This window comes from Battus philenor, unplaced genomic scaffold (assembly GCF_028537555.1).
Source record: "Battus philenor isolate CCGP_79_NKW_IND1 unplaced genomic scaffold, ilBatPhil1.0.hap1 SCAF_19, whole genome shotgun sequence".
Classification (NCBI taxonomy): Eukaryota; Metazoa; Arthropoda; class Insecta; order Lepidoptera; family Papilionidae; genus Battus; species Battus philenor.
In genome coordinates this window covers 4,974,688-5,046,776 of record NW_027181681.1, presented here as the reverse complement: position 1 = coordinate 5,046,776, position 72,089 = coordinate 4,974,688, and the positions used below count along the sequence as shown (strand labels likewise).

The window sequence follows — 72,089 nt, the reverse complement described above, 5'->3', positions numbered from 1 at the left end:
GTATGCTGAAATATGTAAAATTGCAGTGACAGCTAAAAAAAAAACTTCAAATTAACGTCTCTCTTATAGGTATGTATTACAAAGCGTGTTTTATAATAAATACGAATGACAAACAGAAAATAAAGAATAAAAATTACCGAGATATATTTTGCAATTGGTACCGCTACCAAACAATGGTAGTTACTACTAGTCTTACTTTTTGAACCTTACATCTCGTCGTCGTCTTCTCCGCTCATAAACGCCTACTGCAAAAAATAGGCCTCTCCCAAAGATGTCTATGAGAAGTATAAATATATAATCGACACGCTTTGCTGTCGGGTTGGCGATTGCAGTGTGGTATATTGGTACGCAGAGGATGATGCTGCCTATCCTCCGGTAACTTGTTTGTGAACAGTGGCATTCCCATTATTATAAATAATGAATAAAGTGTGAATTATACATAGTATTGTATCCCGGGAATCGAACCCACGACCAATGATGGCAAGTCCCGACCTTCTTCTATTGGGCTACCACTACTCGAGCATACCACTACATCTATGAGGGTTATTACTCGCTGGTAATTATTTCTTCAGTTTGCAATATGATTTCTTTAATTCCCGTTAGGAGTGTTTCGTTTAAAGATCAACATTTCTCCTTTCTGCTTTTTACATCTTCGTTCTATTTCTTCTTCTACTTGATGTGTTTAGGTTATATTTATACACTTCTTAATAAATGTTTAACAGCGTACTTAATTCCGAAGGCATTTTTTGTTAGTTAACCATTTGGGTGGTGCAGAGATATAATGGTATGTGAAGTAAATAAATATCTAATGAGACCAAAAAAAACCTGATAAATATACTAACTACCATTCAACCATGTAGTGAAGAATTAAAAAAAAACCTATTAACTTTATATGGCCAGTAAAACGGACCTTAGTAACAACATATCAATTAACCTGTTCTATATCGCAAGATCGATTACTTGTAACCGCAGGTGATACGATTGCGTTAATTCGTTTCTATTAACATATACCTTGTTGATTTATTATGCGTGCCTTTCGTACGTGCCGGAGGACAACGTAGCACTCTGCGTGAAACAACTAAATACAAACTGGTTAGTGCACAAAAGGCGTGGAGACTAGTCCAGACAAACACCTCTCTATGGTATAACACAAATAGAAAATGTTCAATAGCAAGAAGTGACATATGCGAGTATAATTTTTTTATAAGTATTATTCAATTTTACAATTTTTTATTTATGTTCAACAAACAATCACGTGCATCAACAAGATTTCCGACTTACTAATAAAATTAAAAAAACTAACAAACGAAAGAAGTTATTGACAAATATTTTTAAGTTTTACGATTAATATTTATTTATTCTACTTTTATTGATTTATCTCTGTACCGCACAAACGGTTAACTACCAGTTAAAGCCTTTGGCGTTAAATTCATATTTATATTGTGTATAAGAAGTATTTAAATTAATAAATAAATACTGAACCTCGCAAATTTTTAACAAATAACTTTTTAAGAAGTGATTAAAAAGTTTTCAGGCGTTTACAACAAGTCTTGCAATTGATTAAAGGAGAACTTTCTTAACTTTCTATTTATGTGTAGTTGTGTATTATTAAACAATTCATATAATTTGTTAGATTTATTGTGATTGTTAAAGCCACACAAGGAACATAAATAAAAATAATAGTTTAAGCAGCACCACAGAAGTAACAAAATGTTATTTGTATTACTCATTAGTACAAGTTAGTGAAATCCATCAGGCTAATATTAACTTTACTTTGAAAAATTACATCCTATAGTTGGCGCCTAAACAACAAACTACTTATTTTACCAGTCGAGATATCTTTTTTAAATATTTTATTAAAACTATACATATATCTTGCACGCACTGACAAAGAACAGCCAAATTGAATATAAAACATTAACATGTCGCAGGTACATTATCGTGGCGTCAACTCCGCCGTCAGTATAAATTATGCAGTGATATTTCAGCAGATGCCGTATTAAATAAACGGACCTCGGATTTCGGGCTATCTTTATAAAACTTGACAGTATGAAGCCTACACACTGTTGTGTTATCATGGAGCCATATTTTAGCTTTAATTCAACATTAATCTCAAAAATATTATACTAGTATAGTAAGACAAGCGAATAGTTTTTGACTTATATTTTCTCGAAAATAACATAAAGTCGTTATAAATATGTCGCTTTTATAAGGAGTCGTCATGGAGGAATATCACCATGGTGCTGAAACAATGTCCGCTGGGGCCGTAAGGTTCTGAAGTGAAGACCATGGACTGGCAAGAGAAGCGTAGGATGTCCATCCAGAAGGTGCACAAATAACTTTATTAAATTAAGGAGCTGAATGCACAGCGTTTCCAACCGGTCCTTTTGGAATCAGTTGAAATTTCCTACTGCTGAAATAATAGCGAAATGTACTTATATCACAAAACGTATTACTAGGTCAAAGAGACATAATCTAAAGTTAGAAGATGACGAAAACAAGCCCTTTACATAACATGATATTAAAAATCTATACATCTACTCGTAATTTATGGTAATATAGGTACTCTCTTACTCTACGCACTTAGTAAAGACACCATTTTTACTAAAAATTTGTAATAAAATTGTTCGCAGGTTGTAATTTGTTTTCTATTAAAAGTTATTATAACATATTATTATAAAGAATTTATTCAATTATAAATCTATTAACGGAAACAAAATAAAAATGAAACCAGATACAAATTATGGCTATCAAAATATAAGATTATAGCTCGTCCATCATGATTACTAAACAGCGAATGATTTAATTTGATCAAAGCACAAAGATGATACAGACAAAACGTTTTGTGTGAATTTTTCAAATGCAAGGACATCGTTGTGAACTTTGCTCGCCTTCATTATTAAGCTCCTGGTCGACGTTGAGCCGTTATTATTGCGGAACGTTGTCTAATTAATATGCATTAGCCGATTTCAATCATAATCAAACGGCTCAATTGACGGGCTTATTAAACACAACGAAGAGATAAGGATGCATCGTTGTCATTTTCATTTCAGCTGTGGCGTCCCACTTCTGGATATAAGCATTACCCATAGATTTCTAATAGGACCAGTTGAAAGTGACCTTAACAATGTGGATCAGATGAGAAATAATGTTTTAATTCGTAATAAAAATTTAGTTAACTTTTTAAATGGTCAAGTTTTAGTAAAACACTCCCGAAAAGTGTATGTGAAAAATTCTTGAGTTGAATGAACTGGCTACACACAGTTGAATAGGAAGATCAGACCGCAATGTCAAACTCTGCTCTCCAAAGTTTCTCGATGAATAAAGTGTAAAGTTAAGAATATATCGGCACAAATTCTACATGAGCATTAAAGTACGGAGGTCGTCACAAGGTTGTAAGGTATCCGCTTATTGTCTTCGCGTAAACTACTACTAGTATTTACTGACTCTTTCAATATAAGTAATTATTATTTATTTACAGTAATTATTAATTAATTTTCATTAAATAAGGTGTAATTAAAATTCTTACTTACACTGACATTTGAACATTGAGGAAAAATGATAAGTAAATTATAAAAACTAGAAAAACCTAAACACAGTAGCTAAAATTAAGAATGTGAGTTATTATCAATATCTTATAATAAACGTGTCAGAAAAAATTATGTTTTTATGACATTGATAATGATATTTAAATTTGAATGATAAAATAAATTTATTATTATCATGACGTGATATAAAATATGCTAGGCGTGCAAAAGTTGGAGTATCTCTTCCAGTGGATATAATGCTCATATGACAGAACACTCGTCCTACATTCACCCCCCTTCTTCGATCAACTGACTTGACGGCCATTACCTAACCGGCCGCCTCACAAACTCCTCGTTGCGATACAAACAAACGTTGCTTTCGGAAAAATAAAACATTTTCGTATAGTCATATAAATAAAGTCGAAAATTTGAGTTCGCCGAGCGACGCTAGCGGCAGTAAGGCGTTCTTTCCGCATACAACTCGCTGTTTACACTCGACTGTCCGCGATCATCATTTAATTAATACGATATTTGAACGCGGTAGAGACATGTCATGCCATTACTGCGCTCGGTTTCGTTTTATTTTTAAATACTGTTTCACTTCTGAGACGCACAGCGTGTGCTGATGCGTGTGAAACCAGGTATTGCGTATACCTGTAGTTTATTACCGCGACAAGCGGAGTTCCTTATGCGTGGTTTTTACAAAGTAAATCAAAAATGGTGTTAACTCAACGTAATAAGTTTATTATTGTTTTTACTTGTTATTAAAAATTACACGGTTAGTTTAATGGGAAGAAATTCGTGAAGAATGTGATATTAAGATGTTGGCTGGTGAAGAGGCCAGTATAGAGCTAGTACAACGGTGGCTCCAACGGCGTAGCAGTGATGAAACTGAACCAGGTATTTCAAAACAAAAAATCCTTCTATAAATAGTTATTCTAAATTATACAGGCCATCATTCGATACATCTATATCCTTTAGAAAAATTAAATAATTAAATTTTCAAACTTTTGCAATTACTTCGTCTAACTAAGAGATAAGACAGGTTCATAATCACGAGTTAAATTTCCTTAAAGTATCTTTATTTTTACAAGTGTACGTACACACTCTCATGACAACACTCTTCTAAGTGTAACTAACATGACATTATGTATTTTTAAATCTTTTCATCGAATCCAAATAGTTTTTATCTATTCATTTTCATATCAATAGTTTCTACAAAAAAAAGTTGCCAAACGGAAGATAAAAAAAAAGAAATTATCGTAAAATGGCTTAAATGAGATTAGTTCTGCGGACTCTGCTTACGTATATCAACAAGAAAACCATTTACGTCGTTTTTTATGTCAACTATAATAAGATTTCGATGCGTTCTGTTATTCTTGTGTAATTACTGTAATATATTATTTTCTATGAAACATTTATCGGTCAGTATTGTTTATTAATAATCAGTAATATCATTTACAAATCACGCAAAACTTTAAATGTGAAGTTTTTAATTAAGTTTTTATTATATTTGTGTTAATAATAAAGTTAATAATATCATTATATTTGTGTTAAAATGTATTTAATTAAAAATACAAATTACTATTTACATTAAAAATACAAACATTTTCATATTTCATTAATTGTTATATTCATTTACATTTCAATTCAATGGCTCTTAAACACGACAAAAGATTTAATGTATCATTAAATGTTACGGTACGGTAATTAATTCACCAAAAACATTGTTGCCGCGGACATTTTAACAAACACCGGAAATTAAATTTTACGAAACCCGAGTAGTGCATTGATACATTGCGTTCACCAATAATTCATGCTATCGAATAATTATCATTATTTATAATAAAATTTTATAAAATGAACATTACATTTAATATTTTATCTGTGCTTGTAAAGAATGTCGCAAATACATAACAGAATTGTCTGAGACAGATTTTATATTTTAACACTAAATCTTCATTTAAGAACCATCTTGTCAAGTTTACTCACGATAAGTCAATATGATTGTCTGCAGTTTTATCCTAGTCAAAAATCCCGGGTCCACGTTATTAAACATATAATAAAATATACTTGCCAAAAATTCTAATTATCATTATTTCGGTTTTTGCCTCCCCACTAAGATATTTTGCGCTAAAAGACTTTCTGCAATATTTTGTTTTGGCTTCGATTGCATATTTATTATCACTTTTTTCACTTTTTTCTACACATACCAACTTACTAATAAATATACGGAATCCTTTTATTAGCCTAATTATGTAATTATGTATTTACAAGATAAATTATCAAATGTAAACTGTATTGGTTCCTTAACAAAATAAAATAAAAAAACATAATAATTTTAAATAAGTATGATGATTTTCTAGTGATCATTTTCTAAATATAGCGATGTTTACATGGGACGTCTTTTAAATAAATTCTTCTTTTGCTTAAATCAAACAATAGTGTTTGGATAACGTATTTTAAATTTACACATTTATTTAAAAATCTTCACTAACAGCACAATGACGTAATAATAATATAACCTTACTAACTTACCACCAAATGACTATCCTACAAGTCACATATTCTGATTCAATTCATTTAATTCATTATTCATTCAATTTGAAAATTCTGTTCAAATATAGCATCCTGCAAAAAGTGATTAAAAAATCAAACAAAACTAACGTAAACGATTAAAAACATAATTAACTTTTTATGTAAATGTATCAATAATGCTAATTTACATTTTTGTGTACAAGAATTACAAATGTTGCTAGCATCTTACAATTCTCTTCTCTATTTCTTCCTAGTTGCTTCATCATGACTGAGTGTGGCAGCCAAACTCCTTCCAATTGTATCCAGCCTTAGTTGTTTGTAATAGTTGTGGTACCTGACTTATTAAATTAAAACAAATAAATCAATTTTTTATGAAGATCAACCGCTTTGGTATTAAACTGTATAAATTTTAAAAGTATAAATCCAAAACCAACATTCGAGAATAATTTTTCTTATAATTTTTAGACTTTTCGACGCGAATACCTTCCCAAACTACATTTATTTACTATATACGTAACTATTTCTCCTTTATCCCTTAAAAATAAGCCCTGTTTTTTTTCAAAGAGTGGTTTGGCTAAAAATTTTCAAACGAATATTGATATACGTGTATAGTGACTTGAAAATACGCGTTCCTACTAAAGAATGTTCCTACTTAATTTATAAAACACAACAAGACATGCAACATGTATTTGTACAACACACATGATATTTAAGATGCGAAGTTGCAAAATTACTGCTTAGTATAACAAAATATGCTCGTTTGAAAACATTTATATGGAACGTAATCGGAAACCGTTACTTGGGCCGGCTTAGTCAACAACTAACTGCTACTCGTACTTTAGACACATTATTTTTGCACCGCTCTTCGTATATTTCCATCGTGTTCTAGTTTTCTGCTTTATAATGTTCAAGAATACATGTAAAATATTTAAATTTCACATAATACTTAATTTTAGGAACATTTATTTGGTCAGCGTGTAGAAAACTACGAAACATATTCTCGTTTTACATCTCTTAAGAGACGTGGCCTCTAACTTTGGGCCTCATTGGCAAGCTCACAGCCGCTCATCAATTCAATAGAGAGGAATAAATGATCGGGATTTCGATACAAAAGTAAGAGCATGGCCCGATACATTGGCGAATAGAAGAGGCAATGGATTGGCAACATAACGCGCAGAACAGATGGCCGGTCCTTATGGTTCTGGAACGGAGACCACAGACTCGCAAGCGCAACGTAGGGCGTACACACACCAGATGCACAGACGACCTAGTAAAGGTTATCGTAGCATGCAAGGCACTTATAACCGGTCCGTTTGAAAATCAATGATGTAATCCCAGCAGCCGGTCAACTAAAATGATGATGAATAATATTCATAGCTATGGGTTAAAGGTTGTGCCATGCCAACGTCTAAGGTTCGATTCAGGACATACATAGCATAACTTTAGCATATAGAAAGACAAAGAAAACATATCGAAAAAAGCTGGGTTCCCCTGGAATGTAAAATACAAAAGTTAAATTTATAAATACAGCTATCGTTATAAAATCGTTTTGTAAATTACCGATCATCTATTTGAAATCAGGCTTGTCTTTAAACGGCTCTTTTGTAAGCTAAAATGAAACTAAGCATTCGTAAACTCGGTGATTTTTTTCGTAAATCATAGTGTCATTCGAATTTTTTATTGTTTTATTGTTAAATATTAAGCGGAGATTTATAATTTACACATTTACAATTTACACCCTGTGTCTCCTTTTGAGCCGGCCGTCGCATCACGTCTATGTATCAAAATCGGCATAAGGTATAAAGATTATTATAAAATACATGTTGTAGCTAAGTTTTCTTTAAGTTTTCTAAAAGCAATTTAAATCATCTTTTTATAAATTTTATGCACTCTGTTGAAGGACGAGTTCTGATTCTTTATTTTCATTTATTCATCGACAATAATAATATAAAAGTCAATCAAATCTTTCATTACTTTTATACAATTCTAATATTTTGGTGTTGTATTGTAGATCTTTGAATTTTTATTTAAACGTAAGCCTAGCGATATTGGACATATTATTGCACACACTTATTACGATTTTGATATATAAATAATTGAAATATATATATATATATTTCTTGAACAATGATGGCCCAGCTGTAGAGAACTGAAAATTGCGATCGTGGATTCGATTCCCGGAATACAATCTTATATAATTCACTTACTGGCTTATGGCTCACAGTTGGCGTCTATTGGCAGAAGCGACGAAAAATTTATATTTTTATTTTACAACTTAGACAGCGCAATATGAAAATACAATTTCTTTTTACAAGAAATTGTTAAAAGGAATTGTATTTCGTATATTTCTATACAACCACCATTTGCAAACGTTTTCACTTGCTAATGTTTGCTAAGAGTTTAGTCGTTTACAATTAATCAATAATCGTAACATGTGTATAACATACCATAACACTTTTGAATTAAAATAAACAATTTATTTGAAAGTCATCCAACTTTTTATTGTATCGAAAGAACAATGTTCGGTTATTATGAAAACTGTGAAAACGACTGCACCTTCATTATACTCGCTGTATACGTCCATAATGAAAATTCATTGTTTATTTATAAAAACAGTTTTTGCGCTGCTCGTTGAATATAAGGGTCTCTGAAAATGTATTGCATCAGAAGTTTTATTGTAATCACCAACGTTATATCAATGATGACGGTAAAGCGCACATCGCACACTCTTAAAGAACCCTACAGGGGCTGTTTCTTTTACAAATATAATGTAATGCTTATATATTTTGAGCAAATAAACATTTTTCTTAACTAGCAGTTGGCTCTTTATGCTCACCCATTGTAATTTTATAAATTTTCTGAGCTGATCTGATTTTTAATCTGATTTTTTTCTGATCAGCTCCTTAAAATTTTATTTCAAGTCTCTAAACCTTATAGTTCTTAAGATATCGTGATAAATCAGTACATAGGTGGAAATTTGTTATATATACAGGATTAGTCATAGATATAAAGGTTTAAAGGGGAGAATATGTAGCTCATTTGCTGTTAATTAATATATGGTACACTCTATAAAAAAATCAACTGTGTCATAAATAATAAATAACGTAATAATAATATAGTAACAAAAAGCGATGGCATATTAAAATTAATTATTATTTTCTGTCTGTCCCTGCAGAGTTTGTACTGAAAAAAGTTATTGGCCTATTTAATTTCGATACAAAAACTTAATTAAGCTTTACGTATCCATGAAACATTTTAGTTTTTACTTATATTTATACAGGTTGACTGGAAATTTGTGTAAAAGCTTTGAAGCTTTATGCTGACAAATATGTATGACTATGAGTTATGTTAACTCTAAAAAACCTTTTAAAGTTTTATATCCTGTGACCAATCACCGTGTAAATAGATTAGTAGAAAATAGAAAGAGACGAAAGCTCGTAATCAATAGCATTGCAACATAAAACGACCTCCCTAAGCGGCGGTGCGTTAGAACGCTAATTGTGTAACACATTCGCCGCTCGCACTGAGCTGGTTTCACTAGAAAGTTATTACAATTATTAAAACAAAATCTACTTACATTGATATAACTATAAATTTTAATAACAATTTAATGAAATAAAACATTCTTTTATTTACTCTTTATTGTACATAAACACACGATATGAAAAGAAATCAGATGAAATGAGAAAAGAGGATGTACGGTACGGTACGGTAGTCGTATTACAGCGATCTCTTTCAAGCAACTATCCTCATTTTTGGCCGATCGAAGCCTATTGCAAGGCTTAGATCTCCTCAAAACATCGCCACGACGACGAGTCCTACTTTACTCGCATCAAGCAGAGTTCTCGCGACCATAATTATGACGTCGATCCACCAAGTGGGTGGCCCACCCATGCCATGTACACCGGCAACCATAGGCAATAGGTTATTTTAATAAGAAAAAATAGAGCAAATCATTTTACTTTTTAGTTGCATAATATATTTTAATATTCGCAATAATAATAATTAATTTAAAACCTTTATGAATATACCATAATGTTCCAATATAAACTTAATGCCTAAAGGTATTCTAAGCCTGTCAATTATAATTATGTATTGAGAAGTTATTGAAAGATGCAAGAGAAAAAGGATTCAGTATTTATTTTAAAATTTAAATAAAATATTTACAGTAATGCATAATCTATTTACTGATATAAAAACGCAAATAAATTTATTGTATATATATTTTATATCAAGTATTTTACATAAAAATAATTAATTATGTCTATATTTTTATGTCAATAAAACATTTGCAAACATTCTTATGAGATAGATTATTTAAGTATTAAAATATATAATTAAGGTGTTTTGAAGGAATTAGAAGAAACGGTAAGGCCTCTTTACTTAAACAATAATTAAACCATAAAATAAAATTAATTTTAAAAATATAATGTGCATTCTTAATCATTACTATGAATTTAAAATAGCTATTTTAAATTCCTGCTTTTATTATCTAAGAACATATCACAACTCAATTTAAAACGCATTCATGGTCAAGGCTTGGTAAAAAAAATCAAGACAAAACAGATAATCTACATCACCTTCGTTTCAGCCCCGACGCCCACTGCACGTAAAGGCCTCCCCCTAAGATTTCTTTGTTAGGATATACCATAATCACAATGCTTGGAGTAGTCTGTAGTTTCCCAGAAACCTACTGCTGCCCACCGTTTGGAAGCTTGTTTCAGAGCAGTGCTAATCAATCCTATATAATTAACGCACAATGTGTGAATAATTCAAACATTGTGCATTAATAAGATTATATTCTAGAGATCGAACCCGTGAATTAAGATCGCACTTCTTATTCCTCTACCGCTTGGCTACTACTGCTTGAAACAGTTAGTAACAAAATAATATATACTTAGGTATTTTGTGATAACATTTAGCTCATTAATTATAAAGAAATATTTAACTCGTAATCGACCACCCGGTTCGCCTGATGTTAGTGGGCGACCTCGTTGGTCTAATACGGTTCTATTTTATGCGAATTATCGTAACCGTTAAATATATTTATATAATAATTACAGGCGATATACAGGATTTCAACAATTGTGCCATTAACATACGGTTTAGATAATATTTCCAAAAATATTACACTTGATACATATCTTATTTAATTATTTGTTATTATTATTTACGGTGTAGCTATAAATGATCTTGTTTACGTTCTTAGCGCCAGGATATACCAATTTAATAGAATCAGATTGAGATCCCCTATAAGGGTAAACTTAATCTACAAGGTTCTAAGCGAACTCTGATCTAAGATCCCATTACAATCTCAGACTGATTTCTTTTTGGTCACTTTTAGAATATCCTTAACGAATTGCTCTACTAACGTGGGAGAGTTACGTTCAAAAGCAAATTCTTTTGTTTAATAAACTTTTTAAATTTGTGACATGTTATTTCATTACCGTATACAGTTGCCCACAAAAGAGTTTCGCAAAAACACAAAACAGTTTTAACAAGTTCTCGCCAATTTACTAGTCAAGCTAGACCTCAACGAGGTCTGCATTCTCGCCGCAAAACTCCGCAAAGCCTCCGGTCCCTTGGAGCGCTTTCTCTGTATTGCGGAGCACTCGACCCTTCTCGCCGCCCTTAAAGCGGAATTTAAATATTATCCGATCCCCCGTCTGAACGCCTGGATACACGCTTCACATCAAGCCCCGGCGGTTTCGATGCACATATCATGCACTACTCACTTACACATGATACGGCGGCAGCGTCCGCCTAACCCGCGTTCAAGCGAGAGCGGTCCGGAGAGGCCGTGTCTTTCCCGACCGCCGAGTAGTCCTCGTTTCGTCCTACATACACTACACTATACACCTACACGTGTATAGTTCTCCGCGTGTGGACGTCTTCGTCGTAACTGCGGTACGATACCCAGTGTAAATTTTTTTAAGTCCGTGGATCTCTGTTTCCACGGGCTCAATTTCGATGAAGCTGCACAAAACCTAGACCGGCTAGCAAAATAACTTCTAGTACATCAAATAGCAAATAGCCGGACTGCCACTGCTGCCCAAAGAGCATTAGCAGATTCCACGGGCTTGAGGTGGCAAGGCGCAGAAGGCTCGAGAGCTCCCGGGGAAGTCTCGGTTCGGGCTGCTATTTCACCACTATTTTCCGATTTAGGAGATAATAATATGAATAAATAAAATATAAGAGGTAATATGTAATAGATAATTTTTTTACAATTTATTATGTTTTATTATGGTAATTTAATCAAAATTTACCATCTCACTTCATCGTGTTTAAAATTTTAAAAGCGATTAAAGTAAATTTTGTAATACCTAGCATTAGAAAAAAAATTAAGCTCTGGCAGCGTTGCTTTATTATGAAATAAAGTTAACTGAAAAATTTTATCTTTATAAACCGCCTCCTGATTTCCACTTGCTTCACTTTCTCCAGTATTCTTTATGTAGTGTAAGGTTAACGTCAAAAGAGGACTGCCGAAATTATTTATAGCTTTTTTTGAACCAATGTACTATAGTTAAATGTAAGCAAACTTTGAAAGAACCTATAACAATTTTTTACATAATTTGCGAAGAAACCATCTCAGCCTCTATATTATATGTAGAGCGATGAATTTATTTTTTTACTACTTTTTTGGTTACACTGTGTGTTTGCTCGCAGGCAGTTCGAGTGGGTCGCCGAGCGCGCGGGCAGGGCGTCGATCTTCACTTGCTCTCACACCGGAAGACGAGCCGTTAGTCGACTTAGCTGTAAGTCAATATTCTTATTTAAAAAGCACGCATTTTTTATCTAGATAAATTAAAAATAAGAAAACAGGGACTATAGCACACATATCCTAATATGAGGTATAATTCTATGTATATTTAAATAATATAAACTCGTAAATGTTTACGTATATATTTATTTAATTCAAAGTAGTCAGATAAGGAAGCTTATTGATTAACAAATAATAATAATATAAAGAGCAACATCCCGAGCCGAGGCTCTCGGGTGAGTCTTCGAACTTAGTTACGGTAAATAGGTCAAGGCAAATTCCTTCATTGCTATGCCATTTCAAGCCCTTTGTAACTGTTAATGCCAATGGAAAAACATTATTTAGTTAGAGAAAGATGATAATCATTAAAATTCGTAGATAAGTATACTCCGTACCGTTAAAGTACAAGAAATTGCATAAAAGTGCTTTTAGATCACAAAGTTTCATTATAGCATTACGATTGGAAATTTTTTTAACTGATAGTCAGTTACCTACGCGAATCAGTTTTCACAGCTCCATAATTTTGTTACGTTCAACGATTTAACGGGAAAATGTTGCAAAATTAATGTACCTGACTTGTGAATTGATCAGTTTGACAGGCGTCAGAGCAGGTAATGAGGTGTGATTACTGGCGTCAACACACGCGCTCCATTAACGCCATTTACAAACTAAAACAAATCGATTTGACGTATTCATTTTAAACACAAAAGACTTAACAGTTGCTTACTTTGAGATATATCTGTCACTGTTGGAGGGGCTTCGTAAATTCAGAATTCTTATCACAACAAGTTTATGTTTTGATACTTGTTTGTAGCTCACACTATGTCTAAAGATCAAATTCAATTTCATCATTATCATTTCAACCGTACAATGTCCGCTGCTAAACATAGAAATCCACTAAAGTTTTTCAAAGGAATCAGTAGGAAGCGGACAGGATTTTAATTTAATGCAACCAAAGTCGTGGTATATCAAAATCATATTAAATAGTCTTGTAGGAACAACATTACGTCATCGTCAGCGGCGCATCAAAAATGGGTAAATATAATTCTTTATTTACGTCGGTATAAATACGGGTGAAGCACAAATGAATACACACACTTTTACTTCGGACTTCGTGTTGTTATTACCTCATGACCTACCGAGCCTAGAAAGAATCCCGTACTCTTAGTTGATGTTGTACTGATGATTATAAAGAAGACCCGGTAATTTCTTTCATAAACTAGAAGTTATTTTTCGAATGTGCTGTTAAGAAGTTAAAATGAAGTACCATAAACAATATTAAATAAAAGAAAGTAACTGAAATAACCTAGACGTTAAGAGGGTTGAAGCGACAGTGCGCATGCAATATAGAGTGCAGAATAGACGGTTGCTGGGGCCATAAGGTTTCAAAGTGGCGGCCACGAACTGGCAAGCGTAACGTAGAACTTGTTAAGATAGTCGGATGACGCTGGTTGCACTTCTAATGGACCCTAATGAAAATCTTTGCAAAAGATCTATATCCAGCAGTTAACGCCCGTAGGCAGAAACGATGATGATTTCGACTTTGATACTAGTGATCCGTGCTTCTCATTATCTATAGCCAGAACGAGTCGAAACATAACCTCAACATATATACAATCATACCGTCCGTTCAATGTTCCCTTGAAATACACTATTACTATATTGTAAACGTGCTAACAGTTATTAACTATATTGTAAAAGTGCTAACAGTTTTACATGATGTGTACGGTACACCCTATCCAAAAGTCAATGTTTCAGAAAGAATAAAGAATTTAATAACAGTATAAAAAGAAACATCGTTTTCAAACTAACTACTTGCGTATTAAAAATAACTATTGTTTAATATCTGTCCCTGCAGCCTTTGTTCTGCTAGCAATTAATGGCCTGTAGCATTCCAATTAAAAACAAACTAATGTAACATATTTTAGATCAATCGCTTTTTCCAGAATGATTGGAAATAAGAGTATAAGTTTGTATCAAAAGATAACAAATGAACTTCATCCCTTCAAAGAATTTACACCTATAACCAATCATCTTTGTATTTATAATATATTTATAAGAACTATATCTTGCTAATTAGTAACCAGTTAAAAAATAAAAAAATGCAGTAAATTCATCGTTCGACGTATGAGAGATGTCTTCGATAAGGCACTTACGTATGTCAGTGACGTCGCATCAATCCGATAACCAGATTCTATTCGTCGTACTTAATGACGGACGGACGAAGTGAATAATAACTGGTTGGATATAAATAAAATCAAAAGAAATTTAGTCGATTCGCAATCAAAATTTTTTCCCATGTTAAATTTTATTCGATTCGATTAAAATTTATGTAATTTAATGCATTTTATTAAAACCTCTTTCGTTTCCATAATAACGTCATTAATGTTAAAGATAATTTTAAGCAAAAAAAAAATGCATCGGTATTTAATGCATTAACCGTGTATGACATTTCCATACTTGTGTTTAAAGAATTTACTTCCATAAATTTGTACTAAGCTTGGTCACAATAAGTTAAATTATATTACATTATATTAATGTAACATATTTAAATCCGTTTCTTTTAATTTATTTTTCGTAAGCTATTGTACAACTTTCCTTAAAAACACAGTTTTTTCCATAATTAGTTCAGACATTATTTGGTTGGAGTTTATTTCTATTTGTTAAACAGATTTCAAGTTATTTCTTTCGAAAATATGGAGAGTTTTTTTAGGTTAACATACTTTTTGTTATTAAAGCCTATTCCTCTAGATGTGGTTTACATTGTTTTTACCTAAAGTATTGTAATAATCTCTTACTCATCTTCGAATTAAAATTTTCTTTAGTTAAAACTATGAATTTAAAAATCTACTGCCGATTATTATTCCAAGAAACCAATGATATTACAGCAACAGATCATAATCTAAATCATTTGGTACTTTTTGTCTAATCAGTTTCCGATCGAAAAATCAAAATCTGATAACATTTTAATGTAACATATGTATTTTATATGTAGATTTTTAACAAATATCTGTTACAAAGAGTATTTGACAATAGTAATGAATTCGCTAGGTTTTACCTTGTACTTATCTTATGATATAGACATAGAAGAACAAACTTGGCTTGTCACATCCAATATTGGATTATTTCAAAATATTATTTACAATGTTTTTAAAGCATTATTCACAAAAACAACTATACAAAAAATAACAGCCTTTATAAACAACTATTAACCTCGTTCCTAACAATACTTCTGTGATAAGAAATCGACACATTAAAGTAAATGTATGTATTGTGTTAGCAATACATCACCATACATAATACTCTGGTTCTCAAGCTTGACGTTCCATATAAAAGGCAAGCTTGGTAATCTAATCCAAAACAGCCCATAGACTCAATGATTATCATCAGCATCGTTATCATCATTTCAGCTGTATGATGTCGACTGATGGAGATAGGCCTGTTCCATTCATCGTTCTTAGATAACTTTAACAACATCTATTCACATCCGACTCATTGACAGTATACTAAAAATTCACTAGTTAATATTAAAATCATCAAATTATAAACGAATATTCAGAACACACAGACGAAAGGAAATATATATATAGCAAAATGAATAATACAAGTCAGAGTTTGATCAATGTAAGTTGATAATTATCTAGAATCGTCACGACAACGGTTGATAAAATGTGAAAATATCAATGTTATCAGCAATGCTCGATGTCACAATAACTGCTAATTGTGGAGATGTTTCAGTACAATTGCACACGACGCGAGGGGCAACCGCGAAACGGTTATTTTTAAAATCGTATAGTTAATAATTATCGTGCATCTGAATCATTTATTTTCACTAAACACTCGAATAATAAATCCTATGAAAATATTAAAATATATAAAGAAGAATAAATAGTTGTAGTGGACGCTAAATGTACTGGTACAAATGATATGTGTTAATGAAAATAATGTGGTGTACACATTAAGTGTCCTTTGTGTTTCAACAAATATTTCAGTGGAACACCTAATTATAGTGCGGTCAAATAATCTCACATTAAACTACCTGTAAAGATAATAAAAATTGTGACCTTCTACTTTAACTGATAAGTGACAAAAGGTTTTCGAAAAACAATTTTTTTAGTAATAGTCTTTAGTGATTTAAAATTAATTTCATATTATAAATTATTTTGATTTAGTCTTTGTGTTGTAAGAATCAGATAGATCTGCTATTACTAAAACAGCTTTTAACTCGTAATCTACCTAGGCAATAAATAATAAACTGTATTTAAATATAAAAGTTAATAAAACGAAATAGTAGCCTTTGGGTATAGACTAAACATTTATCACTGCCTATCGGGCGATTGTGTTACGATTACTAACAGTTCCGTTTCATTATCTTCATTAGATCTAATCGTTGAAAATTAATTTGATTAGAAATTATTTGGATGCAAAAATGAAAGACAGTAACGTAGGTTATGCCGTTAAAGACGACGGTGTTTTAGAAAAACAATTAAGCTGTTGGGCTAAGTTCAAAAAGTTCTTTGATGATCGTGGTTTCGATTTAGAATGTGAATACAAGGATACATTTTCAAATGCTGTCGTGGAAAAACCAAATGGTTTTAAAGTTTATAACCAGTTCGACGATTTAAATCGAAAAACAACAGAAACAGAGCGCAAGAAAGGCCTGTCACGCAACAATTCTTATTCCGATTGTGATATACCAATTATAGTGAACTTTCACGATCAACTAGCTAGTTTAAACGATGAAACAAATACGGAGAACGATGTATGGAAGAGATCTTCAATATCAAGACCCAGAGTGTCAGTAAGACCGAGTATTTCTCTAACTAAAATTGCTGAAGAAATTATTGGTGACATCGAAATGGAAGACGTGGAAGTGGTAAATAAACATAGTTTTAATACATTCTTAATAATGAGAAAGTTTTAAATTTCTAAGGTATTAATAACAAAATTTATGTTTTATTTTATGGAAATTAACTGCAACAACGACCTGTTCAAACTATTTAAATATAAAACTCCTATATCTTACTTGTACAGAAAACTTGCCAACCGTATCAGTTATATTTATACGTAATAATCAATCCCTCAAGTAGATAATATAGGATTAATATATTATAATCCTTTCTGTTTACTTCTAATAATCAGAAACTGGTGATTATTGTGTGACTAATTTATAATATTGATATTAAATAAATATTATAAGGAGATATTATAAGAATATGCTGACGGTCACTTTTTATTAAAGGATGATACATCTTTTGTACAAGGCGTAGTAAAGACCAACATTTGGAAGTTAAAACAAAAGATATTAAAGTACTAAAATCTAACTAACTTTAATTTCGTTACCATTTTGAATTCCTTTGTAGTAATTCCTTAAGTTTTTGCCGCTGTCACTTCGAAAACGAAACGATAATAAAACAATCGGTCTTCAGACAATGTGAAAATATTGAATTACGCGTGATAGATTTACAGAGTGATGACGTAAAATGACATGGAAATAATAGACATAAGTAAACATTAAAAATAAATAATGTCATTTCAATACGCCTAGCGAGTAATAATTATTTACCTAGTATTACAGCTATAGAATATACAGTTACAGAATAAATACAACTATATAATATTAAATTCAGCAATTACAATTTTATTAGTCGGTAGCGGTACTTTTATTGTTTAAACAATTAACGTATCTTACAATCAATGAGTATTATTTAAGTAGATAAGCGCATTTTACAAAGCAGATACAGAACGTATCACGTTTTGTAAAGTTTTATGTAATACTTTTATTTATTAAAATATATTTTCATACATGTTTTTATACACGTATCAAGCAAATAATTGTTTTTCATTTAACAATCCTGAATTAACAAAATATATCTAAATTGTGGCTTATGTAATTTTTGTACTAAAGATTATATTATTAAATATCTTAAACAAAAAGTGTCAAATAAACACGTGAATTGGTCATTTAACTTGAATTAAAAACATAATTTGAAACATATTCTATTTAAATCTTCTAACCTGTTCAAACATGTAAAATGGGAGAAATTCACATATTACTAAATGCAATAACTCAACAAAGGAGTTGTCGGCACGGGTGCCGATCCGATCATTGTAACTAACAAAGGAGTGAAAATGAAGCTTCAGTGAATTGTTGTAAATTACGATTCGACCGGCACTGTCTATATTGACAGCAAATTCGTAATTTTTATTTTGATTTAACTGACTGATTGGTAATGATTTTGAAAAAAAAATAGACTTTCTAGTATTTGTTTTCATCTGATTTTGAATGCCTCTTTATTACAAATATTCCTTCATCTACATCATGTAGTTGAAAAACGCTCATTGTAAGGCATATGCGTCTGTGAGAGATCGCCCATATAACCGAATTTGCACTAACCGCATGCAGCAACTTCCTGAGACCTTGAGTATATCGTTAGTCCACTTAGTAGAGATACTATTTCTTGGTTTAATAAACTACGTCACATCTACCAGCTTGAGGTATTTACTCGACAACCTTACGGCCTCGACGGCCGCCGTTTATATGAACGTTGTACCCTGCCCTCTGCCACTTCAGACCGTCGATGACTTGTTCTTTTGCTGATCTCATCATTTCTGATTTGACCTCACAGCAAAGCTTAGGGCATAACAAACGTTTATTACACTATAAATGAAATTTCTGTCATGTCAGCTTTATAACCTGTGCCTCTTTAACACATTCACCTAAAGACACTATAAACTTCTTAATCCCGTACATTAAATTGATGTTATAAATAACATAATTAGTTCTTGTATTACTTGCTACTAAAACTCATAATAAAGAACAATTTGGTCACCCTATTTTACTAATATTGACATCTAACACACATTTTAACTCAATGGTTGACACAGTTTTATTTTATTTGTTAATTATTAAGAATAAGTCACTTTTCGCACTCTGTTTGGTGATTAAGTTATTAAAACAAAGGCTTAAACCATCGACGTAAGTCGAATTAATTTAATTCGGCGCCGCAGTACACGTGATGGGAATCCAATAGTCTAAACAAATCCGCGTCTGGGGCCACTAAATTGAAATTTATTGGACGGCAAGCGCTCGCTGCAGTGTGTCGTTCCAGTAAACCCACCGGACAATTTATTTCGCCGTAAATTAAGCGTATAATATTGCGAAGCTCCTAAATCTTCAGGCTTAATTAGAAGAAAAAAAAACTTTTTTAGAACTCCCGTGGATAGAAATATCGTTGGAAAATAAACTTGAAAACGTCCTCGTATTTGATGTCATCTTATTCAAAAGAATCTTTTTATGTTTTATCTATCGTAACATTCAATGAAAATGTTTGCATTGCTGAATGTAGATCTCATCACATAGATTTTCTTACTTTCGTTCATCTAAATATCTCCTAATCTCTGATTCGATCGCTCCGTAACTCGTTGTGTGTCTATGACCTTGTCAATAAGTCCCTAACACTCGATTTTAAGGCATCACGATATTCTATAAATCTTTTAAACTAAGAAAAACTTCAATTTACTTACGTAGTATTACACCATAAATTCGCGTAAAAATTACCCATGATATTAAAACAACACATCAATTAAAACAAAAAAAAGAGGAACGTGATACTTAAAAAAGTTTACTCAAAAATAGAGCACCGATACACTTAATAGCCTGGCTATAATCGTGTTCCTATTATATTTTCTACTACAACGAGATAGTAAAACATTTCACTTCTTATTCTATTGCCTGCTCAGATGATGAATGATGGCGCGGCGTGGAGTTTTACCGATATAAACCGAACATTGAACTCGTTTTAGAGTTAAGAAAATAGTGACTCATCGTGATCAATACATATGTGAGGTTTTCATATTTAGAATTGATACAAGACGCGTCCTTACTTTTTGAAGGGCTTACTTCAACTTTTAATTGTGATCACGACTTTCTTATTTCATCATTAAATTGGTCAACAACTAGACAATAACATGTATTATGAAATAATAATAAAGATGTTTAGGATGTTTGTTTTAGCTACCCAGGAGTTGTAGAAATATACTTTATTATGTTCAAGCATTTCTTTCTATGTAAAGTTGAATCTTACTGCTATTTACAAATTCCGCAGACTTGAGGAAGCAAACGCAAGGCACTTTTGAGAGCCGAGAATACCGCTACTTGCTATTTTCAATCCCGTATTGAGAGACCGCCGAGCTTTTTGCGAGCCTATGGCCCCTAAGGGTAGAACTTTAGTTTAGGCTATCACTCAGTTCGCTTTTACCATTCCGACTATTATCACTTAAAAAACCTTAACACTATAATAGGATTATCATACACCTTAAACAGTTGTCCACGAAAGAGTTACTAATTTATGACAAAAGTACAATACTTCGTTTTTAAAATCCTGAAGGTTCGAACACGCTGTATTTGTAAATAAACAAATTGAACAAGCGGCGAACAATTTAAGCGATTGAAAACTAATCCATTGGCCAGTATAAACGATTAGCGGCCGTGTATAAAGTTGCTCGCCGAGGTTATAAATTACATAAGCGCTTTAAGACAAGGTGACTGGGCGTAAGTGATTTATTTATACATCGTCTATTCGCGCGTCGTCTGTAACAAGTGCAAACTAATTTGTTTTTGTATATCAAATTGTTAATTGCAGTAGTTTAGTTTTTCTATTAATAGATTAAAACCACATACTTTTTAGACCCGAAATCAAGTCTATAGTAAACCATAACATTCATTTATCAACATCGTTAGGCCTCCCCCATAGAATCAACAAAACTGATCGAAATCGGCCTGCATCCACCATCTTTTAACGATCTTAATAAGGTCGTATATCCACCTTGTATTTGGATGTATTGCAAACATATCACGTCACTTTATAGTTAAATAATTATGTCATTATTTCAGCTATTTAACTGTCCAAAACGCTTTTTAAAATAAACCTATACCGACAATCTTGAATTCTGCCTCCAATGTTTTTCTCATATTTCATGATCATTTCAACCATAGGATGTCTACTATTTCACTAAAACCTTTTCATAGATTTCTAATAGCACCATTTGGAAGCGAGCTACATCTAACCTCTTCCGCTGACTTTAACAAGGTCCTCTCTTCATCTCGTCCGAGTGTACGTTTTACAATAGCTGTATTTTTGTTTTAAAAAAGATTATTTATAAAATAAATTTTACTATAAATACGATTTATATTTGGGCGTTCTGTTCAAAATTGAACGGCCCGCGGCTTAAATGATGATAATGGTGATGATCAAGTAGAAGTGCCGATGATTCGTTTTTACAATATTTGAAGCGAAATCTGGTACTTGCCTCTAAACAATCAATTGTATAGAACACAATATAAAAAAAATCAAACAAAAAAAAATGAAAACCAAAAAAGTAATAATTTTTTTAAAGTATATGCTACAAATAGTGTTGTCTGTCCTCTTTTGATGTTTAACTGTTACTTTTTAAAGTGTTGTGATAAAACAACGTAAAAATTGAGGTTATAAAGGTTACGTTATACCAATTTATCGTAAGAATGTATAAGAAGCGTCGTCTCTTATGAGAAAGTATAAGCCGTTATAGACCAACATAAACTATTAAACTTATTGTTGTTAATGTGGATGCTTTAATTAGATAGATTTTTATCGAGCAATTGAGAAAGTTATTTCACACACTTTTTGGAAATATTTAATAAGTTTCCATAACAGTAATTCAGAAATTTAGAAAAGGTTTTTCACTTAACTTTAAATGTAGATGAAAACAAAATATAAAAATAGCTGCCGTTTTTTTAGACTTACAAGCAATTAATATTAAGAGTCATCTCGGCAACTTATCCTTATCTTCAAAATTAATTTTTATACAAATTAAAACATAATACCAAGAACTAAGAGAACGCTTATAGCAGTTTTTAGTTTATTTACCTAAACTTTTAGAAATTTTCATGTTTTTGTTAACGTTTAACATAGTTTAATACGGTAAACCTTGGCGTATTGTGGAAAATCATCTCCGACGAAAGACTCAGACCGCCCCAGCTCGCTTTTTTAAAGCAGGTAATGAAAGATTAACTGATGAGGAATGATTTCCTAGCGGAACTACAGTGCTTGCTTCTGCCTTATAATCAGGTGATGAAAAATCAGACAGGCAATAGTATAACTGAAAAGCAATAGATAAGATAAAAAGCCAAGTTAAATTAATATAAATTAAGCTTTAACCAATAAAAAATAAATAAAGATATCTTAGATCCTTCTTTTCATAATTTTAAATCTATAATTAAAAGTCTATTATAAAATGTATCTTATTGTAGTATCTATGAATTTTAGTTAATCGAATCGTTCCACACTTGATTCTTGACTCAAATGTCATTTAAAAGTGTAACTGTTGGGTTTCTGGCAGACTTCTCTCAACAGACCAGCGTTCCGAGCTGGTAGTAGGTTACTTCTTGTAGTGTAAAAATAATCGCCAATTCAAAAGTGCATGTAAATGCTATTTAAATTTAAATTAGATATAGACAGCTGAAACAATCAGTTATACCATCAAGGTAATTGACATTTATAAGATTTTTAGATGGCACGAATAAATAAATATAAAATTAAGATTCTTTTAAAATGATAATAAGATCTAGAGTTGTGGTAATTTGATATAGTAGTTGTAGTAGCATAAGGTATCGGCCTATTTAGGGTAAAGATGTATGAAGACTAGTAATAAATAAAAATTTAACCTCATTGCTACTCCTATATTTATACAGCCATCACTACTCATCAGTCATCGCTCAGTTCGCCATTCATCTATGTGTAAACGAAAGCAAGCGCTTAACGATGTTGTTGACGATTTTATCACATTTGTACGACACGCCTACTGCAAACTATTTGACCAAAGCCCTCACCAATACCTATAGAAACTCAAACATTACGTTGGGACCTTTCACGGGAATCGATCGATCAATCAATGCTACACATACGATGGAAATATAAGTACTCGGTGAAAATGAGAATCGTCTGTGTACATCGAATTCTATTTTAATGTATTGAACTGTTAGGATGCTTTTAAAAGATACTCTACATTCATATTAATATCTTGTACGTCTTATGGCTTCAATAATAATGGTAGCAATATTTTCTGATTAAAGCGAAAAGTTCCAAGTCACAGCATGGCAAACGCACAAACGTACATCAATCAGGTGGACAAATGACCTTAAAGTTTTTTTATCCTTTAAAGGCGAAACATTTAATCTCGCCTGATCCTTAACTATGACGAGGCCTAAGTTGGTACATACTTGCTCAAAAGAAACCCATTCACTGATTCACTGTTGACTGTTGTCTCCTAAGTTATAATTGTCAGAAAACAATGACACCAGTAGATTGTTCCACTCCTTGGCTGTTCGCACTATAAAAGTTTCTTTTTCTATTAGCAAACCCTTAGTGCGTGGAAGGAATTTTAACCGCTTCCAACCAGTCCTATGGGAAATATATTCAAGAGGCTATATCCAGCAGTGGGCGTTCTTCGTCTGAAATGATAATAACAATGAACATTCATAACACGTAGAAGATATTCTGTGGAAAAAAATATTATTACTTCGTACTACTTATTAAGAAACTAAAATTCGATCTCTTTGACTTGTAAGTTTATTAGTTCTTCAACTCATCTAACTTTCGCAAGCATAGGAAGTTGAGAAATATACCAACTTTAACTACTTACTTTTGATAATTTTGCACGGGACTTTCTAGCGGCTTAAATAAACAATACAGTTCGTATTTTATCGTCATACCGTTTAGCTTTAATATGCGGATATTAAACAGTTTGAATTCAATTGAGTAACTTGAAAAGGTAGCCCAGCGTTAAAGTACTAAGATCTGCGGTAATAGGTCACGGGTTCGATTCCCCGCATTCTTCTGTAATTGACACTAAGTGCATTAATTTACATAGGATTCTATCTGTATTCTATCTACCCAAAACCATTTCCAAAACAATATTTATGTATATATGTATATGTGTGTATATATATATTCATATATATAAGATCTATATATATATATATACATATATATAAGATCGTCACGATGTCCGGTCTTGCGCTGCCCGTATTCAGCAACTTCTGGCGAATTTAACTACGTCGCCTCGAGGCTTACCCGCGCCATGTTTATTGGCTCGTGATCGCTACTTGAGAGCCTTTTGGCCCAGCGGCTATCAGTTGCACAATCGCTCATTGCCACTGGAATTTTTGAAGATATCAGTGATCTTGTTTTTTCTACGTATCTGCTCATTTCTTATTCGATTTTGCATTTAACTACTTAACGTACTATATTCAAGTTAAAACTTGATTTAGTGAGTCCAGTATAAACTTAGTATGGAGCACTTTCAATCTCTCTTCTCTGCATCTTAACAATTTAGCAACTATTATGTTATTGGCTACCGTATTGTTTAAGTAATTGCACACGATCCGGCTTACAATCACAACAATGAATTGTAATTTCATTACAGCCATTAGTTCTCCAATTAAGAGATTAAAATATGTTTTTAGCAACGGAGTTCCAATTTAATTTGAATAGAAGCTGCTGAGACGATGGATTTTGAATGGGGTTCGCGGTTTTAAAAAGGTTTTTAGTTCATGTAACAGTTTTCTGTGTGTTACCTGTTGCGAAAATAATTGTTCAAAAAGAAAATTTTTCAATACCAACGTTTTTTCTTTGTACATATATTTAATTGCCCATCTCTTAATAGGCAAAATATATTATTAATTTTTATCCAATTTTCGTAAAAGAAGCCGAATTGGTTTAATATAAAAGAAATGATCTTTAAATTCTTTTCAGCCAAACTTTCAGGCGTGTAATAAAATTTTCGTATTTTGTAATACCTCTATAATTAACCGAGAATTTTCCTTGAAAATTTCTGTAAGTACTTTTAGCTTTTTAGTATACTCATCCATGAATTGCTATCGAAGTTTATTCAACAAAATATAATTGAAATGTTTTTATATTATAAATTGTATCCGTACTTTTACCTACATGTATTGTATTTCACAATTTAACTTTTTCGTTAATACTACCCAACATTGGTTTATTCGTACAACATTATACGTCCAAAGTTTAAATAGCAGACGTTAACAGAAATTGAAACATCGTTTAATTTAAAAATATATATTTATAGCTATGCTAAACACAACACACGCTCTAGTATCCTTTTTAAATGAAAACCTGCATCACGCTTGTAATTGTAAATACACAAGTATCTTTAAAATTGTTGAAGTAACAAATAGTCCTAATGCAATTTTTTTTCTTCTATTTTTTTCAAACAAACATGTACTTAATAATTAACTTAATACAATACTGTCGCTATTAAATAAAATACTATGCTATACTATAAAATATCTTCATTAGAATTAAACAAAGGTACAAATACAATATGAAAACTATTCATTGTTATGGTAACTAAAATGGTATATCACATTTACCCAGTAGCACATAAGTAGAGGGTTGAGACAAGCGATCATAGGTCTCGGTTTCGTTTTCCGTGATAGAATCTTATACTCGTATAAATCATACTTTTTGCAATAAAAATATAGGATTGACATTTCTTACAAGTTTCCAAAGGATGTAGCAGCGTACTCTGCGTATCATAACACCACATTGCGGTCGCCAACCTGCCCGCCAAGCGTGGCGAATATGGAATATCCCTCATAGATATCTTTGTAAGAGGCCTATGCCTGGCAGTATACCTCTATGAGTTGAAACACCTGTTCACTCAGTAATTGTACTATCTATGATGTATTTAGAAGACAGACGAGATGATTCGTCATTGCCTAACGGATTGACGAGTTGAAGTAACGGTTACATCAGATGATACGCAGAACAGATCCGTATATATAAAGTAGAGACTACCAACTGGCAAGCGTAGCGTAAAACATTCACTCACAAGTTGGACAGACTAGTTAAAATGGTTAGAAGAAGTTGAACGAAAGCTGCTTCCAACCAATCCTATTGGCATTCAATATGGGAGCCCTATTAATATTTGTGTGTGTACCTAAAATCTTAACGGGACTGCTAACTCAGGAATAAAAATAATACATAGCGGAGTTAAGGCTCCAGACGGAGGCCCCTAAAATTAGGTCTGGGGTAAGCCACTTTCGGTGCTCTGACTCTTTAAACTCATGGAAATGGTAAATGCTAATAAAGCAATGAACATAAGAATTTGAATGACTTATTTATGATAAGTAAATAATGTTTATTTACCATACAGGTCGTGAGTTTTAAATTATTCTGTTAGGTGGTAGCGTCCCGATCCATAGAAATAAATAATTTAAAAAGGCTTTGTCTAGGCTATCCAGAGTGACCTTAGTTATTGTAGTTAGTTACAGTAGATAGGAGAGATTCAGGTTTAACGACTTAAGCGGTAAAAGGTTAACGGGTGGACAATGCTTTTGGTTAACAAAAAAAATCGGTATCTTTTTTTCGTACTGTTTTCTATAACATAAGTAAGAAAGACCTGCACTATTTTTAAAATATCAACCGAGAAATAATGAGATTTGATGAGACGATATGATAAAGATGTTTATGTACATATGTATATATATTCATACATATGTAAGTATATATATATATACATGTATGTATGTATGTGTGACAACGAATTTGTTTCTAATTTCTATACCATATATGGACGACTGCGTCTTTATTATGACATCAATTAAAAAAGAGTCGACTAGATTTGCTAACAAGCGTAAGGTTACAAACAATATATTCTGATAAAGAAAGCTGGGCTAGAGAAGCTAGTAAATTTTTGGCGTAAAAGTTTTTGACAATGCTCTCTTTAACAGCTTTGTTATATAAAAATAATCATGAACTGTGGGTGTTTTCAACGATTTGTATAATTATTGCCTAAAAACTACGTTATTGCCACGTACCGTAATCCCTATTATCATTTAATCATACATTTTTTAATTCTAGATTATGAATGTAAGTAAAATTAAACAATAAATTAAAATGATAAACTGATAACGTGAATTATCCATCAGACCTTCAATAATTCTCTACGGAAAATGTAAAAAGAGCAGCAATTTGGAATATGAGCCGACTACACGTGTCGTACTTATTAATTAAGCAACTCTCTAGTGTAAAGTTTCACTGAAAATCATTAACGGAACGAGCGTGTTTCTATTAAAACGACTAATGGATGCTTTTATAAGCCACCTTACATTACGATCGCAAGCCGCGGTGACCAGGATCCCTTCTTTCTGTACAAAGCTAGCTAGGCGCTTTTAATAGTATTGAACATCGTATTTACTACAGAGAGTGTTTGGTTATTTAATTAGGTTTTAGTCATTATAGCTGTAATGACTAAAACCTAATTAATTCTGATCAGTATGTTTAAAGGAATAACTGTGAAATATGTTACATATTTTATTTTTTCTATTGAAATGCAACAAGCTTATAATTTCTAGCAGTGCAAACTCTACAAGGACATATAGATAATAAGAAATTATTTTAATATGCCAAAATCCAAACTCAGAAAAAAATTTCATACGTAACGTTATTACTAATTTCCTAAACGATTGATTTTGGGAAATTGTGGTTTATACATGAAATTTCAGCAGATGAGCTAAACACTCACCCCTTCAAGACTTTTATACCTATAACCAATCACTCTGTAGATTGTTCCCATTTCATTACGAAGTGGGATCATTCACAGAGATCACTTGTGTGTGTCATGTGAAGAATGCCAGAAGAGCCCAATTTGAAAGAAACTAAAATCTAATTGAATTCCTTTGTAATGACATCCTTTAAGTAACCTAAGTTTCATGGCCTGATCTGAAAAAAGCGACCAACAAACTCAGATCGGTCTTTTCGTGGTAACTTTTACAATGCCCTGAATACAATAGGACACTATATATTATAATGAACTTGTATTTCAATCATCAATTTATTAATTGATTTAATATCTTAACAATAAACAGTGATTACTTGCCAAGATATGTTTTCTATTTCGTACAAGGCAATAGCAATCATCATCATTTTTATTTCAGTCAAAGGACGTCCTCTAGATATAGGCATAGATCATTAGCTCAGTAATATTTCTTGATAAGGCGCTATTTAAATTGGAACACGGCATTACAAGCGCTTTACTCTTTACGGTATTACCAACCTACACACTTTACCGCCTACCAGAGCTACAATCATAATTTATGTAGAAATGATATATATTAATCTAATACTATATAGTAATGCATTAGATCACTATTCGAATTAACATAAAAATATCTCGCTGAGATTGTAGTTACAAAGATGATTGGTTTTAGGATTAAAAACTTTAAAAGCGTGAATATATAGCAGATTTAGATATAGCTCATTTGTCCGTAAAAAGCTTTTAAACCTATTGCTAATTACCTTGTATAAAGTGATCACAATGAAATATGTTAAATTCATTTTTTTTTCTATTGAAATACGACAAGCTAATCATTTTTTATTTGGCCGTAAAATTTATGCAGTGACTGATAGAAAACAGTAATTGATTTTAATATCTAGTAATTCAAATTTTAATAAAGCTTTTCCTTACTATAATATGGTTTTTTATTATTACGGTTTCACCATTGATTTTATGGTAGAGTGTACTACGCATTAAGCAGACGGGGAATGCGTTAATTCTTTTGAAACAATAATATATTCAATCACCCTATATCTCGCACACATATCTACAAAACAAAAAGTAAATGAAATATGATTAATTATTTTATACGTAAAAAAATTACAATATCCCTGAGTAATCGCAATTTTTCCTGGTAACATTTTTATCTAATATTTTTGGCAATTTTTTTCCGAGTAGACTCCGAGCGGGCTTAGCGTTATGCCCGCGTCAAAAGAGATTCGCATTACAACGCTTCGTTACCTAAATACTTCATCGGAGCTTTCGCTTTCATCAATTTAAAAGGCCACTTTTAAGTACACAGCCATAAGAAGTAGAAATGTTTTATCTACTTTGTAATAATTTAAAATAATGTCACGCTGGTTCTAAATACTCTGTGGCGTAAATAGGTCATCTCTGGGAAACGTTCTACGCTCTCTACGCTCCCATTCAACAGAGTGCTTTTATACATTGCTTACAATGGTAACCTCAGAACTATGATACAGGCCTGTGACTCTACCGACTCGAAATATATATGAATATTGATTATTATTTAATTAATTATACATAAAATAGTAACGTAGGAATAAAGGATTATGAATATATTGTGTCGTAGTTTTGAAGAACATGTAACATGAAATATAAACTTGCACTATTAACTTACGATAAAAAAATCGCATTGAAACCGAAATCATTGTCATTATCATCATGGCTGCCGATAGACGACCACTGCAAGGTTAGGTTCTTTCAAAAATCGTCATGATGAACGGTCTTGCGCTGCCCTCTTTCATAGACTTCTCGCGACTTTAACTATTTCATCGGTCCACCTAGAGGAGGGCCTACCAGCACTGCAAAGTAAATATAGATATAAATCCATAATTATATTTAACATAAATTATTCCATCGAAATAACGAAATTATTCTAATAGAGTAAGTCTACCTATAAAACGAAGACGACACACATCCTTGCTCATAATTATGCCAGCCTATAACTAAGCGTTAATAAAAGAATTAAAAAGAAAAAAAATACGAAAGGTTCTCTTAATAAAGATTAAGACACGAACGATCAATGTTATACAAATTATAGACAAGTTCATGTTAGTTAAAAGAGCATTTTGTACTTGAAGTAAATGGAGTTTCTCTGCTTCGCACATTATACGGCGCATGTCTGCGAGTTGGAAAACCATCACCTTAATGTTACCACTTTGCAAAAAAATGTATAGAAATGATAAAAATATCAGAAAGCTTTAAACTGATTAAGAATATATACGAGTATCATATTTTTCACCGGTATATGTAGATGCTAGGAAGTTCAACGGGGATATTATAATAATTTTTCTAATAAATAGTAAATACAGTGCAAATTTTTAAAGTTTTCTCTCTTTGTACAGAACAGATCTCCGCCGCCGACAAACATCCCCTCAGCCCTGTTCTACGCACCGCCAGAACCTCTTGAGGTAAACATATTAATTTATTTCGGTGTCTTCTTTTAAATAAACCACTTCTTTAAGTATCCATAAATAGTATTATTTACTCCAAATTAATGTATTTTTTACTTAAATCTATTATTAAAATTCATCTAATATCAAAAAATAATAATTAATATCTGAAAATGTAGTCGTAGCAACAATAAAATATGATATGGTAATCTTTACATTTATTGTTAGATGTAAAAAATATTAAATAATCTTTGTTCGGCACACGTGTTATTAATCGACTAATCTATATGTTATAATTTAAAACATATTACGACACCCGAGAAAAATTATTACATTGTTACATATCGTTTGCTGAACATATGTTTATATTTGTAGAGATGACGACCATTTTAAGACCGTCGGAAGACGTTGGATGCAAGCCGCTTTCAACAGGCCCTAATAGAAATCTATAGAGGAGGCCTATTACCACTCCTAGAGACTTCCTACGATGATGATGATACGTGAAAATAATTTAATTGTATCGATAATAATACAAGGTTCAAGAGGATCATACAGAATCACGTCAGATCACGATAATGATACATTACCAGCCAATAGACCTATGTATAGGCATTGGCCTCCCCCAAAGGTCACCACTATGATTGATTCTGCGCTGCCCGCTTCCAGCGACTTCCCGTGACCTTAACTATGTCATCGTTTCACCTATAAGGAGGCCTATCCACATCGCGCCACTCGTAAATCATTCAGCCTTACAGGCCATCCGTTGGACCACTGTTATTCAGGCGTGGTATTCTTCCAGCTAAATCGGTGATCTTCATTCTTTTACAAACATCCCCATTTCTGATTTGATCATGATTACTTTTTAATAATAAGTAATTGTTGTCCGCAGTTGCTATGCGTATTTCCGGAGAGAGGTTCGCGCGTTTGCGCGGCGGCGTGTGCGGCGGCTGCGAGGGCGGGCGGGGAGGCAAGGGCGGCACGTGGGGCGCGGGAGGCGCTTGACGCTTTCCGTCGCGATACAGACGCGCGTCTGCCGCACGTCGTCGTGGTGGACGCGCGTCAACCGCAATCACTGGACGCGCCTTTGCTAGCTAAGTACGTCATGCTCAATTTTTAAATCTTTATAACGCTGGATAAATTAATCCGATCCAACGGCTATTAAATTGAGGTCTCTTTCTTATGACGTACAAAAATTGTGACTGTAAATGACTAGTAGAAAATAACATAATTAAATTAATACATACTGCCTCAACTGGAGCAAAATGTAATATATATACAGGTTGATTTGTAGAGTTTCATTATTGCTGCGTTTGAGGTATTTTTATTAATTCATAATATTACTCACTTATGATTATAAACAATGACGGTTTGTGTTCGCCATAAGTAAAATGCTAGAAGAGTCCATTATAATAAAAACTAGAACTAAACTAACTGTTGTCAATTAAAATGTATCCTACATCTATTACGAAAATCAATTCATTCAGCAATAATTATAAAAAAGTATGGTTACAATAAACATATCACAAATTCGGATTTCCACATTTTAAAATTATTTACTATATAGCCAGCAGACTGTTGTAGTGCCAGAAGTTATTGGCTTATTATATTCCAAGAGAAAAAAATATAGATGTGACATATTTCGGAAAGATCACTTTATACAGAGCGATTAAAACTTTTCAGTTTTTTGCTAATAAATAATAAGCTATATATTCACTTCTTTAAAGCTTTTACATATATAACTAAACATCCCATACATGATTAAGAAATCTCTGTTTGTAAAACGGAGCTTAATATTTAATGTGATGAGACTTGTATGAATTTACAATGAACAATGGAAAGTTTGTTTACTTATTAAAAATTGCTCTAATTAAGTAAATTATAGTGAACATAGATATTTTAAAAAAAGAGCTTGGTCAATGTTTTTTATGTCATAAAGAATTTAGTGCGAACATTCCTTTTTTATTTTTTTTTGTTATTCTTAGTGCCTAAGTTCTTTAAAATATTAGTCCACCAATAAAGAAAAATGTGGTTCTTTAAGATTATGGGTAAATTTCACCTAGAAAGAATTATATCTAGCTTTAAAAAAAAAAGCTCTGGAAATCTCCGAAAAACAAGTCCTGAGGTGAAGGTCTATTTTCGTGAAAATTAGTCACTGCTCAGTGGTTTGAGCGTACTATTCTATTTACAATAATTCAATTATCACTTCGGTCTAACGTTGCCGAATCAATAAGCACTTAGCAATTTATAGAGAAACGAAGTAGTTAACGCTGACTTTGATGGAGGTTTGCGACCCAAATACATGCGTCTCTACTTACGTCGTAGTTGTTATTCACATTACTCCATGAACTTGATATTGTAAAATCTTAATTCACGTGTGATTTGTTTAATTGAACCTTGACAATCGACACATTATAAATATATAATGTTTTTTGTAGACAACTATGCTGTTTACAACTGTGACTTGCGTAATGCCTCTAAATTATTATGCAATAATAAGTATATATAAGTGTATAAGTATATGTATAAGTGTATAAGTATATAAGTTTATGAACATGTACTTAAAAATATTTATAACAGGGTACGGGATTTAGAAATCATGAACAATCTTACAAATGAATTGTTATTACTACAGGTTTATACAGTTATATTTAATTAACCACAAAAAACCCAGCTGTATTTGTTGTATATATGATAAAAGCGGAAAACTAATACTTGTAATTGAAAATTGTAGTTATTTTACATTATAAGTTAACTTGATTCTATTTCAAATTAAATTGACAAGTATAACGTAGACAAGTGGTCACTATTCGTTATATAAAGTCGATAATAATATGCACTTGTACGTATATAGAATGTGGTAAAACAGTCCAATGATTACAAACGCACATATCTAAAACGAATATTTTCTTATTAAAAATGCGCCGGACAAGAAAAATATTACTCAATTATCGTCATCGTTTCAGCCCATAGATGCCTGCTACAAGGTATAAGCTAACTCAAAAGATATCTATTGTGGGATATGCCACGCTTGGCAGACGGGTTGGCGTTTTGGTATTATGGTACGCAAAGGACGTAAGGATGTATGTATTGCATTTGGAGAATGGCTCGTTCAGCAACTGTAAGCTGTCCAATGAGACCCGAAGTAGGAGACGTAAGTCACCACTGGGAATATATTTTATATTCGTCGTGAAACTTCTTCAAGGCATTCGGAATATTTTACGAAAATATGCTATGTAATTTTCTCGAACACTACCCTGCCGACTCTCTATATAGCATTGTCTCTAAATACACGTAGCGTCGTATATAAATATATAAAGTGTCGTCTTTTTTTGATATCGTTAAAAAGCATTACACAATCTTAAACTCCTGGGAAATAGAAACATTAGTACATTCCCGATATACGCAACATTAATCTCTAGAACCACATGTACAAGACGTCAAATGCGTTTTCTTTCATTTACCGCGTCTCATGGTACATGTTACTGTGCTTTCATAATTTACATATAGAGATGCTCAAAATGTACATTGAATATATAAAAAGGACTAAATTATCCCTTCAGTTCCAAAAAGCAGCCGCGGGCCCATTATAAAGTCGTAGGTAGCTGTCACACCCGCGTCATATACCTACGGCATGTTTGACTTAATATTATTTATTGAGTCGTTTGGCTTATCCAACATAACAAAGTATTAATAAGAAATTTTGAATAAAATACTGCTAAGCTATATAAAGTTTACGTAATTGAAACACAAACCCTACCTGCGATAAATAGTTGACATGTCGCTTTTAGGAATATTGATCTTAATTTTTTTCTGCAAATCATTAAACTTGTAGATTCAGGATCTGCGATTCCTGAAATCAACAAAACAGTTACAGCTCTACAAAGGCTAACATGTCGTTTTCAATCAAAACCACACAGTTCATTTATTATTCAAATATGCAAATTAAAACAGCTATAATGATGATGTTGATGCCAATTTAATTTAAAAGCATCTTCTGAATTTAAATTAAACCTGAATTTGTGTATGTGTGACGTACTCTAATCTTTCTCAGTTCTTAATTGTTCTTCTCTGCTTAAAGGTTAGAATTTATTATTGTTTATTTGTTATTTTATCCTCCCCTTTGCGTAATTTTCCTTAATTCTGAAGCGTTGTAACCACCGCACGTTATGGTGAGAAAGGTTCTCTTGGGAAAATAATAATCCCAGTGCCTTATTTCTGCTTTCTGCTTTCTTACTTCTTTCTTTTAATTTCTTGAAGACAGTTACGTTAGAACTCACGGTAACTGGCTACCGCTCTATGTATTTTTTAGAAGTCTATTCATATAACACATAAATAATCTTTGAGAGATCTAAGCGAATACACTGAGCTATTAAAAGGTTATAATTTGGAATGCTCAATTTTTATAGTTATAATTTTTTTAATTATTGTTGACTACAGTAGCCATATATAGTAAAACGTCAAATTTTATAATAACTATTATTTAAAGGCAATTCAATTAATTACTCTTTACTCGTCAAGTTCTATGTTTAGTAATATAATTAAAAAGAAAAACAAATTAATTTTAAATCATTTAGCAGCAAAAAATTAAAAAATGAATACATACGACCGCAAACATTTTCCACCTTAATTTAAATTACCTTGCATTAATAATAACACTCGGTATATTGATCTAATTTATTATAAAAACTATTTCTAATCTTTGATTATCTGTCCAAATTGTGTACATAAAAACTTTTCACAAAAAAGGAATGTAATATTAAGTATGAGGACTTTCGTTTATTTGTAGACGTTATCCATACTTCAATGTAAATACGAGTGTGTAGGACGAAGTATGTCTCGGCCAGGAGTGACCACATATCCCCGGTCGCATTATGTGGAGAGCTTAGCGAATAAGTATGAAAGAATATTGAAATGGGAAAATCTCAAAGGCACTGGGGAAGCTTGTTGTGGACAAGGACATACTGAAGTAATTGTGTAATTTCTTTAGTAAAATCCATAGTAAACAACGGATATATACACCAGCTCAATGGCTTGCTTCTTTGACTTTTTATTTTAATAAATATCTAGTTACTGACAATATTACAAAGTGCAAGTTTTACATATACTAATAAAAGGTAATTATAATTATTAATTATTTTAAAAAACATGTTATAATTTCACTGAAATATTCACTACAGTTTTAAGTTGCGGAAGTGGGCAAGAAACATTTCACGCTACCGAGACAACAGATTGATCATCTGTTGATCTGCTGTGATAGTTTTGCAATGGAAAGAAAGGACAAAAGGAATGTTGAAAGGCCACGTAAACGGAGAGCTAATGACATAGTCCAAACTTAAGGAACGGACTGGATAGGTAGGGGAATATGGAAGCAGTTGGAGGAAGCCTGTACTCTATCTTAGATCATATCGTATAACTTAATTTAATTAGGCATACCAAATGTAGAAATAAGGTAAAGATGTGCTAGTATCTGTACTATATCTGTACTAATAACATCAGAAATGTATAAAAAAAGTGATATAAAATGTTCTATGTTATCTCTTGTTGTTATTTCCGGCTATGGTTAACTATTTAATCACGATTTTTTGTATTTACCTATAGATAGAGTTATTACATATTTAGAACTATAAAACGTGTTTGTTGGTTCATATAAATAAGCATTTACACCGAATACTTTGAATACATTGTAAGTTACAACAGAGAAGTACTTATCATTTAAAATGTATTTATCCATGGTAATGAGATCTAAAAAGGACGAGAAATTTAAAATTTATTTTATCCTGACAAATGGAAGAATTGTAATTCTACTTTTAAAATATTTGCCGCCGTGTAAATGACAGCGACACAAAACGTATTAGTTGAATTCGTACGATTCTGTTACGGAAATTCGGAACAAATGTAGGGAGTATAGATTAATAATTGTAAATAAATGCTTTTATTCAATGAGCGGAAAAGTATACGTACAAACATGTGCATTCGATTCGTTATTCAAATCAATAATTTCTTAGGTCTAGACAATATACATGTATATATGTATGTGTATATACATACATATATTAAATAAGTTTTAAAAATTTAGTCAGAGTATCTGGAAGTTGAAGTTCCTTAGCATTTAACTATGAGTAATTTCCTTGTCAAATCATTGACCATTCATGCTGCGCGCTTATGGATTGAGTTGCCTGTACCGGTAAGAAAAGCTAAACCACCACCAGCTTTCAAAAAGCTAATAAGGCCTTGCTGATACAATACTATTTACGAGTATATCACTGTAGTATTTTCTACACGACAATGATAAATGGAAAAGAGCAGTGGTAGCCCAGCGATAGAAAACTGAGATTTGCCACTGTAGGTCGCGGGTTTGGATACAGAGATAAAATTATATATAACTAACACTCTGCATTAAATTATATGTGGTTGCCACTACTCACAAACATGTTACACGAGGATGGGCAGCGGCATCCACTACGTACCATAATACCACATTGCGATCGCCAATCCGCTTGCCAAGCATAGCGATTATGGTATATAGCTAGATATCTTCGGAGAAGTCCTATGCCTTGCAATAGATGACTGGTAAATGTAAATGTTTACTTCTGCTTATCGCTATATATGTACATAAATTTCAACTGGTTAGTTTATTCGTTATAATATATTAAAAAGTTGAATTATAAGTAGTATTTGAAATAATAGTTACTTGTGTGTTTATAAATGTATATTTATAGTAACTACCCAGGTGCCGAACACATTTAGGTTTAGACTCGCCTATATATAGAATAAGGGAATGGGAAAAAAAAGATCAAATGTAATTGTAGAAGCTCATTCTGGTTTATATTTAAATGAAGTTCTGTTTATGAAATGAATAAATAGTATAACGTAAGTTGTATTCGCTTCTTCTATTCTATTCTATATCACAATGTAAGGACACTGTGATATACAACAGAAAAGAAGTGTGTTTGTTTTACAACAAAAAAAAATAGTTTATTTTTACCTTAATGCTTTCTTTTATGTAAAATGTTTTAATATTCAACAAAAAATAAATAACTAATACATAACGTAATGTAAATGACAATATGATCTACTCATACATAATAGATGAGATTTATAAAAGTATTTTCATTGAAATTGACATAAAAACAGTCCTGTCTTTCGTCTTATGCCTACATTTGCCTTATGAATACACTCTGACATGGAAAAATAAACCAATGTTATTCTGACATATATTTTGTAAGATAACGAGATGTCGCAAATCGGGCAAGATATAACAGTTATCCATTATTGTTTCAGAGCTATCAGAGGTATAAAGAACACTCAACATGTCGTTCTCGTCGCTGTTGTGAAAAAAAGGTAAGCCTATGAATATATACGTCTTCATTCTTTGATGGTAGCCCTAGTTTTCCTCCGCAATTTTCAAAAGTTTGTTAGACAGCAATTTCCTTTAAGTTCCTAGCAGGTACGCAGATATAATTATGGAGTTTAAAGCGTACTTATCAACTTCACGTGCACGCCTTAAGAAATTTATAAAGTTCTTCAAGCTGTCTTTTCATTTACCAAACCGTGGAAAATTTCGCATCGAAGACTGTACAAGAACGTTTAAAAAAGAACTGTCTACCAAATCTATGTAGAAATTTCCTCTTTTGTCTCTTTAATAAATATTGTTATTTATTCTTTTATAAACAACTTAAAAGTAATCTTCTAAACAAATTAAGTGGCCACTGTTACTAAAAATATATTTGACTTTTACATTTTTTATAAAAAAAATCTTGAATTTTCTTTGTTAAAATTTGACATTACGGTTTGATTTATCAACCAAAAAATTACTATTATACGCAGCGTAATACTGAACTCCAACATTGAGCAAATATTCTAAAATAATTAATTATCCGTCCAGCAAATGACGGTGAAATAACAAAAGACGTGATCAAAACAATGACAGCGCTTGCAAAGAAAACCGTTTACGTAAGGCGACTTACAATTATCTCATTGTGCCAGACTATAACTCGACGAAGTTTCTTAATATTTCCTTGAAGTTATAAAGATCCAAGTTTGGAAAAGCCCGCGAACTACTTCTATTAACTCTGATGGTCGACAATTTATTTTGTTTTCTATATAAATGCATGCCTTTCTAACTTATTATTTAACCAGTGGATCTGAAAAATTGTGAGCATTTGGACAAACATTTTGAGTAGTCTCTAAGGACAATGATCTGTCGAGTCCCAAAATGTGATGTGGGTAAAATAAGTAGCTTAAACTCCGTTACCGAGTGTTGGTAAAACAATTGTTAAATAACTTTTAAAACATGAATATTCTTACGTATTATACAATTGAATGATCGTGGAATTAAATTAATTATACATTTTCTTATTCAATATTTAAACAAACTTATAGTAAAACTCAGACATAAAAATCGATTCAGCCCAGTTCTCAGTTCCGCTGAAAGCATAGGCCACCTAAAAGATATTTACGGTGAGTTATACCATAATATGTACTATATTATAGTATATTTATCTAAGGTTTTTTATGTGATTATTTTCCTTGATTTTACTTTTTTAATTTCTTCTATTATGATATTAACTTGTTTCACCTACCTTTATTAATTTCTGTCTGCACCGCATAAACGGTTAATTGGTAGAGAAAACTTTCATTAAGTTCGCCGTTATACATAATATGTATAAAAATGTTTAAATAACTAAATAATATAAGATTGTATACCGGGAATTGAACCCGTGACATGTCAAGTCTGAGTACCCAATGGGCAACCAATGCTCAACCATACCTCGTACCGTACCTTAATAATAATATTAATTGTATTAACTTAAGATATTGGATACTTGATACTCACTTATGTATCAAATGCCTTCAAATCGCTACGCATAGCACTGATCACGGTGAATCAATTGACATGTACATTAATTAAAAAGAGAGACGTATTCTTGCTATGAATTCACAGTACAAGCACCAAACATTACAAAACATTAATACGCAAGTCGTGTTGTTACTGTGTTATTAATTAATTTTATTGACAGCAGATTGATTAAGGTAATTGGTTGATTGCGAAATTATATTTGTTATAAATATCTTTTACTTCAGAAATACGAGGCTATTCTCGTTAAAATATACAATTGGTTGAGCAAGGCTACTATTTCCAGTGTACATCATAAACACAATTACGCTATGAAGTGTTGAGGCAGTATTTCACAATCAGGCGTTTATCTGCTGACTTTCGCGACTATTCGCCGCGCGGTGCGTTCATACTTTATTACAATTACCCTTTACATGTTTACAAATATCGCAATCCGTTGCATGCTACTAGGGTTCCGTTTGTAATGGAACATGCTATGATTATAATAAATCTCACTGACTAATATCTAACTATAATTAGAGAGATTCACTTTGAGAGATTTAACAAATTGGCTTTTAAAAAGGTCAGCGCCTGTTTCGACAATATTATAAATCTATTAACCTGTGTTACGAGTGTCTCACTCTGTTCAAGCTCCCTTTCACTCAAGCATAGAGATATCTCTGCGCGGGATTTCCCCCCGAAATCGATTTAATTATGGGGAGTCCTGTTGACGAACGAAAGTAACCATTATAACTCACTGGGAAGCGAAAGCAACAGTCTTCGAGTCACATAAAATAGAATAGATTGCCACTGGTAAATTAGGGTTCTGTAGTGGAAACCAAACCGCCAAGCGAGGGTAGAACGTCCACGAAGTGGACAGATGACTTTGCTAAAATCGTCCTACTAGTGTTATTAGATATATGGGAATTTTTCCAAACAAATCTATTTTCTATTCATAATAGTAGTATTTATATCGACAACAATGTATGTGGACAAATGATAAATACACGACGGAAATCGATGAATTGTCTTAGCTCACAAACAAATTCTGGCGCCCCATGCTCGGCTGGCTTCCAGAAGACAGTCGCTTACAAAGTGGACAGATGAGTTTTATTTGTGAAGATAACTGGTCCAATTGTAAATCTATGAGAGAAGCCTGTATCCAGAATTGGGAGTAGAAATAGTTATGATGATATTTAGCGGTAGCTCTTTATTTAGAACATACGAGAATTTATTATATTTATAAATGAGCCAATAAGATTCGTGCCAATAAATACCAATTAAATAATTGAAGTTAAATTGGTCAAGTGGACGTAGTGGCTATTAAGATAGCGCCGTAGATACGGCCGCTGTGGCGCGACGGCTGGCAGACGTTGACATGTTATTAATTCACCTTTCAATTTTAAACGAGTACCTGTTTTCAAACGCAACCGTGGACATTAGTGTTTAGTTTATAAGGAGATATATTCACATAAGTTAAAAATACAAGTTTATTAGCTTTAGCTTTAAAGGAGAGAATGTTTTACTCATTTGCTGTCGATTATTACACGGTATATATAATATTATCCAAACATCATTTATTTCAGAAATAATATATAATAAATGATAATATAATATGAAAGGGCGTTTTCAAAATTTAGGTTACGACTTATTAAAAAAAATTATTTTTTCCCTACTCCCTGCAGAAATTGTGCTGCCAGTAGCCATTGGCCAGCCGCATTTCGATGGAAAAAATAAATAAATGTTATATATTTCATAGTGATCAATTAAACAGCGACAGAAAAGAAATATATATAGTAAAAGCTTTAATGCATTTTGCTTATAAATAAGCTATAAATTCATTCCCTTCAACCAATCACCATCTAAATGTGTAACATTGTTGATAAGAGATATATTAGAGGTAAAATAACTCGTTTCAAAGAAATCTTTACTGTGTTATGTAAAAGCTTGTTTAGTGTAGATTATAAGTTATTCAGTAAAAATATTGTTAAATATCTTAATGAAATTTTAAATTAAAAAAGATTTTCAATTTAAGTTAACGAAATATAACTCTACGAAAATAAATATATATTAAGAATTTTTCTATTTATACTAGTGTAATAAATCGTATAATTTCAATAGATGTGTGATAAATTTTATAAAAACAATGAGTGTGCAACAATTTATATCTGCATATCATATTTTATGTATAATTGTCTGATTCAAACATTACTGAGTATTTTGACCTGTCCGGAAATGAATTTGTACCTATAAGGAAAATTTTGATCAAAAATTTTATTGTATAGCATAATGATTCCTTTACGATCATTACAGCGGTATTATTCATGGAAATCGTCCATAAAAATGAGGCAGTTACTTGATGGTTGATTGTTATGATGATAGTCTCAATACGTCGGAAGAAATTAAATGGAAATTCCCTATGTTAGGCGATTCCATCGCTTCAGGGACATACGTGTCGCGTAATAAAGAAGCCAACGCGTGGCGCCACGATATTTGTTTATCGATTAACACTTATCGGTGTATATCCATCGCGGCCAATTGATAACACTCTCAGTATTAACAGATAGAAGTCCCTCGGTAACTTTAAGAGTACAATTCTATCACAAAATTATAAAACTTTAATTACTCATATCTTATATCTTCGCCATGTTGATCCGCATAAAATAGACCGACCCGATTTTCTCTTATGGTTTTCGTACGATACGAAAGACAAAACAGTTTCGAGAGGACTGGCAGCAACGTCCTGTACGTACTATAACACCACACCGAGATCGCCAACCGGTCGGTCAATCGCGGCAATTATAATGTATCCTCCTAATGAGTGGTTTACCAAACAAATCGGCCCCCAATCTTATATAACATACAAAGTATCTTTATGACATTAATCTTATTAATAATAAAATATTTAGTTCAATATAGCACAATGTTTTGGAAATAAAAAAGGTTATGAAATAAAAACTCGGCATAAATAAACACGCGATCCTTTGTTGCGTTTAACAAAACCCAGTCGATCGAGAGGGTCGAGCTAAGACCGATCGTAATTAAAACCGCCTATCCAAGAGAGATCGGCGCAATTGTGATTTGATCAGATGAATGGAGCGAATATAAGCGATATTTGAAGAGGAACAGAACCTATTCGCAATCGACGATTTACAATAGCGATATGCAGATCAGCTATTGAATTTATCATTCGACCTAGAATAAATGAAAATAAAATATTGTACTAACTGTCACATTAGACTTTGTACTGTTGAAGTAGATAAACAAAATGTAACGACATTAAAAAACTTTTTTATAAATTTAATTTCTTAATAAGAAACAACGATTATGCAAAAATAGTGTTCTGTTTCGTACACCGTAAAACATTAGTACTAAATTTTCTTTGTAATGCTTTACACTATGTTATTACATTATTTTAAAATCACATCAAATTGATTGAGATGTTGCTGTGCTCTATCGTTTGTATGGATTGGTGCTATTTTCATTGTTTCTAAAAATTTTTTCATTTTTACTCTACATAAGAACTTTGTCTTCAGAAATCTTAAGAAAGTTCTCGAATGTCGACCCCGAGCCGATAGACGCGGTATGCGTAGGCCCCCCACTAGGAGAACCGACGACATAATCAAGTTTGCGGAGAGTAGATTCGAGTAGCGCAGTTAGCGTCTAATGGTTGATACGATTGAATGAATGAATAAAACACTTTTTAGTGTTTTAATCATAAATTTTAAAAAAATACAGAATTTGTTGAACAATTCTTAAATATTAGAACAGGTAATACATTTAATTTTTTTATGTATATACATAATCAGCTTTACTGAACTTGACTTGCTGAAAACTATACTTCCCTATAAACTACACATTTTTATGAGAACTAAATTCAAAGAACTTTAAAAATTTGATTAAACCTATTTTTATGTATCTTCTCCCGACAAAGAGGATTACGAATACAAATATTTTAACGGTTAGTATGTATATAATCTATATATATATATATATATATATATATATATATATATATATATATATATAATCTAGGAGCGCACTATGTTAAAGATTTCTTTACGTGATAGGACAAAGAACAAAGTAGGAATGGGGAAACTCGTCGACGAACGAAAGTACACACACAGTCCAGCGGGTAAGCAAGTAGAAGGTTTAGTGGGCAGGCTACATAGCGCCCAGAATAGAATGTCGCTGGGGTTTTAAAGTTCTGGAGACTGATTGACTTTCGTCCACTAGGAGAACAAATGACCTTGTTAAGGTCTATGGATGACATTCTTATTAAATACCTTTTAGGGAAGCATATGACAAGCTGTGGACGTTCTACAGCTAAAATAATGAAGATGCAATTTTTAAATAACAATGGCATCAAAATAAAAACTCTTACTATGATTATATTTCATGAAAATATGTTATCAGAAATCCACACATGCTTTTGCATGTGCACTGAAATACCGCTTTGAATCACGCTCTATAAACGTCTATTCGCAGTAACAGGAAATGCACGCTCGCTAGTAGGTAAATGCGCTCTGGAATGTTCTGCAAGGTAAGAAAGGAAACACAGGTGTACATGTGTATTGTTGCCCGGTAAATATTCAATTCTTGCTTAGTAAATCTGAAACTAAACAGTTGGTACATGATGTTTATTGAGAAACAAACGCTTGTTTGTTTTCAACCTTTGAAATACTATTTTGCTATAATTCATACTTTCCATTTTTCAATTAGCGAGAAAGTGTAGATTAGTGACTAAAACATATCTATTTAATAATATGATACATAAGTTTTTTCTAGATGTTTCTTTGATCTTTCTTAAGCAACATTGATTATAAATTGTAATCTTAAAGTATTATTACGTATCCTAACCACTTCATGATTTAGTTTATTGTATAATGATTTATAACAGTGCAAGAGTCTGGTGGACTTCTCATTTATAACAATGTTTGGTGAAGGTCGACAATTTGCCCATGGGAAAACGAACGAAAGTGAATCTTGCAGGGAATGTAAGACAGTGCAGCTATCTATCTAGAGACAACTGATATTAAAAACTTAAGCATGTCAGATATTCCATACGGAAAGACGGTTAGAGATCCTACGCAAAGCTTTGTTCACATCTACAATGATATAGAAGACGTATAGTGGAAAATAAAATAAGACAAAACGTTGTTTTCTGAGAAATTCGTATCCGCGTACCACAATCCATTTAATGAAGCAATCCCCTTTACGGCCTATAAAGAGCCCACAAAGTGATCCCTTGCCAGCGGACACTAAAAAGCTTTAGGGCTTTTCACTCTTGTTAACATATCAAGGCTGTATGCGAAACATTTCCAGCCGACATAATTTCCGTTACATCGTCCTTTAGAAAGGATTTCATTGAAAAAGTTCATGGTTTGGAGTGAGTTATTGGTTGGATATCCGTTTTTTTAGTGGTCGAAAAATTTCGCATCCTTTTTGAGATAGCTTTTCTTTTAGTAAAAAAAGTTCAATTGCTTTTTATAATCTTAAAAAAGTTCATTTCCTTATAGAACACACAATACTGTTAATGTTGTCATGATAAATTTGTCATAAGTGTAAAATAATAATGTTCTAAACCCAAGCTTACATTTGTCACTAGTAGTTTAATATTATAAATGTTCATGGATAATGATTACATAGAATTTATAGCTGGATCAGTACCTCCACCAAAATTGATCAGACCATGAATTAGACCTAATGATCCCCGGTACAAATTTGACTTCGAAAATCATAAAATTAAGAGCTACTTCAAGTTTATCAACATCAGCTAAAACCGCTGCTAATTTTTTTTAAAAAATAGAAATAATCCTTCGTTCTTCTTGTGACTGTATGAATAGTGCAGAAACTTCTACGGTCAACAATCTGCCGAATAACTATAAACTTTCTTTTGAACTATCTATATTTACTCAAATTGAGTGCAATGTCGCTTGGTTGCGTAAACCAGTCTATTGAGGTAAGGCAAGACAAACTTGTAACGAAACTGAGCCCGAGTTGACTTTTTACTATAAATATTTTTATATGTAATGTTCGATAAATTTACGTAATTGGTCAAAATCAAGAAAAACGTTAAACATTAATAACCTTGACTTATGCTACAAGTATTTTCCTGTTCGTGTAATGAGACGATTATCTTTTAGTTTTTCGAATAACCAACGGCACACTAATTCAGTTACCGGTTTTTAATATACTTCATATTTTCTGGTTCTAAACAATATAAAACAAAGTCTAAGCTCTAGCTAACTTAGACTTTGTCCTCTATCGTCAATGAAGCATTATTCATTTTCTTGTTTTCAGCCTTCATCGAACATAAATTTAGTGTAGGCATCCTTCATTTATCTCCACTTTTCCCTCTCTCTCTCTCCCACTCATCCCTCCATCGCATTTGTAGCTCTCAAAGCTTTTTCTAGTCCCATTTACTCCGTTCTAACAGGTGCTTACACCAGGAATCTTGTTTCCCTACAATGTTCGCGGCCCATTCTATTTTAAGTCCCGCACATTCCCATTTGGTTCGTGACTTTTAAATTTGAGCCACTTGTCTTTCAATCCCTTATATCGACCTTTGCTTTTACCCAGCTACCCCTTAAGCCACTTAAAATTTTTTATAACTTCGTCGTAATAACCCGAGTTTCGTATCTATGCGATAAGACAGAAAAAACGCTTGTCTCTGCTCAAACATAAATTTTAAATAATATTATTGAGTACATTAGTTAATGGTAAACATTTATTAATTATTTACGTTACTTTATTTTCTTCTACTGAAATCTAATAAAGTAGATTTAGAAAGTATTACATCTATTTATTTTCTGTGTTAAATGTTAACATTTGAATATTTTTATTTATTAAGGAGGTTTGGAACCAGAATAAAGTCAAATTAAAATGAAATAAAGAATTTGTACGATAATCACACAACTTCATGTTAAAAATTTTATACGATCCGCCATGTGTTTTCAAATTTTTCAATATATGTGTCTATTCCGCCAATCACATTCGTCTGTATATAATACTATTCTACCGATGAACTGGTTCTGTGTTGACTCTATATATAACACAACATATGAAAAAATAATTCAATGATATTACGTATTTCATTACAGTATGAACAACGAACAGCTGAATTTTATTTAATTTTATTTTATAAAATGAAATCATGAAATTCTGTTCACAATAAATTCATTGTCTTCGTTACTGCGTGACACATGGCACCGCCGGCTTGTTTAAAGTAAATGTCAACGATATCCATATCTATACAAAAATAAAAGCTCTTATAAAAAAAACCTTTGCCAAACAAGTAATAAATTAAACAAAATATAACAACAAAGCAAAGGATTAAACAGGATTTAAAGTACAACGCAATTAAAGAACGTTTATGACTTTTAGAATATTAAAATAAGGCCTGCTTAATTCGCCAACATTAATTTCCAGGCCGGATCTCGGGCGACCATTTGCCACAAAGTTACCCCGTCACCCTGTGACGTGCGAGTACTTTGCTTGCAAAAATGCGGAGAGATCAAAAGTTCGTTTTAGAAAACAATTCGCACAAAAGAAACTTCTGATCAAGAGAGTGCTGGCACAAAGACATTAAATTGGTTTAAATTGATGTAAAATACATTTAATGAAACTGTAACTGTCGTTATATTACAATTTATAAATGTAAATAATTATTTATTTAAAAAATCGTACTGCTGCCACTATTATCGTGTCACCTACTGAAATGCATAGACCTCCCCCAAAAGATCCATTGATGACCGACCGGTCTTGCGCCGTCAACAAACGACTTCCCGCGACCTTGATTATGTTGTCCGTCTATCAAATAGGACGCCTTCCTACGCCGCCCCTGCTAATATTAAATTCTTATACAATTTAAATTTCAAACACTGATTTTTTTCAACATACGATAAATGACTTCTCTTACGTCAAGATGAGTCTACCAACTGTTCGGATGATAAAGGCATAGACTTGCGAAAAATAGGTTAAGGTAACTCATCCGAAATGCAAATTAAGAAAAAGAATATAAAATTACACATTTAATAAACATTGAAATAGTCAGGTGGCGAACACGTCATTCTCGTGGTCTTATTTCTTCACCGGACCAAGATAGTATCATAGTGCTTTTTGAAAGAAACAAATGATTACAACATCAACAATTGTAAAGATATTTAGAGATACATTAATACATAGCGAATTTTTAAAATATTCGCTAGTATTTTTTTATATAAACCAAAAACTTATCATAATCCTTTAAATGATAGTTTGAATTTTATACTTTGATAATAAATATTCAGTCATTCTTTTCATGAAAAATTTAATCTGACTTTTTGCTGCCGTGTAAACGCATCTTTAACCCGCTTATGTCTTACCTAAGGGATAAAACGGCAATACAATAATATATTGGTCATATTTTTTTTTCCAAAAAAGCCTAACTAATAGTCCTAACATCTACTACTTCAAATAGTATTAGTCTTTAAACGTAAACGTCCTTTTGTGTTATGATTTTTAATTTTTTTTCAAGAGTGTTATATATTAACTCTTTTTACGTAATTATTGATAACATCTTTATAATTAAAAAAATAGATCTTAAGTAGATTAAGCTAAGCTTTATAATAATTATGCTTACCAAAATAGTGCTACCAAAATAGTACCTTATTGAGTTACTCAGTTTGCTTTGAATGACGAACAGGTTTCAAACGTAACATTCACAAAGCTTTAAAGCTTTTGACTTCGCTAACGTCAGATTGCACCTTGAAATTGGTCAACTCTGTGAAAACTAAAACCGACAAAATGTTAAAACCTCAACTAACCTAAACTAACCTAAGTTCAAAGAGACACATATTGTTTAAGATTAAATAGATGACAGTTATAAAAGCAAACCGTACTTACGGAGAAGAGTATTACACAAGATTAAGAGATAATTAATTGCTGAACAAATGAGACGTAACATCTCAAGTTTCTATGTAACGAGCGATAACATGATACTGCGCAAAAATTTGTATTAAAATAAAGAATTTTACGAGAGATTCAAACAACATTATTTATTAAAGTGTTTTTTTTTTAATATTCTTTATATTTTAATACCATTATTGCTAACAAAATTCATATATACAAATACAAAGCAATTAAAAATTCAGGACTATATTTAATTTAAATGACAGGCAAACACATGCGCTAAGTTTAGGATATAAAAAAAATTTGAAAACAGAAATCAGATCAACAAACAAACTGGGCGTTACCACTATTAGTAGCTTGTAACGGTGCATTCATTCTGTTTAGTAAGACAGTTAAAAAACTTCGCTTTTACTTTGATAAACTGTTTTCGTGGTGTCCACTGCTCCATTGCATCAGCAGGGTCTTTACGACGTCTTAACTACTTTTTACCGACAATAACTAAAATCTCTCTTCTACAGTCACTCCTTCTTTCCATCCCTGATAATGAAGATGTCAGCTATCTAGAATAAAATCTTTACTAACTAATAATAAACTATTTATTACTTCTACCTTTTCCATAAGATGGTTGTCTGTAAGAGATTGCTTTGTGCGGTAAGACCGCACTTTGTACTTTTTTGTTTATTATTATGAAACTATTTAAATGTATCTTAGCGATTACAATAAAAAATATTAAATTAAAAATTTAATTAAAAAATCAACAACTTGAATCTATTTACCTACTACATACCTTAATCGATTTTAAAAAGTTAGTAGTATTTATCATTCTTCAATTAATCATTTATTGATTACTTTACTACTTGTTTACTTATCATTACTTCGTAATATCAAAAATCATTTCCCAGACGCCGTACAATAGAAAAAACTAATAAATAAAACTTATTTCAGAGTGATCGTTATACTTATCAATTTATTGTGTTAAAGATAAACACCGAATAATTACAAAAAGTATTCTGTTTATTATATTGCATGATTAAATAAACAGTAAAACAAACTTTTTTATTATTTGGCGTCAAATTTCTAAACTTCGAGAAACTGCTGTTTTTACTCCATGGTTTGAAAAAGAAAGTAAAAACTTATATTTTACTATTTTTTAAGCAATTTTCACATTATATATTTTAAGTACCTTTCAGGTGCCTTAATGCTAATATGAAAAATAAATATGCCGAATTTCAAGAGCCATTCTAGACTAGCTATTAATTTTTGTTTATTGTGTATGTTAAACAAATAAAAAGTTAAAAATGCATTCCTCTAAAAATAAGTGATTTCACTTTTTGTAACGTACTTGTTTTTTCCAGTGCTTATTTGAAAGATGACTTCGCGGTCCTACCCTATTTGGAAGCCGGCTTTAACCGGGTGAGTAAAAATTATTATAAATCATTTAGGTGGTAGCAAAGAAGGAATGGACATCGGTCATAACACACTTTCGTTGTTTACCCTCGTCGTTATTTCAGCCCACAGACGTCCTACAAGACATAGGCCTCCCCCAAAGATATCTATCGATAAAGGGTATATCAAAATCATCAAACAAAATATATCAGCATCCAGAACCCTCGGCGCTTTTTTTTAAAATCGTGGGTTTTCATTATTGACGAGCTTTCTTTACAATTGGGCACTTCTGCAATTCTTCTGTTGAACTACACACTATACTGATGTATACACTATAACTGACTGAAAGCGAAAATTAAACTTATATTATAAATTAAATTATAACGCTATACATTACATAACTCAAAAGTAACTATTGTTGCTTAATTATTTCAGTGTTACAGATGTCAGTAAAGTATAAAATACTCCTTTATCTCTATTCCCAAGAGTCGTAAAACTTTGTATGATACGTCGCAACTACACGTCACTCCTTTTGTACTTAAAAAGTTATACTAAAACTTTTGTCAGGCTTCGCTCTGCGAGCCAAGGGACATAGATTAAAAATATATCATATATTTCAATTTTTTCTAATGTTTTATACATGTTTCGAAATTTATCTGACTAAGAAGAACAATAAACATTATTGCAAACATCTTTTTTAATTCTAGATGAATTACACATGAAAGAAACCCAAGTTCATTTAACTATAGTGGTACCGCTGTACATAAGCCTTCCATAGATTTCCAATAGAACCGGTAGGAAGCGTCCTGCATCCAGCAGCTTTAATTTTCGAAAATAAAACTTAGAGGCACTGGCCGTTTAGTAAATTTTGAGGCGTATCTACACGTTTGATTACTTAACATCCGCTTTTTAAGGGTCAAATTTAGTATAGGATTTCTACAAATACTATCTATCTACCTGTATCTAAGGCCATTGAATTGAAAGGATTCCACTCAATAGTTGAACATAGAAGCCGGCATTGCAAACAGGCAAGAGGATTAAAACAAGACTGGTATTATTTCGGTTTCTATTGCAATGTACGAGTATACGCTAACGCATAGTTTATAATGTGTGTGTATTTAATATTTATGCGTTATTGTACACAATCCATACTTTTAGGCAATTACATAGTACACTGTACATGTAGTTTCTGGCCATAGACGCCTACTGCACGGCATAGGCCTCTCTCGAAGATAGCATATCTCCGAAACTGAACTTACTATTGCAAATCGCAGTCCTTACCGCTGGATTAGTTACATTTAATTACATATAAATGCCACAGGTTTTGGTACTAAATGATGATATTTTCTTTTGTGTTTTGATATGCACATTGTTTAAACGACGATTATTTCTTTTTTTTAAATGACCATACAGAGGATATACGTAGATAACGATATCTAATATGATATTACTCATAATAAATTGCTTCGTTTACAAAAACACTAATTGGTTAAAGTAAGTGAGGTCTTGTATTATGTACTTACACTTCTGTACTATTCATTTTATCATAGCAATAAGTAGTTATTTAGCTTTCACCTTACCAAACAGTCTTCCATTGTATTTTATTTCACAGAATTCGGTGAAGTATAAATTTTGACGAATTTTTTTTACTATATTGACTTACGAAAATAACCGACACAGCCCAGCGGAAAGCCTACATGATCGTCTTACGACTGAAATAATGATTATGACGTTGAAATTTTCTTAAAATAATTTATATTCAAAGAAGTCCCTACTAAACTCTGTCAGAATTCCAAAGCACTTGTCATTTTTTTCGTTAATTATAATATTTTCGTAAAATTTCATCTTTATGGTTTCTCACTAAAAATAGTTTCGTTTCAAAATCTAAATACCGAATAGGAGCCAAATAATCAGATGTTAACATCGTCAAAATCAATAACAAAAACCGTAACGTTTTTGAGTCAACTGCGAATATACCTCGCGCCATCTGCTTCAATACACGTCGCAAATATAATAAAATGCAACAGATAGAATCGGATCGTTATAGACTAGCACAGCTTTCAATTTCTATTTATAGCACCTTTAATGCGTTCCGAGTAACAGCTGCGCTCCTTGGTGTTCATACATCGAATGTTAAATAAGAAATATGAAGCTAGTTAGTGACAATAGCATTGTTTTCGACGACTATTTTTGTAGAGATATTAGATGTTCATGGAAGTACGTAATCAACTATGGTGCGGCCAAAATCACTATACCGCGCTTTAGATGCAGCACGGTGAAGCTGGGGAAGTACCCGCCAGCTCAAGATAAAGCTCAGGCTCTTTTTTCTCATTGCCGCGCCTTCCTAAATCACAATACAGCAATTTCGGTAGCACTATAAATAACGCCTGCCAACATTTTGAACTATTCCGACAATCAGGTTCTCATCTTATCTCTTTCTTTCCAGCCTATTACCTGACGCCCACTGCAAGGCATGGGTAGAGACCTATCTTTGGGAGAGCCCAAAGATTATTACAGGACTTTAACTATGAATTGTTGAAACGACACTTGAATTTTTAAAAAGCTTAGTGTTTGATAAAACTATAATATTTGATCACATTTAACTTGAAGCAACAACTATTTTAACGTATCGTTTGAAACTAAAACAGTCTATAGCATATGACTCCTGCACTCTTCACCGATCAAGCCAGAAAGTATTTGTTTAAATTTATAATGTGAGAGCTTGTCAGCGCCATATTTCCGATAATTTATTTCATTCAATTATTGTATACGATCTGTCCACGCACTTTGTACAGAAGTTATTGGCATGTTGCTTTCCAACTAGAAAACATAATTTAATATGACATATATTAGAGTATTCACTTTATATATAATGATTAAAAATAGGTGTATAAAACCTTTACCCCTTTTTTGATAAATATTTACCCCTTTAAGCTTTTTTAAACTTTTAATCAATCACATCGTATTTACATTTATATAACATATGCAACATGAATTCTAACATAATAATAAAACAAAAATAAGCATTTTTTTTCAACAATTTTTTTTCTATCTTATTACATTATCCCAAATAATAACATTAATATTTTAGATGAATCACCTAATCTCGTCTTGCTGGAAAAGGTTTCTCGTCCTAAAATAATTTTCGTAAATGAAGAATGAAGGCCCACCTTGGTTAACAAAAGAACCCCGTTTATTCTGACTAGATATAGATGCTTTCCTTTTTAAATAAAAGAATAAATATGTACTATATTATGTTAAAGGTTTAGGTCTGTTCAACGTTTATTCTGACTAGATATAAATGCTTTCCTTTTTAAATAAAAGAATAAATATGTACTATATTATGTTAAAGGTTTAGGTCTGTTCAATACATAAACCTCGTAAATTTTTTTTAATAATATTTATAAAGCTTTACGGAATAAATTAATTCATTGCTACTTTTTTGGATATGTTAAATAGGTACCAATAGCTAATGAAAAAGTTTTACTATTTCGACATCGAGACATAGGTTATCTAGAATTATCAATAAAGATGTGTACACACTAAAGAAATCTAATCACATGTGGTAAATTTGCGGCTTCTTGACTGTTTTCTCTAAGAAAAGATAATTATGTACTTGAATATTACGTACAAGGTTGTTGACCGCGTTATGCAATATCGAAATTTATCAGCAATGTATCAAATATTAGATATTTGAAGTCAGCGGTTATAATCACACAACTTGTTCGGTAAAACATTGAATGAAGTTTTTGTTAGGGAATAAAAATATCTGAGTCATGGGTAATTGACACCAATCAGGCTTAAATACATATTAGGTGATTTAAAAGTGTGATTTAGAATTTTATATATAACATTTACTTTGATTGTCTTGTTCATAATGAATTCAATATCGAATATTTGTACCTTCTTTTATTATTATTTAAAGATCATCTTATTTTTTTTAAAAAAGTGTCAACATTTTCTTATGAGCAGCATAAGAAAAGCCAATGCCGTGTATGCCTAGGATAATGCCTATAACTTATGATAATTTGTATTAGTTTTGCTGTTGGCGTACCTATATAAAATAAATTAATAAAAATCGTTTTAAAGTAAAATGATTTAAGTCGCTTGCTACTTTGAGGAGAAACATTTTCAAGCAATGCTAAGAGGACAGGACGTTCACCCTACATTAAGGTGTTCTAGACAATGGACATCAAGCGTCTCCAAAAAAAAAAATTTATAAGTGCTCCTTAAAACTAAGTTATTAAAAACTTTAACTTTTCTTAAATTTTGCGATGAACAATATTTGTATAATACAATTTTATTATTTTATCTGTACATCATTTTAATATACTGTTGTAGGAATGTGCAAGATTGTCATACTTTAACACACTCGTGCATTCTAAATAATATAATTTGTAACAGATAATGGTAGAGACGGTAGGTGGAACAGCATGGTGCGGGGAAATACTGCAGGCACGAGCTGCGGCGGCTACGGCGCGCGCGCAGGTGGGAGCAGTAGCTGCGCTCGCCGCTGCCACCGACCGCTGCAGAGACCTCGTCGCTGTCACCGACGACCAACAGAGGATCCTGGTCAGTATTTATTATGCGTTAATACAGATATAACAGAAACAGAAATTCAAAAAATCTCTATTTATATAGGTATTTACATGCACTTTATAATCGTCAATTATTTTAACATGAGTTATACGATACCATCCAAGAGTTGCTCTTTTTAAATTTAATTTAACATAATAAGTGAATTCTAGCATAATATGCGCCTATATGTATAATAAAACCATTCAACTTTTTAAACCAAAAGAACGCAATACTAAAAACTGTTTGTGTCACCAATTAAAAAACCTACTTATAATGAAAGTAAAACTAAACTAAACTAACAAAATAACAGTAAAACTAAACTCACTCAACGGCGGTTTAGTCGAAAGTCTACAAACAATGTATGGTCCTAGAGATTACGTTACGGCTCAAGAATGTTGTCTTTTTTTTGCATCCCAATGAAAAACTTATTCATTTAGCGAACCATGGAGAGGGCTATGGTCTAAATTCTACAAGAATGAATTAGAAATGAAAAGATAAACGAAGATACTCGTCACAGCTCATCAGATTAACAAGTTAAAGTGGCAGTTGACAGGACAAAACGCGCATAACAGAACCTCGCTGAGACCTGAATGTTCTAGAATTGTCGTCCACCCACAAATTGGACAGAAAAAACTGCATACAGGCCGCTTCTAAACGGTCTTTTTTAGAAATAAGTGAGTGAGACGTACATATATAGAAATAATCCCATTTTCTATTTTTATTTCTCATAATAGTATTTGTATTAACAATATATGTAGGCAAATATTCTTATAAGTATATGATGGATGTTGATGATTTGTCTTAGCTCACAAACAAGTCCTGGGGCCGCATGCTTGGCTGGCGTCCAGAAGACGGTCCGCGGCCTCTGACGGAAACAGTTGGGGGCGAAGCTCTACGGCTGGCGGCAAGTGGGGCCCGCGATTGGGAGGCTCCGGTCATGCTACGCCGGCGAGCGGCACCCGATCCCATATTGTTACCCTGTCGTGGCGCATCAGTTGCTTTAGCAAGGTATTATATGCAACACTTGCCTGTAATTTAATGTAGTTTTGCAACTAGATTCAAAGTACACTGCGAAATATTAGAATAAATGATATATTTGATAAGCATATATAAGAAGTATAAGTAAAGAGTAGTACAGTATTTTTATGAGTTCCTTCTGTGTACCTAAATAATTGTTATGAGTAAGATCTTTCTAATCAAAAGTTTTTTTTTAATTAAATATAATGGCTTTTATTCCCGATTCTTAATCAAAGTATTAAAGTGAAATTATTGAGAAAATCAGCACGAATATGATATTCACGGTCCTATATAATTACAATCATATAATGTACACTTCATCGTCGATATCTTCTTTTTTCATATAACCAAACTTATAAGATAGAGAATTAAAGGTTTCCTAATTGGCAAAGCATTTATATATCATAGTTGGTTCCAGTTGACCACCTGCAACTACTATTTAACCCACTTTTTTATGTTCCCAAAACTCTACAAAAATGTTGTCAGTACAATGAAAGATTTTATAAGTAACAGTCTCTGAGCTTCTTAAAATATGATCTGTCTTCATTGATAGGTAAAGCCAGGCCAACATTTTAATTCTACACTTTTAAAAGCAGATAAAGTTTCGAGAACCCTCGCTAACGAATTGTGAAACCCCATTTTTTGGCCTCTGGGGGTCTGTTAGTTCCCCAAATGGTCCACACTTTGCTTATAACGTATTGTAAGTCGCCTAATATAAAAATGTATTGATTTTTGTTATTCATATGACTTTTATAATGAACAAATCTTATCACTTTTGCTACTAGGAGCACATCGCACGTCGTCTTCGTATGCGAGCCTGGTACCGTAGGAGACGGCGAACGAGCTCGTGGTTCTCTCCATTCCATCAGGCGAGGATCTTTGGATGTGCGTTCTGTGGCTTCGGACGGCCTACGAAGAACTTCGCTTGCTAAGCTACAAGGATTGCCTCTAGAAGCTCCCATTACCAAGGTAATGCTTTCATTATTGTAATAAATTTCAGTTTTAATACTAAAAAAATAAATATCAACTCATTCTTATTTAATATTAAATATTCAATTAGAAAGAGTTTAAAAATTATTCACTTTGTTTTCCTTTTCAGCTAGTTACAGTGATTACTCGTGTTCGTGACGTGAAGAATTGTAAAACCATTCATCGACTTAAAATTAAATTTTAAGTTCAAGAATGTCTGTAAAAGTTTTGAACGCGTTCTTATTTATGAAAAAAACCCAACTGGATTTTTTCTGTTATAACTTTCACAAATGCCTTTAATACAGTTATTTCTTAATCAAAAACGGTTTTTTCGTTTATTTACGATATTTTTAATTTTGAATCTTTGGTAATAGTTACTTTTATGCATCAAAAGAAGAATCTGAGAGGAGGCTAATTAGGCAGAAACGTATATGGCATTGGTCTATTTTAATACGAAATTTTAAATTTAATATATAACTACGAGTGTTCCAAGCGTGTCCTGATCTGAGAAGAGCCCACAACAAGCATAATCGTCGTCTAATTTCTTTGCTAAATTTCACAATCACCTTAAATGTAGTTGTGTCGTGGTCTTCATAGCTTTTGTTCTATCATAAATCAAACTGCTACAAGTGCACTGGCCATCTGGTCGCTAGGGCCTTAAGGTTCTAAAACGGAGACCACAGACCAGCAAGTCATATCCACCCAGATCAGCTCGTTAATATCCACAGAAAAGAATATGTGCGAAAGTATAATTGACATTAAGATGAAAGAAATATGAGGATATAAATAATAGAATTTTTTTATTTATATTTTTTTATTTTCCTGTGTACCCAAAACATGGGAAGTACGAGAGTCCCCTAAACAGAGGCCATTAAAAACATATATCCTCACAAAACGCTAGATGAAGGCCGCTTTCAAATAGTCTTGTAGCAAATCTTTGAGAGAAACCTATGTCCAGCTGTGAACATCCTTCGGTTGAAATAGTGATGAAGAACCTGATAACAACGTAAATTACAATTATATCAAAATTTGTTTTTTTTTTACCAGGTGATATCTCTATTGTCCGCCGCTACGGAGGGAGCTCCGCCGTCAACCGTTGCTTGCATAGAACGCGCGGTAGACATGTTAAGGACCTCTGAACTCTACTCACCACAGATGAAAGAAGATCCCAAATTACGCGCTGAGGACCCAATAGCAACTGATCTTATCGGAGCATTATTGTCGGTGAGTATTATAATACTTAAATTAAAATTAAGAACAGACAGACGTACTGTTGTTTTTAATTTAATATTTGATTGTTTGGATCTTATTTTATTATTATGCAGAGAACCAGTTAATATGGTTTTCTATTTTATTCAGTTATTAACGTTTTGATATAATCTAGCTTAATTCCGGGTTATGTACACCTCCAATAGGCAAACATATTTAATGTTGTACTTTTTCAAATGAACTGTGCCTGTTTATTAAATATGTGCCTATTTAAAATAAAAAATCAGATTATTATTACGTACATTGTGTTATAAATGTTCGTATTATTGATAAAAACTTAATAGATGTTTTTAATTATATGAATCTTTTCGAAACTTTTATTTTTAACCTTTATAAATAACAAAATGTTTAAATAAATTTTGGGTTATTTTATTTATTAACATCATGATGTTATATGTTTAATTCTACTTATATATGTTTATATATAATATTTAAAGTTTAATTTTTTAACTAACATTTATATTTATCTGTTTACGATCCTGTTGAACCGGGGGAAGCGAGAGCAAGTGAACACAAATTTGTTCTTCATGGTAGGAAGTTTGACATTACCACAGCCTGCAATTGTACATTCTTCTCTTGCCTGAATCATCCGACAATTAGCTGATTAGTTGCGAGTCATAGGAATCTTGTTCCTACTTGTTTAAGCAGAGCTTGTGTCTAATTTTTGGAACTAGTTGGAAATTGCCTTACAATTAATGTATTTAAATTACTTTTAAGGCCAAATTAACGAGGAATGTAATTAAAGTGTTTACATTACTTTTAAAACAATCAAGTTCGAAGATTATGTTAAGAAATAAATTAAAAAGCAGATATCAAGCAGTCAATATTTAATTAATGATAGGTATTGTAAGTCTAACTTGTTTTAATAACTTCGTTTTGCTTCGAAATTCACAAAAGATTTAAACTCTAAAACCAAATTGAATTTTTAAGTAAATTTAACACAAATTTAATGACTTTTACTTTATTTATAATGCTAATTTTATACTTAATTAGTAAAAATAATTGCAGAACTACTTTTTACAATTTTTAGTCGTAGAATAAAAATTTCGTGCTTCAGGTTTTGTGAACCCTACTCGACGAGTAATATTAATAAACTATCTAATAGGGATATAGAAAATATTATTAAAATTATCCTAAAAATATTGTAAAAGTTTATATATTTTAACCATATACTATTATATTAGACATATTATTCCTTTACACTCACATATTGATATACATTTATGTAATGAATTATTGTTCTGCTTAAACAAGGCCTTTTTAACCTTTTGTAGCATTAAACGTACTCTATCAATTCTTTATTCCTACTAAAAATATTTCCATTTTAATAATTTTTATAACTCTTTTTACCTGTCTATAATAAGATTGATTGTATCGTTAACACTATAAAAGAGCACGTAATAACATAGATACTATTTAACGCTGTACTGATATTTTTCGTTCTAGACCTAGTTGTTAGATCTAAGTAGAATTAGATAAATTAATATTACAATAATAGAATTTAAGTTTTTTTTTAATTTTAGCAAGGTCCAACTAACGTGCTTTCGTCTCGAAGGAGCAGCAACGACTCGACGGTGGTTCGGTCGCAAACCAACCGGACTAATATAAAACATAAGGCAAGTATAATCACGGTCGTAGAGTAAAATTTAAGCATTATTAAATTGCTTTGATAACAAAGAAACTTAATTAGCAACATATTAGATTAAAAAATGAGATATAATTAAATCGTAACATAGTTATCTTATATGTTAAAAATTTTGTTTAATAAAATCTATTAAGTTACAACGTAAATTATAAATATCTCTCTCCTGTAATTCTGGACGAATTGATCAGTAAATATTTAAATATTTACCGGCTGACCCGACGGATGTTGTCCCGTCTTAGCTATGAATAATCAATTCGAACACCAAAGCATAATGTCAAACGCACGAAGTTCATAGCGAACTGTCAAACGATGGAGCAGTTTCAACAGTCATTATAACATATTTTCGGGAAATTTTCACGTTTTCTTTTTCATAAGAATCTTTTACTTGGAAACATGGTTCTCATGTTATAGCGAAAGGAAGAGAAATAGAAATAATCTTTTATATCTATAGAGAAGATAATTTTTCAAAAAAAGAAAACTATAAATGACTATTATCAGAGAAATTAAATTTAGCGTTTATTGTTTCCATACAATAGCTATATAATATGTCATTGCATATATTATTCGCTAAGCTTACAATTTTGAATCCCTATTATTTATTCATACGTCATCCTACCAAAAATAAAGCATACTTGGATAATAAAATACTGTAAAAAAATTTCTTAATGTATTTGATTTTTTATAGACATCAGGACAACTCCGCGAGCTTCTAGACACAGCTCTGAGCTGGGAATTCGAGATCTTCCGTCTAGAGGAATTGACTCGCGGTCGTCCGTTGGCTCACTTAGGGCTGGCTCTAATGGGCGGTCGTTTTGATGTGTGCGCCACTCTTGAATGTGATGAACGCACGCTACTGCATTGGCTTACCGCCATCGAGACCAATTACCACGCAGTGAATACATACCACAATTCTACTCATGCTGCGGACGTGCTACAGGTAATAGATAAGATTGTGTCTCTTGTACTATTTAACTCAAATTATACGTTAACATTTCAGCCAATAGACGCCCTGTGCAAGGCATACCCCCCTCAAATGTACGTCACCTAATATCAATTCGTAATGTGATCCTATTATGATTTAAAGATAATTTTTTAATTTCTGTGAAATTGGTCTCAACTATAAAATAAAGTTTTTTTTTGTACGCATTATTCGGCTAAGATTTTAAGGAACCTTCATATCTATGTTAAAAATTGAAGTGTTTCTTTATTGAATGGCATAATTAAACACAATTTTTTAACCACATAGGATTATCTAAAATGTTTTTCTGAACATTTAAAAGTGATTATTACAAATAATTCAAAGTCGGAAACAAAGTGAAGAAATAAATAAATGAATTAACTGCTGTTGCCTAAAAAAATACTGTATTTAGACGTTTGTGAAAATTATCAAAAAAAACCAGTTGATTTTGCTGACAAGACTTTTTAGATCATGAAGAGTTTAAAGCTATATTTCAAGTAGAGGAATGACGGTGACATAGTCGAGGCAACGCTAAGACCGGTCACCGAGGGTCATTGTAGGGGGAGACCTAGTATGCCTTGCAATGAACGATTACCGTCTGACATAATGATGATTGATAGTATAGAGGAGCTCTATTGGATACTAGTTTTTATCAAATTAGCGCTTCTGGCGATTCTTTTCTTGACATACACAAATGATAAACCAGGGGTGCCATACTCGAAATTTAACTTGGGTCATACAAATAATGTTTAACTTTAGGTACTCCGTAATAAAAACTATGTTCGTAAAAAAATATATATTTTTATTTTGACTAGTACATAGTAATAAACGTATTTAAAGTAAAATTATTGTTGACGTCCAAATAGTTGACATCACATATCTAATACTATATTTACGACCTCGTGAGAAATTTTAATGTCAGAGACTACTTTCAGAAATAATCAAACGAATATTTTGACTGGACCGAAATAGTGTATATTTCTGGCCGCATGCGGCCCGCAGGCGACCAGTTTGACACCCCTGCTTTAGAGAATTCAAAATCTAAAAGAAAATTTACAAATTAAGGTTTCTGTATATATCATCATTCGTATTTATTTCTTTAATGGCGATATTTAAAATGGAAAGTTTAGTTATAATTAGAAAATAATCCTACGGCTTGTTTTGTTCAGGCAGTAGCATACTTCCTGGAGAAAGACCGTCTGAAGACGTTACTGGAGCCTTTGGAAGCGGCCGCGGCGTTGATCGCAGCGGCAGCGCACGATATCGACCACCCTGGCACCTCCTCCGCCTTCCTCTGCAACTCTCGGCACCCGCTCGCTATCCTCTACAACGATGTCTGTGTGCTCGAATCCCATCATGCCGCTCTCACCTTCAAACTTACTCTCAGTTAGTACATTGAATCTGTACATACAAAAAAGCTTCAATATTTATAACTAATTAACTTAAAACTATTTATCGATCACTAATAAAAATTAAATGTATGCAGGTTGATTGATTATAAATGTAAAAGCATTTAAAGAGCAAATGTATAACTTATTTGCTCTCAATTGATGTACGGTGCATCATCTCTCAATTCATCGTTATTTAATATTTCTGAACAATTCATTCTTGAACGGTTCAAAAATAATAAACAACCTTATTAAGTAAGCGTTAATAAAATTAAATATTGTTTAATATCTGAACCTGCAGATTTTATATTGCACCTGTCGCTTTCCGAAGTAAAGTTTTTTAGAGTAGTCATAGATGTGACTGCAATTCAATTTGATTAAAAGCGATAAAATAAAAGAAAGATTGTGAAAGCAACTAATGCTATGAAATGGCATGACATCTATCAGGTTCAGTACAACAACAACAGTAAAATAAGTTATGATTTTTAGTGCTTAGCTTGTTAGGGTATGTTTAGTACTTACTTAAGACAGATTAAATTTAAAGGAATCATCATACAGTCAAATTACTGATAATAGTAATATAGTTAAAATCTGAAAATTTAATTATAGAATATGTTTCAAACTGTCATATCAAATCAGAAACGAACCGGAGATCTACAAAAGAACCGAAACCACGAACATAGGTCTGAAAATTGCCCGTCTGAAATGGCAGTGGGCAATGCACCATCGCTCATGCAACCGATGGCCGTTGGGGCGGAAAGGTTCTCGAGTGGCAACCATGAGCCTTTGAAAATTGCTCATCGTGGCGATGTTTAGGAGGAGGCTTCTGCATTGCAGTGGATGTCGTCTACCTGCGGAAGAAAAAGATATACCAAACTAGTCTCCATTTTAATGTGTTTAATATTAAGTACTACACAATTTATCCTAGATATTATAATGTATCTATCTGTAAAATTATAGTTGAAGAAATTAATTTTGTTTCTCTCCGTACCTAATGTTACAGCAATATGCAATCTCATTAAACTAATGAAGTATCAAAGCAACCCTCGTCTATAAAGGCGATATTTGTATTACAACTTTTGATTTAATAAAATTTAACAAAATATGTTTATATAACAGACGACGATCGTGTGAATATATTCAAGAATCTTGACCGCGACACGTATAAGACTGTTCGGCACAACGTCATCGACATGGTCCTGGCTACGGAGATGACCAAACACTTCGAGCACCTCGCCAAGTTCGTCAACGTCTTCTACGCAAAATCTAGTGGGAGTAAGGAAGACGGAATGCAAACAGACGTAAATATTTCACATATTTTTAATAGATTCATCATTCTGTAAGCTCAGTCAACTGCTGAACATAAGCTTCGCCTATAGATTTCAAAAAGACAGGTTTTATAAATTATTCGTTACCAACCGTAAGAATCGCAACGCTTTTTGAACTAAATGTTCAAAAATAGCTTTTAAGTGAGCTTCCTTTCCATTTCATAATTTTATATATTTTTTAGAACTTAACAAACTAATTTCTTATAATAATCATCCTTAATAGACATCTATATTTGAATAATTATAGATATGTAATGTGCATATTATTGCCTATACTATAGCAAAAGTTTCCAAAACTAAAATAATGTATTTTGTAATAAAATGAAATATTAACTAAACTTACTACTAAAATGTTCTTAGCCGAATGCTTTTAGCAGAGCTGTCGCCGTTGCACAACCTATTTTACAATGTCTCGTCATTTTTCTCTCATTGAAACATTTCGCACGTACAACTGAAACGTTAAATACAGCGTTGTCTAGAGCATAGACTCTTCCTTGGACAATTAGTTCCTCCATAACTTCGTTTTTCTTTCGTATGATATGGTATCAAAGTAGCTCGCAATTCGAGAGTGAACGATTACCCAGAGGCGTTACTTAATAAAGAATAAAAATATTAAAGCCTTTATATCTGATATATTCTTTTCCAAGGACCATTTCAAGACATTACTGCACTACCGTCTCTTTCTCTTTTTTTCTTCTTCACAAACACACACGTTGCATTAATAATGTAAAAATTATAAACTATATTTCCTTTAAATTGTTTTTTTTTTTACTGCAACTACTAAAACGATTTTTATTATAGACATTATCCAAATCCTTTTAAAAGTAATAAAGAAATATAATGATATTATCAATATTAAAAAATGAAAAACGTTAAAAGAATTTTAGTTTTACTTATTTTCGGTTTATGACAGGAACCATTGTCACTGGACACCACCGCGCTATCGTTACCAGAAAACGTGATCCTTGTTAAGAGGATGATGATCAAGTGTGCAGACGTATCTAATGCTTCCAGACCGCAGAAGTTCGCCTTTGAATGGGCGAGAAGGTAATGTATAAAATATGTAATTTTTTCTATGTTAGCTCAAAAGGTGATTGAAACATTATGTAATCATCATCACCATCATAATTTCAGTCGCAGAAGGTTCATTGCTGGACGGCAACATCTGCATCAAGCATTTTCCAACGACTTTAACAAGGTCATCTGTCCTGTCCACCTTGTGTGTGCCTTACGCATGTGTCTGGCGCTGCGTTGGCGTTAAAAAAAATATTATAATTTCTTAACGAAAATATTATAAAAAAGAGAAAAAAAACAATATGGGTTTTTCTTCTTAGTATTTAAAAAAATCTATGTGAGAAAGTTAATTACATTAATAATCTTTTTATAGTTCATTATTGTAATTTAAATTTTGATTTACACATAAAATTTGTTGTTAAATTTTAATTATTTTAATATTAAAGTATAGTATTAGTTAAAATAGAAAATTTAAGAAATTAAGATTTAGTGTTATTTAAAAATAACAAATTTTGTGCAGGCAGTTGCGGTAATACAATAAATAATTTAAATTTTATCAGTACGTAATGAATATTATTTTTAAGGAAAATAAATAATTCAATATTTAGTGAAATTTTAATAAATTTAAATTTCATATTTATTTTATTTAAAAAAAATTAGGATTAGACACCCTGTTATTAAAAGTTATATTTAAAATATTGAAATGGTATTTAATTTATAAAAACTTAAATAATAACCTTTGACCACGGACCGGGATCACAACTCCAAATCCCCAGCGGCCATCTATTCTAAGCTATGTGATATACCCACTGCCATTTCAACTTGCAAGACCTTGGACTATGGCGATTACTTTTATCATCTACGGATCTCCTTATTCCTGTTCGATCTCGTACAGAATTTTTGAGAATAGCAATCTCTGTTGCCCTTTGAGCTCCTCAATGAGGCCAGAAGTAAGAGACCACATTTCAATATCGTAAGTTGTAACACAATGGTTCGTCTATAGGTACCGAGAGATATAAGACGAGAAAATGTTTTGTAGTTTCCCCAACACTTCCCAGCTGACTTGAAAAGTATAGAAAATTATGACTAATGCTAACAGCATTAATCTTTTCTTTTTATTAATGTTTTCTAACCATATATTGATTTGCTTTTATGCAGGATCGCGGAGGAATACTTCCTGCAAACGGATGAAGAGAAGGCTCGAGAGCTTCCCGTAGTGATGCCAATGTTCGACCGCGCCACTTGCTCCGTGCCGCGTTCTCAGATCGGGTTCATCGATTACATCATCATCGACATGATGGAAGCCTGGGCTGGTATGCACCTTTTGAAATATTCTCCTTCATACGTAATAATAACTATATAAAAAGATTATTTCAAAAACAAATAGGAATAATCTATGCCACATTTTTTTTAACAAATTTACTGTGATATGACCTTAAAACGAGAATATCACATATTTGAAAAATAAAAAAGTCTTCTCACATCTTTCTAACTTGGAACTTGGCCAATTAATATTTTACAGATATATTAAAACTTACTACTGTAATTTTGTAAAATTCTGAGTTGTTCTTAGCTAATCTCTATTTTGCGAAAAGAGTATCCTAGGAAATTTTGAGTCTCTTCACTGTGGTTGGTTATAGGTGTAAAATTAAAAGGAGTATAGAACATCTGTCAGCAAAAAGCTTTAAAGCTTTTACAACTCTTTCCAATAACGTAGTCCTAGCAAAAGTAAGCTGCGGGCAGTAATAATACCATTAATTTTCTTTAGCATTCATCGATATGCCCGAATTGGTCAATCACGCGCGCAACAACCACACGCGTTGGCGAGAGCTGGACGAAGCCGGAGTTAGCTCGCTAGCTGACGTGAAACGAGCACAACGCCAGCAAGCTATACAAGCCCCGCCCACTTCCACATCCGAACCTACCGCTGAGGAATGAACTGGCGATGGACCACGCACAATAGGAGGCATCTGCAATTGAATGACCTGCCGTGAATATAGATTCGAGGCACGTTCACTAATAATTTCGATCGTTGATGTATCGAAGTTCTGTAGTACAATCGCGCTCAAAGCGCTTTAACGCAACACAACAGTCGTGCACAAAATAGTTACCTTTAATGTTGGAGCTAATACACTTTAACTGTGAAAAGAATAAATGTAATTTGATTTCTTCATAGGAGCTACATTACCTATTTTTCATATTATATATTACCTCACATAACAATCCCGAGTAAAAGATTTTAAGACTTTTAATCGCTATTGTACCTGTGTCAAACAGATCATAAGCACGCTGCTTACGCACATGCAAATAAATTAAGCTTCTTCTAATGCAAAAGATATCATAGCTCTGTGTTGTAATTCTGAGGCTATGTTATAGTTTTAATATGTTAATCTATAGTCCATTCTCACACAAAATAGTCCAGACAAGACGTAATGTTTGTATAAAATGCTGCTACATTACAATACAAACTTCGTATATATACGATGAAAGGTTAATATTAAAAGTAGAATTTGCTGTGGATAGAAAGGGAAGCACGGTACGCATTTGGGTGTCAACGTAAAAAGTCTGAACTGGATCATTGGCACGGAAGGTGCCTGACGGATGTGTCCGAAAATACGCTTATTTTACACTAATTATAACCACGTTAGTATAAGTCAAATTACAGTTTATCATTGTTAATACCTACCCTTATAGTATTGTATAATGTTTGATTATATATTCTAATATTGTATTATCTTATTAATGAAATAGTAAAGACGTAAATTGATTTACAATGTGGAAATGAGAGTATTATTGAAGATGCCATTAAGACGGGTATTTATTTCGTGTAGTTAAAGTTTTATATTCCGTGATAAGAGTGCCATAAATAAAGAAATGCGTTGACTAGATCAGCCAATCAAAAACGCAGAGATCACTCAGCGCACTCCATGACAGCTCCGTACAATCGGCATACTCTATCGTTGTTTGTGATAAACTAAAGTCCTTCTTTTCCTTATACTCAAATTGGTCCACTTTACACTTGAGCTTTCAGAGAATTCCTATTTTTGTGATAACTTTTATAGTACTTATCGACCGACTGTTTTCGGCAAAGTCATATCAAAATTCAACTTTTTGATCGATTTAAAGAAAAAACCTCTTGCGCAGTTTCATTACCGACACTGTTTTTTGTTCCTTTGTGAAATGTACTTTACATTTGATACTTAACAGTTTACTAATACTGATATATATATAAATAATAACTAGACTATCTATTTACTACCGGCTTCAACATTTCGAGTACATATTGATAATTTATTACATTCGTATAAGATATATAAAGTATATAGGAATTATTAAGATTGATATATATTCATTCGTCTATATGACGCTGGTACATTTAAGTAACATATTATGTAGAAAATAAAAAGAGAAGAAAATCTTGTCATTTTTAAAATACGCTTTCTTGTGCTCAATGTCAGTATATAAACGGTCTAAAATTAAAAAAAAATAGTACTTCAATGTTCGTATACCTTTTACTTAACTATTATACATTATATCTACAAATACTTTTGTGTGGTTTAAAAATAAAATTAAGTATGACATATTGTAGGTCAGTGTGTTCAATCTCATATTTATAAAAAAAAATGTATGTTTAACAATATATACGCACTTCCTTAATGATTAAGTATCCAAACCAAATATTAAAATGAAAGATTTTGCTAAATAGCTCAATTTTATCGTAACAAATGAATGTTAAAATAATTTATCTTTTTTAATCTTTCCTTAATAACCTATTTGTTTTACGTCTTTTAGCACAAAGAAAACAATCTTAATGGCTTTCTTACATAAGAACGGTTCACGTATGTAACCAGGTTTTAAGCTATTCAAAACTTATGTAATTAATATAATAAGATGATAAAGATTGTGTAATCGTGAGATATACGGGGGCTGGTCCCCATATTTAATTGTGGAATTTTAGAATAAATTGTTATGAATTTTGTACGCGCAAAATAATATGCGTTTAACGAGTACCGTATATTGAATGTTGTCTTGGTACATAATATTTTCACTTTGTATGAAACTTCCAACGTGTACAGTCATCGCTTTGAGTCTTAAATTACAATAAGAGTAATATTCGATCCATCACATCCGCAGATAACAAATGAGAACTATTTTTAATCGATGTCTTACCGCGAAGTTAAAAACTTATTGTATATGACTATTTCCTCCTTATTTCCTTTGAAAACAGAACAATTCCATATTCATTATTTTCTCAATATATACGTACATAGCTGTGTACTAAATTTAGTAGATCCGTAGATGAATTAAAGTAACATTACCATAGCCCAACAGATTGGAATGACAAAGGCAATTCGTAAAGCGCAGAATAAATGGTGGCAAGGGCCTCAAAGTCCTGGAGACCATAGACAAGGGCAACGTTGGACATCCACTCACAAGGAGGACATACGATCCTGTTAAGATCGTTGTTCGTCGTTGTCGTGTTATATATAATCCGCTTCCAACCGGTCTTGTTGGTAATCTAAGAGGGAAGCCTATGTCTAGTAGTGGACGGTTTAGGCCTGAAATAATGATACTAAATTTATTATACATGCAAAAACAGTCACGTTCTTTTATTATTGTATTTGTTTAAACTTGATTATCATAGATATTTTTTTAAAATTATTATATAAAGCTTGCGAAATATTACCTCAAACATTGATAACTATTTAAGACATGTATTATGAAACTACGAAAAAAAAATATACACTATGTTGAGATTTTTATAATATATATGCAGAACTTAAAGCGATGATTATACTTTAATATGTAGTTTTGCATTGAAATATTTTATTATAGTAAGGGTTGTTTATTGCTTGAATTATAACTGCGTGAAATCGAAATTTATTTTGAAAAAAGTAATGACATTTTCCAATATAAAACAAAAAAAGTCTTAAACATTTTCTCACCTACGTTTACCATTTACATTGTTTTTTTAACTAGCCCTAAACAAACTGTGTTATAATAAAAACAATAAACAACCGGAAAGCATTTTAAATGAATGTCTATGTTCGAAATAATAAAATTGTTAAGTGTTGTAAATAAAGGAATACTTAATAAATGTGTTATTTAATTTCTTAGTTGATCTGAAAATCTTTCTAATATGCCACCATTCACTGATAGAACGATATTCCACCGCAGCGTCGACAGATATATTCGCGTGAAAATTATATCCATACATAATTTTTTATTGAATTATTTTTTCTATGTTTATATTTATTTCCAAATCCCTCGTTTAATTACGATTGCGAGCACTAAAAGTTGGCAAAAATATACTAAAACACAGATAAATGGGTCTGTCATGAAAATCATCTTCACAGCGTGGGTAAAGGGTACAGGGAAGTACAAGTCAAGCAAGTCAACAGAAGCACCAAATTGAAACTAATGCGTGCCCTGGTCTTCTTCATATAATATTTCTATACGCGTGCGAAACCTGAACTTCGATCGACGTATTCGATATGTGATATGGGCGCCGAATGTTAAGAAACTCGTGGCAATCGTGCCACACTAATTCATCTATCTTTAAAGAGCTCATACCCGACTATCCACAAACTGCTTGCGTGGCGTAGTAGTAGAATCTTATAGTTGTCTGCAATGTGTGACCAAAGGACGGGCATCTACTCAATGAACTGATGTAATTTCAAAATATACAACGCCACCGTGCATGGATCTAAATAAAACAACCTGGAAAAGATTGTAACAGATACTGATGTACTTGGCTACAGTCACGGCGCAAGATGAGCGCATTGACGCTTGGTTGTGGAAACCAGCCCGCTGAGACTTGACCACGATTCTCAGTCATGAGAAAGCGATAAAGTAGAAAAAGTACGGTGTAAGCTGTACTGCAGTGCATGGCTGTACAAGGGCTTATAACATATTGCCTGTATTCTTTTTAAACTAAGCCAACACTAAAAATATTTTTTCCTTTCTTACTTTTTTATCAGGTATCTGCGATTTACGCAGTTAATAATCAAATAGTCAATAATAATATAACTTTTGGAAATATATTAAAATAATAATCAATAAAAATTCACAAAGCAAGTGTTAATTACGTTAAACCCATAAATCCGCAAAAGAAATAATTTAATAATAAGCTTCATTACAATAATTCAGTCGCTTAAAATTGCTTCCATTTTGTTTATTAAATTTGAACTTCTAAACAATTTCATAATAACGTTATGAGCGTTGTAGTCGCAAGCCTAATGTAATGAAATTATTTATCGGGTACGGCCTTTATGAAATATAAATTCCGCTCTTTTATGTAATTCGTGCTATATTGTTAGAAGTATAATCCAATTTTTTTTTAAATACGTGGTGCCGTTGCAAAAAAATTATGGAATTTTATTTTTATAACAATTATTGTCAAATATATTACTTAAATCCACATTTTGCAGAATTTTCAATTTGTAAACTTGACCTAAATCAGACTTAGTCTTTCGAATAATCGTTTGAATTATATTATTATATTAGGAAGACAACCTTATATCTCCAGATGAAAAGTAGATAGACATTCCGACTTTTTTACAATAGTCCCGAAAAAGTGAGTAAAAAGAGTCATAAAGATTTGATATAGGCTTATATTATAACATATTATAAACTTAGTTTTCATAAGTAAATTATGTAACTGTAAACATGTAACATTATTTAAACAAATATTAAATATTTACTACTGGAAATAAAAATAATACGGAGACCGTAGAAAGTAAAACTGCTCGGATTAAATTAATCGAAAATTTTTAATCTGAAAAGTTCGTCAAAAACTTTTTAAAGATTTGGTTAAACTTAAAATTAAAAGAAATCAGAGTTGATAAGGTTTAACTCTATAGATACCCTAATAATACTTTAAAAGGATGAAACATTTCCAGTTTAATTACGATTTATGATTGTGTTCATATATCGCGTTTAAAACATGAAGTTAATTAGAAAGCATCTAAGGTAAGCAGTAAAGCAAGAAGCACAGATAAATTAGAAACTGGAGAATATTTATACAATGTTATAACAACCTTGTGAAATATAGAAAATATTATTTTAAATTAGTGCATTCTAGAAAATATACACGGTAATAAAGGTAAGGAGGTACCAGAGGGATAGGTACCAGGCGAAGACCACATGACTTTTCCATACGGAACGCTATTACTAAATGCTTGAATAATATCGTGAAAGTTTCTCAATGTCACGTGGCGTATGAGTGCCAACGTTTACTCAATGTCGTCATATTGTTTATGCCTATGTAATGTTTAACGTGCAACAGGAGACGTCCTGTTACTAGAGGTCTCCCGTTAGTCACGATATGTCTCTCGTTGCTTAAATAGTGTCGTTTGATAAAACCCAGGTTAGCAAATTGTCGATAACATAAATAGCTCCAAGTTTGTTTATCCCCGACAGCATATACAAAATTAATCTTTTTACTATGAGGTGATTTTACCGCGTGCTACTAAGTTTTACCTCCGTAAATCCCCCGTCCTATCTATTGTTTACATTTTATACAAATATATTTTACAGATTGTTACATCTGCATCATTCGATAGAAGTACATATGTAGTATTAATTACCCAAGCCATTTTTGGTCACTTTTTTGGAAGCACGCTGAATCTTGAAAGTTTATTATATCACTGAGTGGGGGATAGGTTTACTATGTTTTAAGTTTTAAGGAAAATCGAAGAAGACATTTTGTTCAAGAATATTTATTACTCAAGTAAGTAACAGTGTAAAAAGTGCCATTCGTCGTCAATATCTTACCTATACCTATCCTTAAGTACAAAAGTACGCAATATACTTATACTCGTAGTAAGGTACATTTCAAGGCACGAACTTAAACTGTTGGTCCAGGGCGGAATGTTGATTTTTCAATTACATTTTTTATAGCCACGAAAACCGGTCCTGCGCTGCCTGCTTCCAGCGACTTCCTA

General features: G+C 32.2%; 1 protein-coding gene across 1 annotated transcript; it reads left to right on the top strand.

The window, feature by feature from the left end:
- Positions 1-17,254: 17,254 nt before the first annotated feature.
- Pde8 (phosphodiesterase 8) lies at positions 17,255-67,411 on the top strand. Its single transcript, XM_068764461.1, has 17 exons — positions 17,255-17,701; positions 30,816-30,881; positions 31,753-31,958; positions 38,145-38,204; positions 49,947-50,004; positions 54,382-54,549; positions 55,361-55,563; positions 56,358-56,541; positions 57,589-57,765; positions 58,308-58,340; positions 59,334-59,426; positions 60,141-60,392; positions 61,583-61,799; positions 62,921-63,102; positions 64,043-64,176; positions 65,302-65,456; positions 65,912-67,411. Exons 1-17 carry the CDS (start codon positions 17,255-17,257, stop codon positions 66,079-66,081), a joined length of 2,805 nt encoding a protein of 934 aa, XP_068620562.1. The 3' UTR covers positions 66,082-67,411.
- The last annotated feature ends 4,678 nt before the right edge of the window (positions 67,412-72,089 follow it).

What these genes read in the sequence shown, in the direction of transcription:
- Pde8 (XM_068764461.1), top strand. Translation starts at nt 17,255, where the DNA reads ATGAAAGACAGTAACGTAGGTTATGCCGTTAAAGACGACGGTGTTTTA. An exon ending in ACGACCAACAGAGGATCCTG is followed by an intron (nt 54,550 to 55,360) that starts GTCAGTATTTAT and finishes GATTTGTCTTAG; the next exon opens with CTCACAAACAAGTCCTGGGG. An exon ending in CACCTTCAAACTTACTCTCA is followed by an intron (nt 61,800 to 62,920) that starts GTTAGTACATTG and finishes TTTATATAACAG; the next exon opens with ACGACGATCGTGTGAATATA.